The following is a 67,966-nucleotide window of genomic DNA, read 5'->3' as shown; positions in this document are numbered from 1 at the left end:
GTGGCTCACCTTTTAGTCAAGTAAATTTCTATGGTCACGAATCCTTCAGAACTAATCTGCTCTAGGGCACGGCTAACTCCACTTGTACTGAATGAAATGACTGAGCCACAAGTCAGATTCCTTGCCTCTTACAAAGATTGTGTTTCTGTATAAGCACTTTGTGACATCTGCTGATGTAAAAAGGACTTTATAAATAAATGTAATTTGTTTGAAATTTGATTGAACAACCCCTTAGTTTGAGAAAGATAACAAATTAAAGGCAGAGAGGAAGAGGAAGATAGGCTTTTAGTTGTTTTGCCCCCCAATCAAGGAGTTTTTGTATGGAGATCAATGAGAGAGTCGAATTTGGTCAACAAAAAAATAAACGGCTTATTTGCTATGTGATGTTTATTTGATCGAATAGAAGTTTCGTAATGATTAAATTGTTAGGAGTGTACAGATATACAATTGAAGTCGGAAGTTTACATACATCTAAGCCAAACACATATAAACTCAGTTTTTCACAATTCCTCAGCATTTAACACCATAGTACCCTTCAAACTCGTCATCAAGCTCGAGACCCTGGGTCTCGACCCCGCCCTGTGCAACTGGGTCCTGGACTTCCTGACGTACCGCCCCTAGGTGGTGAGGGTAGGTAACAACATCTCCACCCCGCTGATCCTCAACACTGGGTCCCCACAAGGGTGCATTCTCAGGCCTCTCCTGTACTCCCTGTTTACCCACGACTGCGTGGCCATGCACGCCTCCAACTCAATCATCAAGTTTACAGACGAGACTACAGTGGTAGGCTTGATTACCAACAACAACGAAGTGTGTGGTGTCAGGAAAACAACCTCACACTCAACGTCAACAAAACAAAGGAGATGATCGTGGACTTCAGGAAACAGCAGAGGAAGCACCCCCAGATCCACATCGACGGGACAGTAGTGGAGAGGGTAGAAAGTTTTAAGTTCCTCCACGACCACCACAGACAGTGTGGTGAAGATGGCGCAGTAGCGCCTCTTCAACCGCAGGAGGCTGAAGAAATTCGGCTTGTCACCAAAAACACTCACAAACTTTTACAGATGCACAATCGAGAGCATCCTGTCGGGCTGTATCACCGCCTGGTACGGCAACTGCTCCGCCCATAACCGTAAGGCTCTCCAGAGGGTAGTGAGGTCTGCACAACGCATCACTGGGGGCAAACTACCTGCCCTCCAGGACACCTACACCACCCAGGATAAAAAATATCATTAAGGACAACAACCACCCGAGCCACTGCCTGTTCACCCCGCTATCATCCAGAAGGCGAGGTCAGTACAGGTGCATCAAAGCAGGGACCGAGAGACTGAAAAACAGCTTCTATCTCAAGGCCATCAGACTGTTAAACAGCCATCACTAACATTGAGTGACTGCTGCCAACACACTGACTCAGCTCCAGCCACTTTAATAATGGATAAATGGAAAAGTGGATGTAATAAATGTACAAGTATCACTAGCCACTTTAAACAATGCCACTTCATATAATGTTTACATACCCTACATTACTCATCTCATATGTATATACTGTACTCAATACCATTTACTGCATCTTGCCTATGCCGTTCTATACCATCACTCATTCATATATTTTTATGTACATATTCTTATTCATTCCTTTACACTTGTGTGTATAAGGTAGTTGTTGTGAAATTGTTAGGTTAGATTACTCGTTGGATATTACTGCATTGTCGGAACTAGAAGCACAAACATTTCGCTACACTCGCATTAACATCTGCTAACCATGTGTATGTGACAAATAACATTTGATTTGATTAGATTTTTAAAATCAGAGTAAAAGCCCTGTTTTAGGTCAGTTACCAGATCACCACTTTATTTTAAGAATGTGAAATGTCAGAATAATAGTAAATTGTAATATTAAAATATATCACATTACGCATTTAGTAATGTCAGAATTATATTTCAACTTCATGCTCAGTAACACTTTTGTATGACTTCAGTACATTATTTTATCAATAGGAGTGGGGGGAAAAGTTGCTTGTTGTTGTGCATTGATAAGCACACCAAAGCACAACAAAGTCTGCATTAATGACTCAAATATAGGTGGCAGTTCTAAAAACCTTTTTTACACAATAGCTACAACATAACTTTTCTTTAATTTTGACCAGTTACAAGTAGGATTTCAAAGGGTCATACATTTCCCAAAAATGTTCCATGGGAAGTTAAGCCCAGGAATTTTGCTTAAATTCATCAAAGATGTTAGCTTATAACAGTGAACCTTTTTTTGTGGGATACACATAAGGCAATTCTAGGTCCTGTGGCATATTTTGGTTCAATGGAATTGTAACCCTCTGCATGCACAGTGCATTCTTCCATCACATGTGCAGTGCATTCTTCCATCACATGTGCAGTGCATTCTTCCATCACATGTGCAGTGCACTCCTCCATCACATGTACCGCTGATTCTCAAGATCTTGCACACAAGAGCCAAGGACTACATGCTTTCTGGTAAGGTTTGATTACAATACTGGGTGGTATGAATATATTTTATATGACACATGATTTTTTGTTAACTAGTAAATAGTAGCCTACAGCAAATTGTATTTAAATCATTTCTTATTTGTTAACAATTTCTGCTAGTTAGTTTTCGCTACCATGTGGGTTTTAGCTTGCTTGAGTCTGCTAACTGAGGAGTGTTAATTCACCTGTTTCCATACATGTTTAATTTTAAAACATTTATTTTAAATGGAGTTGTTTAATCTAACTGCTTAACTATTTATCTGAACATGGAATTGTATTTTTTGTTATCTTTACAGGAAAATGCCATGAAATTGATCAAGCAATTTCTCCAACTGTCAACACATTCAAATGAATAGAGGACATATACCTGGAGACACGTTGGTTGGGAATTGTGTGGAGGTGCGCGTTCGTGGGTGTGGTTTCAGAGTCGCGTACCTACTGTATGTCACAATGGGTCAGCGAACTATCGTGTCTCAGCGTCTGTGGACTATGATTTACGCTTTAGCAGAAGGAGGACGAGCAATATCCACCATTATAGTACGGATGAAGCCTGAGCTGGAATGTGAAGCTGAAGCTGGTTAGCCTTAGAAAACGTCTGTCCTATCCGGGATCTTTGGGACATCCCTACTCTATTGAAGTAGAACTTTAAAATGGTTAAGGTTAGGTAAAGGTTAAGGTTATAGTAAGGGTAGGTGTTTAAGGGAACATCCCAAGGACCCTGGATAGTACTGACCAAAATCCTTAGTAGATCCAGGCAGAGATATTTTTGATTAGATGGGAAACTCCATTGGAAGGAGTGAATGGGAGTCAATTGGGCACTAGCTTGAAATCTCAACATTAACATGAATAACGTAAAGCTAAAACATTTCAAATATTTTCCAGAGATGTCATATAATTAACATGTTCTCTGTAATATCATATAGCTTTGAAATCGTGACATTAATACTTAAGAGGATAATAATAGGCAGGTTTCTCAACTCACGGTGCCTTTAATTTTTATTATTTTAATATAACCTTTATTTAACTAGGCAAGTCAGTTAAGAGCAAATTCTAATTTACAATGACCGCCTACACATCTGGGACATCTGGGAACTCTGAAAAAAACAAAGTCAAATCATGGTCAGTGATCTTCAGGTCGGAGAGTCAGAGTTGTAGAAGGATGCCAGTGTTTCCAACTTGGAATTCTGTATGACTGTTTAAAATGATTTTCCCAGTTGGAGATAGTTTTTTCCACGAGTTCCCAGTTGATTTGAGTGCGCTGAAGTCAGAAAGATGTGAACAAGGAAACTTTTTTCAAATCTTTTTAAATTTATAATACAAAAATCAACTTACATTGCTACATCAAACATGTCTAACAAAACAAAACACAGGTATTAACAAGAAAATACTCAAACATACAATATCAAATAAAATAATACAAAAAATAATTAATTTTAGTGCAATTGTATTCACTCTGAAAATATGTTATTATAATGATTCAGGAAGATGTTATTCTTGTTGTTATTAACTAGGGTTAATGTTTTAATAAGATAATTCAATTCAATCAGAAAAATTTATAATTTTGGTATAGAGTATTTGTTTGTGTATGAAGTATTTGGCAACAAAAATAAATAAAAAGAACAATCATTTCAGTGGTCTTGTTATCATTGCAATAGTAACATATTATATCTTTCATGTCAAAAACACAGGCAGTGTTCATAATGGTAAATAAGTATTTTGCAAGGTTTTTCCAAAATTCTGACACAAATTTACATTCTAAGAACAAGTGAGACAGATTCTCACCTTCTTCTTCACAGAAAACGCAGATATCATCAATAGCCACAAATGTGGATATCATAGAATTACATGGATATATCTTATGTCAAATGTTGAATTACACTTCCTTAACTTTGTTTGGTATACAGTATTTGTAAGGCATTAACCATGCATTTTTCCAGACAATTGCAGGAATAAGCATGTTCCAGAAAAACTTTCCTCTCGGTGTAAGTTGGTTTTGTGAATGAAGAATTTGTCTTATATATTTATTACAACAAGATCTCTCAAGTAAACCCATGCCTTCCAATCTGAGTTCTGGATAAACTTTGTGATCAGTCCCAAAATTAAGATGAGTTTTCATAAGTGTAGTTAGACCACTGGGAACGGCGTTGATCACAGAAATAAACTCTGTGAAAGGTTTTGGAAACTCGTTCAATGTTATAAATTGTTCATATGTGAGAATATTACCCTTGTTTTATTTTTATTTATTTCACCTTTATTTAACCTTTATTTGTTGTCGAAAATATCATGAACAAAGTCAATATTCCTCTCATGCCAGCTGGGGTAGAACAATGACTTATTCCTTACAGTTATGTCTGAATTATTCCACAAAAGAGCTTTATGTGGGGGAAAATTGTGCAGGAAACTTGTTGGTGAAACCTAGCCAATTTAGCAGGTCATCTTTCAGGAATATAATTACATTTCAGTAAAAATGGAAGATTTATTAAACACATTATTTGGAATGAAATACCATATTGAATCAGTATTGATCAAACATTTTTTCAACCAGTTTATCTTGAAAGTGTTATTTATGTCAACAAAATCCAACACATCTAGACGGCCTTCAGCTCTTTTGTTAGAAAGGACAGATTTTTTTAGTTTGTGAGACTTATTCTTCCAGATGAAGTCAAGAAAGGTCTTATTGATCTCTTTACAAGTAGCTGGATTTACACATAACGATAATGAGGGGTACACAAAACGAGACAGTCCCTCTGCCTTGGACAGAAGTACTCTCCCAAGTATAGAAAGATCTCTTTGTAGCCAATTATTAAATACATTTTTAGTTCTCTTAATTTTAGGAGAGAAATTCAAATGTTGTCTGACTAAGTGGGTTTTTGACAGATGTATTCCTAAATATTTAACCCAGTCCTTTACAGGAATATTTTCTATTTCTTTATCATCAGAGTTAAATAAACATAAGATTTCACATTTAGAAACATTCAGCATTAATCCTGATGCAATAGAAAATGCAGTTATAGCATTAAGGGCATGGGTGACCGTGTCTTTGTCTCTTAAGAAAAGAGTAGTATCATCAGCCAGTTGAGAGATTTTGATTTCTTTGTTAAAAATGGTTAAGCCATACAAATTTGCATTATTCAGAATATCTAGAGATAGAAGTTCCACAACCAAAATGAATAAAAATGGTGAAATTGGGCATCCCTGTCGTACACTTCTGTTGATACCGAATCTTTTGGAAGTATTAAGGTTTAGTAGCACAGAACTATTTATATCTTTGTAAAATATGCAAATTACTTTAATAAAAGAGAAATTCATGTTGAATTGTGTCAAAGGCTTTACAGAAGTCCAAAAATAGGACAACCGCATCTGAGTCAATTGCATCTGAATAATCTATAAGGTCCAAGACTAAACTAATGTTAGAGCTTATGTGACGGCCCTTCATAAATCCTGTTTGAGTCTCATTTAAAATGGTATCTATTCCTTTCTTTAATCTTTTGGCATAAACCAGAGCAATCAATTTGTAATCAATATTTAATAAAGTAATTGGTCTCCAATTGTCAATGAGAGAAGGGTCTTTATCGGGCTTCAGAATAAATTTGTAATCAATATTTAATAAAGTAATTGGTCTCCAATTGTCAATGAGAGAAGGGTCTTTATCGGGCTTCAGAATAAATTTGTAATCAATATTTAATAAAGTAATTGGTCTCCAATTGTCAATGAGAGAAGGGTCTTTATCGGGCTTCAGAATCAATGAAATAAGGCCCTGGTTCATAGTGGAGACCATTTCCCAATTTTTTATGCAATCTTGAAACATATTGAAAATCGGGTCTTCTAGTAACTCCCAAAACTGTCTATAGAATTCAACTGACAGCCCATCAGGGCCAGGTGATTTCCCTTTTTTCATTGAATCAGAGCCTCTCTAATTTCTTCAATTGACACAGGTGAATCGCAAACGGAGTGGAAATTATCCTCAATTACAGGGACATAATTCTGAATGTGGCAAATGTAGCTTTCACAACCATCTTCCTGAAATTGAGAGCTGTAAAGGTTTTCATAAAAGGAATTGACAAATTATAATATTGTAATGGGATCTTTGCATAAAACATCGTTAATTTTGTGTGCAGTTATAGATTTTCTTTGGTAGTTTCTCTTTTCAAGTGCAAAAAAAGTAACTAGTGTTTCTTTCCCCCTCTTCAATCCACTTTGCTCTTGACCTTACAAAGGCACCCGTTGCCAGATCCGTGTAAAGCTGTTCTAATTCTAGGTGTAAAGACCTGAACATAGACTCCTCTTCTTCAGATCTATCTTTCTTTAGAAAACTGTCAAGCTTGCTCATCATCTCCTTTTCTCTAAGGTTCTTTAATTGCATCAGCTCTTTGGTGCGTTTAATGGCTACCACTCTGACTTTATATTTGAAAAATTCCCATCTACTTCCATGACCCAAGTCTTTTCTTGCAAAAAGATCTTTAGCTATTGATTTGATGTTTTCAATGAGAGTAGTATCTTTAAGAAGTGTGTTGTTTCATTCCCAGTATCCTCAAATACCTTTAGATTTTTTAGTAGCTTGTAAATTCAGGGAAATCAAGTGATGATCAGAAAAGGGAGCCAACTGATGATCTACATCTATAACAAATTGTAACAAAAAAGGGGAAATTAGGAATAAATCTATTCTAGATGTTCTAGATAGTTTTGTTGGTCCAGGTATAACCCTTAGCAAATAATGCCAGGCATCCTCAACACAGAGATCCTTGCATAATGTAATGATAATGTTACTATTTTGAGGGTTTTGACTCATTCTAGGAGGAAAACGATCAGCAGATGCATCGGGTGTTTCATTAAAATCCTCTGAAATAATTAGAAAAGCCTTAGAGTATTTGTTGCTTAAATCCTGTACTTTCCTGGTAAATTGGGTAAAAAGGGTCTTATTGGGAGCATGTGCGTTATGCCCATATGCATTACAGATGATGAAAATAGCATTGTCAAGTTTAACAGTTACTATGACCCATCTCCCATCTTGTGAAGATGTGGAATCTAGAACGTCACCTTTAAACTTGTGAATAAGTGTCAAAACACCAGCAGAATGATTTGATCCATGACTGAAATTAGGCCATATCTCCCCTGAACAAGGCATCATACCTTTTAAGAAACGATTACGTGACGATTCCCTTAGCAACTGAGTGACGCAGAATGACAACGGTAACACGATTGGTCTACAGTCTGCTGGGCGGCACATGAGACGTTTCGCCTTCTATTTACCAATGGATTCTTATCTCCTCCTTTTCTAAAATCTCTGGTAGATCTATCTCGCGTCTTATGTGCGCAAAGGCCCGACAAATGTGTAAACTCTGATTGGAAGAGCAAGACCGACAAAAGCCCCCACGGTAGCCAATCAACGCACACACCAAACAAATACACTCGAATCAGATTGGACCGTTGTCACTCTTGGGCTGCTGGCAATGCTAAAATAGTCGCATTCTACGAAAGACCTTTGAAATTGGATCACATATCGGTACATCACCACTAGCTTCCTTAATTAACTCAAAGGTGAGTGAACATCAATGTTACTACCAAAGAACGATATTAATAACCCTAGAATTGATATTTTTGAGTATTGTTTTGACTGATTCAGAACACTCCATCATTCCTCACGTGTGGCGCTTGAACATCATAGCGCTCTGTCTCTTTCCAATCTATTACAGTGTTATGTTATAGGGTTCATTGATTTTGTGGTGTCATGTAGAGTGACTTGACCATCTGAAACAACTGAGTGACATGAACAAGCATGATGAAATACCATTTACAGTAGCATCATCAGTCGCGCCAAGGTAGCCTACTGTAGCCAACGGGGACAATGGTGGAGTCCTATTACGCTGGTTTGGGATCAACCGGGCAATGTCCCGTCAAGATAGGGAGGAGCGCCTTTCATATCAAACGGTAATCTGTGCCGATTGGTCATGGTGTCAACAAGGCAGATGGTGCATCGTCCAGAAACAAACATCTCTTTTCCATGAAATAAATGTTGTCTCTTCAAACTAGTTTTCATTGGGGAAGGCAGATAAAAGCGTTTTTTTCAAAAGCAATCACTTTTGCTTGTATAACAATTAATTACGTCACTTTTGTTTTTAGACGTCTTCGCTATCCGCCAGAGCGGAACACCTGGCTCACGACCGGGACGCATCCTTGTTCCAAAACGAATGCAATCACTTTTAACCCGGGATAAACTCCTCCCACTAGGGTAACCCGGGCCAGATAAACGAACCTCCTCAGTGTAAAATGCGGCGATTGCATCATCTAGCTCTTACGACATTTTGGAGCCTAACAAAAATTATAATTTGACATGATGGTGAATGGAAGATGTGTAGAATTTAGTAGCCTACGATGGAAGGGGAAAAAGTGTTGCCTAAAATAGAAAGGATACATAATAGCAGCTATCAATTTGATGTCAGAATTTACACTTTAGGTCTAATGTTACTTAACTGTTTTTTAATAGATTAGTCTCCACAGGTTTGTCTGTGCACTTTATTACAGGTTTGTCTGTCCACTTTATCTAATGCTGAATAGATGACTGACACTTGAACAGATTGACACTAAACCTATAATGAATAACTAGAATCATAAATGCTATGGCAACTGCTTGGCCTCTGACAGCAAGGCACTACAGGGGGTAGTGCATATGTCCCAGTACATCACTGGGGCCAAGCTTCCTGCCATCCAGGACCTGTATTCCAGGCGGTGTCAGAGGAAAGCCCAGACTCCAGCCACCCTAGTCATAGACTGTTCTCTCTGCTACCGCACGGCAAGTAGTACCGGATCGCCAAGTCTAGGTCCAAAAGGCTTTTTAACAGCTTCTATCCACAAGCCATAAGGCTCCTGAACACCTCAACTAAATTGCTACCGGAACTATTTGCATTGACCCCCCCCCCCCCTCCCCCCACCACCTCCATTTTTATGGTGCTGCTACTTTCTGTTTATTATCTATGCATAGTAACTTTACTTCTATCTACATGTACATATTACCTCAATTACCTCGACTGTGTGCCCCGACACACTGACTCTGTACCGGTACCCCCTGTATATAGCCTCGCTGTTATTACAGTTTAATTTAGTAAATACTTTCTTAACACTCATTTTTCTTAAAACTGCATTGTTAGTTAAGGGCTTGTAAGTAAGCATTTCACTGTAACCTGTTGTATTCGGAGCATGTGACAAAGACCAGTGCATCCTGGTTTTGCCTTTAGATAGTAGAATAAATGTAGGAAAACATCATTTTTTAATGATCCGATATAGCTGGCAGACTAAATTACTATTCATTGAGGCTAAATTCACAACCTGGCACTCATACCATCAGGGCCACCGAATCATCCCCAGCTTCCAATTGGCTCATTCATCCCCCCTCCTCTCCCCTGTATCTATTCCCCAGGTCATTGCTGTAAATGAGAATGTGTTCAGTCAACTTACCTGGTAAAATAAGGGTTAAATAAGTACAACAAAAAACTAATATGATCCTTGGAAAAATGTGTAAGACATCAATTAGTCTGCATAGGCTTACTTGAATATTCAGAAAGCCCTATCAGTTTACCTATAGCAGGGATGTGCAATTGGTGTTTTTGTAGGCCACAGATAAATTCTCTCCGCTTGCTGTGAGGGGGGCCGCTAAAATGTTTTGCTTGCAAGGAGAGAGCGGGCAGGGCACTCAACAAAATGTAGCCTAGGGCCCCCAAAAGGCTAGGACCGGCTCTGACTTCATGTTTGGGTATGGATGGATGGGTACGCAGACCCGCAATCCACTGTGGCCCCTCAATGATGAATTCAGATTTTTTTTGTGGCCCAGAACCGTTCAAATATTCCCATCCCTGACCTATACATAGGCTATTCTAAAGTGGTACAATTCCCGAGACCTCACTGTTTACGCATGTGTTCAATACACATTTTCCCAGTCAGAACCCAGTTGTCTTGAACGCACTGAAGTCTGAGATTTCTGAGTTTCCAGTTGTTTTGAACACAGCAGAAGTCATACTGGTTTGACAACATGGCCAATGTATTCAACCTTTTCTGGTCCATGGTGTTGCGTGTGAATGTTTATCCTTTTAAGCTTGGAAAAGAGACCCTATTAGACAGATGTTTTAAATTCTTAAACCCAGACTTGGATCACACACCCTCTCTACCGAATAGGAGGTAGGGGAAGCAAAATAGTGATTGCTTTGCGATGTTAACAATTCTCCACGGATTCCTTCCAAACCACTCATTGCTGAATTTGCGATTTCCGACATGTTGTGTAATGTTCATGTCCGATGAGCACCGATACGCTTTATCTATAATTTATCTTCATTTGACTTGGATTGAAAAGGATTTGCCAGTAGATTGTCGACGTGATTCATAATAATGACTGCTTGTCTAGTTTACTATCTAAAATATTGAAAGTATGATGTTGACATGACCAATCCAGATTATGATAACATTCATCTGTGGTTATCAGGTTGTTAGCTAGCTAGCTAATACTGTAACATGACTGAACAAGGTAAGCGGCTCGTGAACGTTCTGCAACATTTCTGAAAGTTAAAATGCAGTCCCGCCTACAGTGCCTTGCGAAAGTATTCGGCCCCCTTGAACTTTGCGACCTTTTGCCACATTTCAGGCTTCAAACATAAAGATATAAAACTGTATTTTTTTGTGAAGAATCAACAACAAGTGGGACACAATCATGAAGTGGAACGACATTTATTGGATATTTCAAACTTTTTTAACAAAAACTGAAAAATTGGGCGTGCAAAATTATTCAGCCCCCTTAACTTAATACTTTGTAGCGCCACCTTTTGCTGCGATTACAGCTGTAAGTTGCTTGGGGTATGTCTCTATCAGTTTTGCACATCGAGAGACTGACATTTTTTCCCATTCCTCCTTGCAAAACAGCTCGAGCTCAGTGAGGTTGGATGGAGAGCATTTGTGAACAGCAGTTTTCAGTTCTTTCCACAGATTCTCGATTGGATTCAGGTCTGGACTTTGACTTGGCCATTCTAACACCTGGATATGTTTATTTTTGAACCATTCCATTGTAGATTTTGCTTTATGTTTTGGATCATTGTCTTGTTGGAAGACAAATCTCCGTCTCAGTCTCAGGTCTTTTGCAGATTCCATCAGGTTTTCTTCCAGAATGGTCCTGTATTTGGCTCCATCTATCTTCCCATCAATTTTAACCATCTTCCCTGTCCCTGCTGAAGAAAAGCAGGCCCAAACCATGATGCTGCCACACCACCATGTTTGACAGTGGGGATGGTGTATTCAGGGTGATGAGCTGTGTTGCTTTTACGCCAAACATAACGTTTTGCATTGTTGCCAAAAAGTTCCATTTTGGTTTCATCTGACCAGAGCACCTTCTTCCACATGTTTGGTGTGTCTCCCAGGTGGCTTGTGGCAAACTTTAAACGACACTTTTTATAAATATCTTTAAGAAATGGCTTTCTTCTTGCCACTCTTCCATAAAGGCCAGATTTGTGCAATATACGACTGATTGTTGTCCTATGGACAGAGTCTCCCACCTCAGCTGTAGATCTCTGCAGTTCATCCAGAGTGATCATGGGCCTCTTGGCTGCATCTCTGATCAGTCTTCTCCTTGTATGAGCTGAAAGTTTAGAGGGACGGCCAGGTCTTGGTAGATTTGCAGTGGTCTGATACTCCTTCCATTTCAATATTATCGCTTGCACAGTGCTCCTTGGGATGTTTAAAGCTTGGGAAATCTTTTTGTATCCAAATCCGGCTTTAAACTTCTTCACAACAGTATCTCGGACCTGCCTGGTGTGTTCCTTGTTCTTCATGATGCTCTCTGCGCTTTTAACGGACCTCTGAGACTATCACAGTGCAGGTGCATTTATATGGAGACTTGATTACACACAGTTGGATTGTATTTATCATCATTAGTCATTTAGGTCAACATTGGATCATTCAGAGATCCTCACTGAACTTCTGGAGAGAGTTTGCTGCACTGAAAGTAAAGGGGCTGAATAATTTTGCACGCCCAATTTTTCAGTTTTTGATTTGTTAAAAAAGTTTGAAATATCCAATAAATGTCGTTCAACTTCATGATTGTGTCCCACTTGTTGTTGATTCTTCACAAAAAAATACAGTTTTATATCTTTATGTTTGAAGCCTGAAATGTGGCAAAAGGTCGCAAAGTTCAAAGGGGCCGAATACCTTCGCAAGGCACTGTATATGCGATAGCAAGAAAAAAAACTGTAACCTGGGTTATAACATTTGAACAGTTTTATATAAACTGTTAACAAACTGTTTTCCCTGCAGTAATGGTTCAAGCATGACTGTCAGAATCTGCTCTCAGTGTATTTTCTATGGCACTCAGAGGCTGCAGTACAGCGAATTAATCGTTCGAAAAATGATTGGCGTGATTCTTTCTCCTAGAAGCAAGAGTGCTTCCAAATAAAAATTCCAGGTAGCACAGCAAAATGTTTAGGAGCATATGCAACCAAAATGGTAGCACTGTAGAGCCCTGCATCACATACATTGAAATGGGCAGTATCTGTTTCTGCAGACTGTGTGCTCTCCCACTCAGTTTTTGTTACAGCACATGGACACTCATATCCCCATGTGGTCTCTCTCTCCCCACAGCCCCAGCTGTTGTTGGGGTCTGTGTTGCAGGGCCAAACACCAACACCCCTGATTTATAGAGGTATTCAAAAGAGCACACCTAGGGTATTAATAGTAGCTGTAGTAAAAGGTAGTGTGTGTGGTGTTGCTGTGTTGGTCTCGCCAACATCAGTGGCAGTAACTAAAGCTCAGAATGTTTAAGTTTCCTGGGTGTGCTCGTTGCAGCCTCATACTGAAGTACACAGTCTTGGAAACGGTAAACACTGTTGCTTCTTATGCTGTTGTTGTCTGTGTGAGCTGGTCTGCATCATCATCATCATGTAACCAGTCAATCAGTGTGTGCCGGGCAGGTGTGTGTGTTCCTGTGTGTGTTCCTTTCCCTTAGCACTCATTAACAACTGCTTTTAGAGTTGATGGATACAGACTGTGTGTGCCTATTGTCATTTCCATGTAAAAGGACCCATGAGCGACGTCAAGTTCATGGGAGCATATCAAATTGGGTGTCAAATTAAAGCTAAGTCTATATTTTAGGGAAATTAAGGCATAGATTCATTTTTCAACAATTTTCCGTAATAAATGTTTTTGGCATAAGTAAAGCCTTTGATTTCTGGTCAAGAAAACGTCTTAAAAGATATTACAAATACACTAATAGACCCCGCCAACTAATATCAACACTTATATATTTAGTTTTGGAGAAATGATTTGCCTTCTGTATGTTTAAGAAACATTGCCTTGTAATTCTGTTACCAAAACCCCACTTATCTTTAATATATTTTCTAATTTCTCTCCCTCATGAGGAGGGAGGATAATACAAGTTCATAGAAGTAGCAAGTAAAGGTAGACCTACCAATTAGTTATAGTGTTTTTACTTATGTTTTGTTTATGAATTATTAAGTGATTAAAACTCGTAATTATCTTACTGCAATTGAATTGCTACAATGGGATATCAGAGTAGTCACAGTTGGGTCACTTGCTACTCCCTTCCACTGGCATACTGTTATGTTCAGCTCATAACTGTTTTCTTTCTCTTTCTGTCTGGTGGTCAAAGCAAGACTGAAAACAGTCTGGACAGCCCCTCCTCCTCTTTTCAATGTCACCTCTCCCGGCTCTTACTAACACCTACCCAACCCATGAGCCCCCTCACTTTCCATTTACTGAAACCATCATCCACACCTACTGAGCACTGACTGACACTGGACGTCCATGGACCTTGAAAAGTACTTTACATTTTGTCAGTCCGCTCTGGCTGTGGTTTCACTGTTTTTTGGGCCGGACCGTCTGTGGTTTCACTGTTTTTTGGGCCGGACCGTCTGTGGTTTCACTGTTTTTTGGGCCGGACCGTCTGTGGTTTCACTGTTTTTTGGGCCGGACCGTCTGTGGTTTCACTGTTTTTTGGGCCGGACCGTCTGTGGTTTCACTGTTTTTTGGGCCGGACCGTCTGTGATTTCACAGTTTTTTGGGCCGGACCGTCTGTGATTTCACTGTTTTTTGGGCCGGACCGTCTGTGATTTCACTGTTTTTTGGGCCAGACCGTCTGTGATTTCACTGTTTTTTGGGCCGGACCGTCTGTGATTTCACTGTTTTTTGGGCAGGACCGTCTGTGATTTCACTGTTTTTTGGGCCGGACCGTCTGTGGTTTCACAGTTTTTTGGGCCGACCGTCTGTGATTTCACTGTTTTTTGGGCCGGACCGTCTGTGGTTTCACTGTTTTTTGGGCCGGACCGTCTGTGGTTTCACTGTTTTTTGGGCCGGACCGTCTGTGATTTCACTGTTTTTTGGGCCGGACCGTCTGTGATTTCACTGTTTTTTGGGCCGGACCGTCTGTGATTTCACTGTTTTTTGGGCCGGACCGTCTGTGGTTTCACTGTTTTTTGGGCCGGACCGTCTGTGATTTCACTGTTTTTTGGGCCGGACCGTCTGTGGTTTCACTGTTTTTTGGGCCGGACCGTCTGTGGTTTCACTGTTTTTTGGGCCGGACCGTCTGTGGTTTCACTGTTTTTTGGGCCGGACCGTCTGTGATTTCACTGTTTTTTGCTAATAGCTCTATATTGAAAATACTGTGATTTGAAGAACCATTTTTCAGAGATTAAATTATTAAAACATGTATGTTCATGATCATTTCTACACACTTTCTACCTGGTTTAAGTCGTTTAAGTTCAGACTAGTTCACCATAGAATAGGTTATGCTCAGCCAGGCAGAGGAGAAGCTCCTGTGTTCTGTTTGTTAACAACTTAACCAGCAGCTTTGGTAGGCTACTTCTGTTTAAACCAGACCCTTTCAGTGCCGTTGTACTCGCAGGAAAAGAAGACGGACCACTGTCCAGTGATAATAGATATCTGATTGAGTTGTTAACCCACACAATCTGACATTTCAAAGGCCCAGTGCAGTCAAAAACACATTTCTCTGTGTTTTATATCTATTTCCACACTATGAAGTTGGAATTTGTTTTGGTGGGATGGAGATTTGGCCTTCCATGGTGGTATCACCATGCGGTAGTTAAGTTAATAGACCAATAAGAACACGTTCCAAACCTCTCTGCCAAGAATATTTGTTATTTTTTCAGTTTTTCCCTCTCCACTCAGACCACTCACGGACAGTCCTTGCTTGAAAAATGTCCCTTTGCTAAGAAGCTATTTTTGTTTCTTTTTGACAATTTTAATTCAAAACAATCACAGTAAGGTACTTAATTGTTTCCAAGAAACGATATGATGTTGAGATAGATGGCTCCATTGGACCTTTAAAAACAAAGTAGAAACATTTGACTATTTTCTGTTAACCTGTGTTAAACAAAAACACATATAGACTCGGGTTATAAATTCATCCTAATAGCAGTGTTGATGCAATGTTGAAAGGGTATCCTGAAATAACAAGGAAACGATGCTGACTCAACCATTTGTTACCTGCTGGGTAGTCGTAAGCTAATGAACAGGATAATCCGCACTGTGAAGGTGACCTTGCTCCTCTTGCATCATCACCCAGAGCTGGGGTTAGCTGTGGACCATCTCTATGGTTGTTTTCCGATGTTGCTACATTACATTTACATTTGAGTTATTTAGCAGACGCTCTTATCCAGAGCGACATCCATCTTAAGATTGCTAGGTGGGACAACCACATATCACAGTCATAGTAAGTACGTTTTCCCTCAATAAAGTAGCTATCAGCAAGGTCAGAGCTAATAAGAGGGAACGGAGTCAAGTGCTAGTGGTACTGAAGTTCACGAAAGGCCAAGAGACTAGAGGTGGCAGAACGGAGTACTTGGGTTGGGGTGTAGGGTTTGAGCAGAACCTGTATGTAGGGAGATGCAGTTTCTCTTGCTGCTCCGTAGGCAAGTACTATGGTCTTTTAGTGGATGCGAGCTTCGACTGGAACCCAGTGGATTGTGCGGAAGAGCGAGGTGAAATGGGAGAATTTGGGAAGGTTGAACACCAGGCGGGCTGCAGCGTTCTGGATAAGTTGCAGGGGTTTGATGGCACAAGTGAGGAGCCCAGCCAACAGCGAGTTGTAGTAGTCCAGAAGGGCGATGACAAGTGGCTGGATTAGGACCTGTGCTACTTCCGGTGTGAGGTAGGGTCATACTATACGGATGTTGTAGAGAATTAACCTGCAGGAGCGAGTCACTGCTTTGATGTTTGCAAAGAATGACAGAGTGTTGTCCAGGGTCACACCAAGGTTCCTTGCACTCTGGGAGGTGGACACTGTGGCGTTGTCAACTGTGATGGAGAGGTCTTGGAGCGGGCAGGCCTTTCCCAGGAGGAAGAGCAGCTCCATTTTGTTGAGATTGAGCTTGAGGTGGTGGTGGTGGGACGACATCCAAGCTGAGATATCTGCCAGGCATGCAGAGATGTGTGTCACCACCTGGGTATCAGAAGGGGCAAGGAGAAAGGTAGTTGATTGTCATCCGCATAGCAGTGTTAGGAGAGACCATGTGAGGATATGACGGAGCCGAGTGACTTGGTGTATAGTGAGAAGAGGAGAAGGCCTAGAACCAAGCCCTGGGGAATACCAGTAGTGAGAATATGTGGTGCAGACACAGATCCTCTCCACGTCACCTGGTAGGAGCGCCCTGCCAGGTAGGATGCAATCCAAAGCCTGAGGCATCCAGCCCTGAGAGAGTGGTGAAGGATCTGATGGTTCACTGTGTCGAAGGCAGCGGATAGATCTAGAAGGATGGGAACAGAGGAGAGAGAGTCAGCTTTGGCAGTGCGGGGGAGCCTTCGTGACACAGAGAAGAGCAGTCTGCGAGTCATAGGATGTGGAAAGGGAGGATAGTAGGTTCGAAGCGGCAGAATCAGGAGAGCGAAGATTGCGACGACACATGACGATCAGGGTAGAGGCTGAGAGGCTGGGGTTGGAGGAGAGGGAGACAGAAAAGGGAAAAAGTAGTTATCAGAGACCTCGAGGGGGGTTGTAATGAGATTAGTAGGCGATTGGGTGTTTGCCAGCTTAGAAAATGTTAAGTGCATTGGGATCTGTACGAGATTATCTCGATTTATGAGTTTGAACTCCATCAACTTAGTAAGAATGTCTTACTTTCCTGGACCCTTTTGTTTTATATGTGATTACAGATTATCACATGTCATGGTCTGTCAGTCACGAGAGTAGGGATGTGAAGGCTTTTAAAACATTCAGAAATGCAAGAGCCTTAAAATGATACAATTGAGTTTTGCTTGTTTTATTGCTCTTGAATGTTAGTGCTGTTGAATACAGATGGCCAATCCAGCTGAGCATGAACATAATTTACAAATGAACCCTGGACAGAGCATTGTTTCCCACATTGGACCTTTGTTTGGTCAAAGTTGCTGTACATTTAGTCCATTTTGACCTGTTAGGCTTTCTACCTGCAATCCCTGAGTAGACTGCTATTTCAGAAGTACTTTGCTTGTCTGTTCAAGCCGTACAGAAAGGGAGAGTTGTCATTGTTATCCAATAGAGTAATCAGGATAAGTCGTGTGTGTCTGTGTATGCAGAGCTAGGCTAATCGGCCCTTTTAAAAGAGACCCAACGGCAGAGACCGAGGTTTCGTGCTTTATACTCTATTCTCTGCAGTGTGTAGCCTATATACAGTGCCTTGCGAAAGTATTCCGCCCCCTTGAACTTTGCGACCTTTTGCCACATTTCAGGCTTCAAACATAAAGATATAAAAGTGTATTTTTTTGTGAAGAATCAACAACAAGTGGGACACAATCATGAAGTGGAACGACATTTATTGGATATTTCAAACCTTTTTAACAAATCAAAAACTGAAAAATTGGGCGTGCAAAATTATTCAGCCCCTTTACTTTCAGTGCGGCAAACTCTCTCCAGAAGTTCAGTGAGGATCTCTGAATGATCCAATGTTGACCTAAATGACTAATGATGATAAATACAATCCACCTGTGTGTAATCAAGTCTCCGTATAAATGCACCTGCACTGTGATAGTCTCAGAGGTCCGTTAAAAGCGCAGAGAGCATCATGAAGAACAAGGAACACACCAGGCAGGTCCGAGATACTGTTGTGAAGAAGTTTAAAGCCGGATTTGAATACAAAAAGATTTCCCAAGCTTTAAACATCCCAAGGAGCACTGTGCAAGCGATAATATTGAAATGGAAGGAGTATCAGACCACTGCAAATCTACCAAGACCTGGCCGTCCCTCTAAACTTTCAGCTCATACAAGGAGAAGACTGATCAGAGATGCAGCCAAGAGGCCCATGATCACTCTGGATGAACTGCAGAGATCTACAGCTGAGGTGGGAGACTCTGTCCATAGGACAACAATCAGTCGTATATTGCACAAATCTGGCCTTTATGGAAGAGTGGCAAGAAGAAAGCCATTTCTTAAAGATATCCATAAAAGGTGTTGTTTAAAGTTTGCCACAAGCCACCTGGGAGACACACCAAACATGTGGAAGAAGGTGCTCTGGTCAGATGAAACCAAAATGGAACTTCTTGGCAACAATGCAAAACGTTATGTTTGGCGTAAAAGCAACACAGCTCATCACCCTGACCATACCATCCCCACTCTCAAACATGGTGGTGGCAGCATCATGGTTTGGGCCTGCTTTTCTTCAGCAGGGACAGGGAAGATGGTTAAAATTGATGGGAAGATGGATAGAGCCAAATACAGGACCATTCTGGAAGAAAACCTGATGGAGTCTGCAAAAGACCTGAGACTGGGACGGAGATTTGTCTTCCAACAAGACAATGATCCAAAACATAAAGCAAAATCTACAATGGAATGGTTCAAAAATAAACATATCCAGGTGTTAGAATGGCCAAGTCAAAGTCCAGACCTGAATCCAATCGAGAATCTGTGCAAAGAACTGAAAACTGCTGTTCACAAATGCTCTCCATCCAACCTCACTGAGCTCGAGCTGTTTTGCAAGGAGGAATGGGAAAAAATGTCAGTCTCTCGATGTGCAAAACTGATAGAGACATACCCCAAGCGACTTACAGCTGTAATCGCAGCAAAAGGTGGCGCTACAAAGTATTAACTTAAGGGGGCTGAATAATTTTGCACGCCCAATTTTTCAGTTTTTGATTTGTTAAAAAAGTTTGAAATATCCAATAAATGTCGTTCCACTTCATGATTGTGTCCCACTTGTTGTTGATTCTTCACAAAAAAATAAAGTTTTATATCTTTATGTTTGAAGCCTGAAATGTGGCAAAAGGTCGCAAAGTTCAAGGGGGCCGAATACTTTCGCAAGGCACTGTAGGTTGCCTGTGTGAAAGTCTGGGTAGGCCTGTTGGGGGAGCATTCTATTCTCCCTGGCAGTATTCACCTGGACATATCCTGGCTTGTCCTTGTTATGTAAGGACAGGAATGGTAATAATGTATAAATATACGGAATGTAACCATATTGGGTGTGTGTTATTTTTCATAGATCTGCATATTAGCTGAGAAGGGTAGTACATTTTACTACAATAATTTGATAATCCTTCAGTTACTCTTTGTCTCCTCTCTCTCTCTCTCTGTCCTCTCTCTCTCTCTCTCTCTCTCTCAGGTGAGTCATGTCGTCGGTTTTCTCCAGCACGGACTCTGTGGGCGCCGAGCCCTCCTTCTGCCCCAACGCAGCCAAGCTCAGCAACGCACAAGCCAACGAAGTGGTTGCCATTTTGAAAGGGGGGTCCAAGGTCAACGGAGAAGCCATGTTGAACGGCCACAAGCTCTCCATGAATGGATCGGCTCAAGTGAATGAGGACAGTGCTGGCTGTAAGGCCCAGAATGGGTCGGTCCATGTGAACGGGCATGAGGGGGAGAAAGATCTAGAGAAGGCAGCCGCAGGCGTGGAGGAGAGGCAGTGGATCCGTCCTGACTTGCCCAGCAAATGCACTTGGAAACTGGGCGGGTCTTCCGTAGAGTCCCCTCACTGCCACTCTGAACTGTGAGTCACATCTCCATAGCAGAACCAGAGTATTTACACATATTCTGCTGATCCTCCGTCCTCTTTGAACACCTACAGTCCATTCGGAAACTATTCAGAACAGTTGACTTTTTCCACATTTAGTTACGTTACAGCCTTGTTCTAAAATGGATAAAAACAAATGTTTTCCTCATCAATCTACACACAATACCCCATAAAGACAAAGCAAAAACTGTTTTTTAGAAATTGTATTCAAAATAAGAAACTGAAATATCGCATTTACATAAGGATTCAGACCATTTACTCAGTACTTTGTTGAAGCACCTTTGGCAGTGATTACAGGCTAAAATCTTCTTGGGTATGACGCTGCAAGCTTGGCACACCTGTATTTGGGGAGTTTCTCCTATTATTCTCTGCAGATCCTCTCAAACTCTGTCAGGTTGGATGGGGAGCGTCGTTGCACAGCTATTTTCAGGTCTCTCCAGAGATGTTCGATCGGGTTCAAGTCCAGGCTCTGGCTGAGCCACTCAAGGACATTCAGGGACTTGTGCAAAGCCACTCCTGTGTTGTCTTGGCTGCGTGCTTAGGGTCATTGTCCTGTTGAAAGGTGAACCTTCACCCCAGTCTGAGGTCCTGAGCACTCTGGAGCAGGTTTTCATCAACGATCTCTCTGTACTTTGCTCCGTTCATCTTTCTCTCGATCCTAACTAGTCTCCCAGGCTCTGCCACTGAAAACAATCCCCACAGCATGATACTGCCACCAGTATGCTTCACCATAGGGATGGTGCCAGGTTTCCTCATGACGTGATGCTTGGCATTCAGGCCAAAGAGTTCAACCTTGGTTTCATCAGACCAGAGAATCTTGTTTGTCATGGTCTGAGTCCTTTAGGTGCCTTTTGGCAAACTCCAAGCAGGCTGTCATGTGTCTTTTACTGAGGAGATGCTTATGTCTGGCCACTTTACCATAAAGGCCTGATTGGTGGAGTGCTGCGGAGATGGTTGTCCTTCTGGAAAGTTATCCCACCTCCACAGAGGAACTCTGGAGCTCTGTCAAAATGTGACAATTGGGTTCTTGGTCACCTCCCTGACCAAGGCCCTTTTCCCTCAATTGCTCAGTTTGACCGGGCGCCCAGCTCTAGGAAGAGTCTTGGTGGTTCCAAACTTCTTCATTTATGAATGATGGAGGTCACTGTGTTCTTGGGGACCTTCAATGCTGCAGAATTGTTTTGGTACCGTTTCCCAGATATCGGAGCACTACGGACAATTCCTTCGACCTCATGACTTGGTTTTTGCTCTGACATGCACTGTCAGCTATGGGACCTTATAGAAAGGTGTGCCTTTCTAAATCATGTCCATTAAATTGAATTTACCACAGGTGGACTCCAATCAAGTTGTAGAAACTTCTCAAGGATGATCAGTGGAAACAGGATGCACTTGAGCTCAATTTTGAGTCTCAGCAAAGGGTCTGAATATTTATGTAAATAACGTATGTGTTTTATATTTTTAATACATTTGCAAAAAATGTCTATAAACCTGTTTTTGCTTTGTCATTATGGGGTATTGTGTGTAGATTGATGAGGATTTCTATTTGATTTAATCAATTTTAGAATAAGGCTGTAACGTAACAAAATATGGAAAAAGTCAAGCGGTCTGAGTACTTTCTGAATGCACTGTATAGTTTACATAGTTCACTGACTCCACTAATTTCCCTTGTGTAGATAAGATATAGTCACCAGCTTGCTTCACTTGAAAGGGGAAAAAAGAACCAAGATAACCCAGCCCCATGTGCTTTTATGTCTCGTTTTGTTGAGCAACAACATTAAAAACAGGATGTTGTTTTGACTTGCAAGAATTTGATATATAGCCTGGCTCCATTTTCCTGCATAATGACACCTGAAATGGCCAGAGCCACAGAGAGGACCCAGGAGTGAGGAAGGGTTGGGCAAAAGATGGTTGGTGTTTCACCATGACATGGCAATTTTAGGATTGTTTCCAGCAACACTGAAGTGAGCTGGCATTTTGGCCTAGGGAAAAGGGTATGTGCGTGTGCATTTCTCTGGCACAGTCTGGCTGTTTGACACTGTAGTCTCTCCACTCAATAAATGTAAGTTGTTATATGTTGTTATATAAGGCATCAACAACTCAGTGCTGCCTGCCACATGCACAGGCGTGTTTGTCTCACTGACAAACAGAATCCATAGGCTATACAGTACCATGTTACAAAACTCTCTGTCCCAAAGATTTCATGATACAGAGGTTACCCTGTTACAAAAGTAGCCAAATTACATAAGTTTCCAAATTACAAAACTGTAACAACATTCAAGAAGATACACTACATGACCAAAAGTATGTGGACACCTGCTGGTCGAACATCTCATTCCAAAATCATGCCCATTAATATGGAGTTGGTCCCCCCTTTGGTGCTATAACAGCCTACACTCTTTTGGGAAGGTTTTCCACTAGATGTTGGGACATTGCTGCAGGGACTTGCTTCCATTCAGCCACAAGAACATTAGTGAGGTTGGGTACTGATGTAGGGCGATTAGGCCTGGCTCGCAGTCGGCGTTCCAATTCATCTCAAAGGTGTTCGATGGTGTTGAGGTCAGGGCTCTGTGCAGGCCAGTCAAGTTCTTCCACACCGATCTCGACAAAACATTTCTGTATGAACCTCGCTTTGTGCACGGGGGCATTGTCATGCTGAAACAGGAAAGGGCCTTCCCCAACTGTTGCCACTAAGTTAGAAGCACAGAATCGTCAAGAATATCATTGTATGCCGTAGCGTTAAGATTTCCTTTCACTAGAACTAAGTGGCCCGGACAATGAAAAACAGCCCCAGACTATTATTCCTCCTCCACCAAACTTTACAGTTGGCACTATGCATTCATGCAGGTAGCGTTTCTCCTGACATCCAACAAACCCAGATTCATCTGTCAGACTGCCAGATGGTGAAGCGTGATTCATCACTCCAGAGAACGCGTTTCCACTGCTCTAGAGTCCAATGGCGGCAATCTTTGTACCACTCCAACCGATGCTTGGCATTGCTCATGGTGATCTTAGGCTTGTGTGTGGCTGCTCGGCCATGGAAAACCATTTCATGAAGCTCCTGACGAGCAGTTCTTGTGCTGACGTTAGTGGTCCTGTTCTGTGAGCTCGTGTGGCTTACCACTTTGCCGTTGTTGCTCCCAGACGTTTCGTCTTCGAAATAACAGCACTTACAGTTGACCGGGGCAGCTCTAGCACACCAGAAGTTTGACGAACTAACTTGTTGGAAAGGTGGCATCCTATGACGTTGCCACGTTGAAAGTCACTGAGCTCTTTAGTAAGGCCATTCTACTGCCAGTGTTTGTCGATGGAGATTGCATGGCAGAGTGCTCAATTTTGAAATAGCCGAATACACTAATTTGAAGTGGTGTCCACATACCTTTTTTTATATAGTGTACTTTGGATCAAATATACCCATGTTTACAGAGCATTTGACAAATACAATTTGATTTGTTTTTGTTGCCTTGTTTCCTTGTCTATTTGGGAATGATCCATGTTTTCTCTGTGTATATTAACGTCTCCATCCCATACCCGCCTCTCAGGACTGAAGCTCCCAGCATTCTACCCAACATCCTCGGGAAGATCGGAGACACACCTCTGGTCCGCATGAACAAGATCCCCAAAGCCTTCGGCCTTAAGTGTGAACTCTGTGAGTATTTACACATACACACACAGTCATGTTATGACACACACAGTCAACCTTGAAGGCATGACACACAGTCAACACACACAGCACGGCACCCACTAAGCATATTGACACTAGCCAGAAGACAACCAGATAAAGGCAATGTCTGTATTTGCACTTCCTTGTTTGTGTCAACATGATGGAAATACAGTAACTTATCAGGCTGTGTCATTTTTAACTCACATTTTCTGTCTCCCCCCCCCCCCAAAACAAAACTGTGCGAGTGTGTTTGATTTACACATTGTGGGCGATCAGCTGTCTTCAAGAGAGCAGTTATATGTTTTAAAGCATAAATCCAGTAGTAGAGGACATGATAAAGAGGGAGGGATGGAGAGAGAGGAAGGAGCGAGGGTTAGGAGGGATGGAGAGAGAGGAAGGAGCGAGGGTTAGGAGGGATGGAGAGAGAGGAAGGAGCGAGGGTTAGGAGGGATGGAGAGAGAGGAAGGAGCGAGGGTTAGGAGGGATGGAGAGAGAGGAAGGAGCGAGGGTTAGGAGGGATGGAGAGAGAGGAAGGAGCGAGGGTTAGGAGGAATGGAGAGAGAGGAAGGAGCGAGGGTTAGGAGGGATGGAGAGAGGGAGAAGGAGATGGAGAAAGAAATAAAGACAGAGGGATAAAATAGAAGTGAGGGAGAATTAAATAATTGACCAAAGAAGAGTGCAAGAGCGAGGTAGAGGAGGCTCTCTAGACTCCTCCTGTAGTACAGTTTAGCTGTGAACCCTTTGTTATACTGTCATCACTTCAAAGTAAACGTAAGGGTATCACATAGCCTCCTTTCCTGACATTACAGTCCACTAGGCTTCACTGTATGATGGTAGAGGTCTTGTCTGACGTAGGTTAGTCCACTCTGGGTGGAGGGGGGTATGGTCACCTGAAAGACCCTCTGCTGTGTGGAATAGGTGACCTTAGGGCCACTGTAGCAAGGTGGGGTGGGAGTGGCGGCAGGAGAGGGGCAAGGTCTTGTATCAGGTGCCACTAGGCAGGATTGTGACAGTCACAAGGAGGTCGATTCTGAGGGAAATGTTCCCGTCATTACATAGTAGCATCTGTTGTTCTTGTTAAAGACCAGTTATTCTGCCCGGCGACTAGCTCAGACAGACCCTTGTTTTTTCTCTGATTGATTGGTACAGTTGACCAATGACCGGTAAAGTACGATAATACTAGACTTAATAATAGTGCTGTTTTGTACCACCCTCCATGTCGGGGGGGTTTTGAGTTCACCGCATGTGAACCATGTCACGGTCCTCAGTCTAAATCTTTCCCCTCTCGCCAGTGAGTGTTTTTTATGGGCCTGATTGTTTAGAGTCCATCTCTGGTTGATTCACATGGCTTAGTGGGACAAAGAGGCCTGTTTCCATGGTACTTCCATGGATTTTCACGTGATTCAGATGTACTTTTTGACTGTCTATAGTGGATTTGGGGCAGTTTGGAATCTGTGCCAATCGGCTATTGTACTTGTGTACGTGTGAAAGGGAGAGTGGGTGTGGTATGTGTGCGGACCTTTGGACGACCCCCCCCCCCCCTCATTTTCCAAATTGGCTCATGGGGGCTCAGTCTCTTCCCATGATCCCCCCCCCCCCATGCCTGGGGCAACTTCTACTGTAATCCCTTGTGTTGTTGAGGGGCTTTATAGTTAACTTGTACATAGTGGGAAATCTAGTTTGAGTCTTTTCTGTGGTATTAAAATATCTTAAGTGTTTTCTAAATTGGTTTGTTTTGCCCATATGTTGTTACGCTTAAGTAAACGATAATATGAGCCAGCGCAGTACATATTCATAATTCAACATTTCCTCACACGTGTGTGTGTGTGTGTGTGTGTGTGTGTGTGTGTGTGTGTGTGTGTGTGTGTGTGTGTAGTGGCCAAGTGTGAGTTCTTTAATGCAGGGGGCAGTGTGAAGGACCGTATCAGTCTAAGGATGGTGGAGGATGCAGAGAGAAATGGGATCCTCAAACCAGGAGACACCATCATCGAGCCCACCTCTGGCAACACAGGTACGCATGAGAGAGAGAGACAGACCGACAAGGCCCTCTCTGTGGAACTGGCTATTTGACTCACAGCAGAAAGATTACACCCCAGTTAAAGGATTTTTTTGTGTGTTTTTTTTGTGTGAGTGTGCCTGTACAAGTGTGTGTACACGTGTGTGTGTGCGTTTAAAATGAGTTTTGCCTGTTGTCATCACTGAGACCTCCCAGCCTACCTTTGACATTAGGATCTACTGCAACCCTGTGTTGTGCAGTATGGTCTGTACTGCTGACATGACCTGCAGGTATTCACACCTGTATTTACACCTGTCCTCTCTCTCTCTCTCTCTCTCTCTCTCTCTCTCTCTCTCTCTCTCTCTCTCTCTCTTTGTGCTGCAGGTATTGGTCTGGCCCTGGCCTCTGCAGTTAAAGGCTATCGCTGCATCATCGTCATGCCTGAGAAGATGAGCATGGAGAAGGTGAGGCTGCTGTGTGTTGGTGTCTGTGTGTCCATGCGTAGGCATTTGTTATGTAATTAACTGTAATCTGGTCTTGTGTTCCTCAGGTGGATGTGCTTAGAGCCTTGGGGGCGGAGATCGTGCGTACCCCAACCACCGCCCGCTTTGATTCGCCGGAATCCCACGTGGGCGTGGCCTGGCGTCTGAAGAATGAGATTCCCAACTCTCATATCCTGGACCAGTACCGTAACCCTAGCAACCCCCTGGCCCACTACGACACCACTGCCGAAGAGATCCTGGAGCAGTGTGATGGTATGTGTGTGTGCGATAGAGAAATTGAGTGAAGAATACCCTTTTCGTACTACTGTGCTGATAGACAAAACTTTCTGCGCCACTCTGCTCTTGCAGGTAAGGTGGACATGTTGGTGGCAGGAGCTGGCACCGGTGGCACCATCACTGGCATCGCCCGCAAGCTGAAGGAGAGATGCCCCAACATCAAGGTGGTGCACTGAGTCACAAACACAATGCCCAAGATCTATAAGAAGGCAATCTGACTTGCATGTTATTGCCCTGCCTTGTGTTCTGTGTCTTGGAGAGACAATTCCAAATGAATTTAGCTGAACGTTTAAGGCAACAACGTCAATTTAAGATCCACAGGGTATTTCAGCCACACCCGTTGCTGACAGGTGTATAAAATCGAGCACACAGCCATGTAATCTCCATAGATAAACATTGGCAGTAGAATGGCCTTACTGAAGAGCTCAGTGACTTTCAACGTAGCACTGTCATAGGATGCCACCTTTCCAACAAGTCAGTTCGTCAAATTTCTGGCCTGCTAGAGCAGCCCCGGTCAACTGTAAGTGCTGTTATTGTGAAGGCAAAACATCTAGGAGCATCAACGGCTCTGTCACGCGGGACTAGGTGTGTGTGCAGGAATCAGACGCATAGAGAGAGTAACAGAGTAAAGTGCTTTACTACTGCACACCAAACTGATAAGCCCAATACAATACAGGGCGCAGGACACTATACCAGACAACCCCAAAATCACAGGGTGTCCAGTATAGAAAATAAAATACACCACGACCTAATATGAACACACGTAACAAAAGACAATCCCGCACAAAACAAGGGCGGGTCAAACTACTACATATAGGGAAGCTAATTAAACCAAAATACACACAGGTGAAACTAATAAGACAAAACCAACAGACAAACGAAAAAGGGATCGGTAGCGGCTAGTAGGACGGTGACGACGACCGCTGAGCACCGCCCGAACTGGCAGGGGAGCCAACTTCAGCGGAAATCGTGACAGGCTCAGCCGTGAAGTGGTAAGCCACACAATTCACAGAACAGGACCACTAACGGCCGCACAAGAACTGTTCGTCAGTAGCTTAATGAAATGGTTTTCCATGGCAGAGCAGCCTCACACAAGCCTAAGATCACCATGTGCAATTCCAAGCATCGGCTGGAGTGATGAATCATGCTACACCATCTGGCAGTCTGACAGACGAATCTGGGTTTGACAGATGCCAGGAGATCGCTACCTGCCCCAATGCCCCAAAGCTGTAAAGTTTAGTGGAGGAGGAATAATGGTCTGAGGCTATTTTTCATGGTTCATGCTAGGCCCCTAAAGCTACAGCATACAATAACATTCTAGATGATTCTGTGCTTCCAACTTTGTGGCAACAGTTTGCGGACGCCTTTTCCAGTTTCAGCATGACAATGCCCCTTTGCACAAAGCGAGGTCCATACAGAAATTTTATGTCGAGATCAGTGTGGAAGAACTTGACTGGCCTGCACAGAGCCCTGACCTCAACCCCAACAATCATCTTTGGCATTAATTGGAACATGGAACTAATCGCCCAACATCAGTGCCTGACCTCACTAATACTCTTCTGGCTGAATGGAAGCAAGTCCCTGCAACATTGTCCCAACATCTAGTGGAAAGGCTTCCCAGAAGAGTGGAGGCTGTTATAGCAGCAAAGGGGGATCCAACTCCATATTAATGGGCATCATTTTGGAATGAGATGTTCGACAAGCAGGTGTCCACATACTTCTGGTCATGTAGTGTAACTTATTGAGCTAAGCCATGAAGTTGGATCCTAAAAGAATATTAATCCTGCCACTGATAAATAAAGCCATAACATGTAAAGATCAAACAGTTGCCTCACTTGCCTTTGCGTTACCTTTGTGTGTGATGTATTTATTACCATGTTATTTTGGCCCATTGATGTAATGGTTAGTTAACATTGTTGTTCTGTGTTGTGTAGATCGTGGGTGTGGACCCTGAAGGTTCTATACTGGCTAATGGTTAGTTAACATTGTTGTTATGTGTTGTGTAGATCGTGGGTGTGGACCCTGAGGGTTCTATACTGGCTGAGCCAGAGGAGCTGAACAAAACAGATAAGACCCAGTACGAGGTGGAGGGCATTGGATACGACTTCATCCCTACTGTACTAGACAGATCTGTGAGTGTGTGACAGTGACCTCCTGAGATGAGCTGTGTGTGAAACTGTGGTAGTGCTGGGTTTACTATTCTGGATACAGTAAGATCTACAATAATATACAGTATGACAGCTCAAACTCAAGTGTGTACAAATTGTGGAAGGTAAATGACTCATCATCTATACATACTGTATGTTGTATCTATGTATGTTGAGTGCTATGGTAGAATGCATATGAATGTTTCTCTCTTTTGCAGGTAGTTGACAGGTGGTATAAGTCCAATGACGATGAGTCTTTTGCCATGTCACGCATGCTGATCAGGGAGGAGGGGCTTCTCTGCGGTAGGTTGATGTCACACACAATGACTGGTGCTCCCAAAAATCATAATTCTCTAATAGTGTGTGTCTCTGTGTAGTACTGTATGGTCTAGCTCTCTCTCTCTCTCTCTCTCTCTCTCTCTCTCTCTCTGTGTCTCTCTCTCTCTCTGTGTCTCTCTCTCTCTCTCTGTGTCTCTCTCTCTCTCTCTCTGTGTCTCTCTCTCTCTCTCTCTCTCTCTCTCTCTGTGTCTCTCTCTCTCTCTCTCTCTCTCTCTCTCTCTCTCTCTCTCTCTCTCTCTCTCTCTCTGTGTCTCTCTCTCTCTCTCTGTGTCTCTCTCTCTCTCTCTGTGTCTCTCTCTCTCTCTGTGTCTCTCTCTCTCTCTGTGTCTCTCTCTCTCTCTGTGTCTCTCTCTGTCTCTGTCTCTCTCTCTCTGTCTCTGTCTCTCTCTCTCTCTCTCTGTGTCTCTCTCTCTCTGTGTCTCTCTCTCTCTCTCTCTCTCTCTCTCTCTCTCTCTCTCTCTCTCTCTCTCTCTCTCTCTCTCTCTCTGTCTCTCTGTCTGTCTGTCTGTCTGTCTGTCTGTCTGTCTGTCTGTCTGTCTGTCTGTCTGTCTGTCTGTCTGTCTGTAAGTGTAGGAGGTAGTTCAGGTACGGCCATGGCTGCAGCAGTTAGAATGGCCACAGAGCTGAAGGAGGGCCAGCGCTGTGTCGTCATCCTGCCTGACTCCATCCGCAACTACATGTAAGCAACTAGAGAGGGAGAGAAGAGGGGGATGAGTGGAAGAGGGAGGTTGAGGGGAAAAGGATAATGTGGGGTAGTTAAGTTTGGGGAGAAGGAGAATTGCTAAAGTTTTTTATGGGGTACCAGGGATTTAACTTTAGTAGGACCAATTCTAACCCAGTTCTAACCCAGTTCTAACCCCTACCCCCCAGGTCTAAGTTCCTGAGTGATAACTGGATGTGTGATAAGGGCTTCCTAACCCCAGAAGACCTGATGGTGTCCAAACCCTGGTGGTGGAACCTGAGTCTGCAGGGTCTGAACCTATTTTCCCCCCTCACTGTGCTGCCTTCAGTCAACATCAAGAAGACCATCAAGATCCTCAAGGAGAAGGCCTTCGACCAGGCACCCGTCGTTGACGAGTCCGGGTACCATTTTACCTGGTTACCCTAGTTACCTGGTTGCCATAGAGGCCATGTGCCAAATGTTGACAAAACATTAGTATTGTTATTGACAAAACATTGATTAGTATTCAGTTGTCATAATAATAATGACCATATCCTCTTTATCTTTGTGTAGCGTGATCCTAGGGATGGTTACCCTGGGCAATATGTTGTCTTCAGTACTGGCTGGGAAGGTCAAGGCCTCTGACCCTGTCGCCAAGGTGCTTTACAAACAATTCAAACAGGTCAGTCACCTCACCTATATGCTATTATACTTCGACTCAACCGTAACCTCCTAAACAAATAGCTTTCAAACAAAAAGGTCATCATTGAGTAGGGTTTCCTAATTGTCATGTGTCGTCCTCAGGTGCGGCTGACAGATAACCTGGGTAAGCTGTCCCGTATCCTGGAGACAGATCACTTTGCCCTGGTGGTGCATGAGCAGATCCAATGTAAGTTTACCCCTCCTTCCTCTCTTTATCAACCTTCATCTTCCCATCTTTCTGACTTCCTGTTTCTCACTCTCACTTCCTCTTATCACACTCCTACTCTTCTTGTATTGCTTCATCCTATTTTTCCTCTCGCTCCTTTAAAAGAAATCTTCTCACCAATGCCATCTTTTTCTTCCCTCCTTTTATAGCCCCCACTTTGCTCCTTCTGTCCTTTTTCTACCACCGCTAGTTACCTCTGTCAGACAGTAGAGACGAACAGTCTTAGAAACACCTGAGGTGCGTTCAGTTCGCCTGAACATTTGCTACGTTACGGAACGGTTTGTACTGAACGACAAATTTCCCTAAACCGCTCTTTTACGTTCTTGAACAGACTTTGAGGAATGTTTGCCCCCGTTTGGTGGGTGTGGCGAGGTGAGGCTTGAAGCAATGAGTGACGTATTTAAAGGGCAGTGGCCAGCGTTCCCCAACCCACAACCCTCCCCGTTTTTCAATTGGTTGTTAAGTACAGCACCGTGTCTGTTCAATTGAACGTTCCAGAACGTAAAAACGCACTGAATACAGCCCTGCTCTCTTCTGTTGAAGGTGACCAGCCCCTCTCCCAGCCAGAGGCAACATGGCGGTTGTTTTCCCTCGCTGGTGTTTTTCCCATGTTTCTCTATCAATCGGATTCGCTTGCTCTAAGGCCCTGTTGCATCAGCTTTGTTTCCTGGCAGTGTTGTGGTCTACTAGGTAAACAAGGTGTGTGTTGGTTGTCAAAGTCCACCGGTGGTGTTTTGGTGACTGTGTGCCTGGAGGTGCCTGGCCACCAGTAGATGGTGATGCAATAATCAGACTGTTGTGTAAGGACAGACGAGGGGACTTTGCTTAATAGGTCATGCTATTTTTGTCAACCCACCACCACACCTTCATCAGAAAACAAAGAACTTTCAACATTTATTTAGTTTATACTCATTGGTAGACCGCAACTTCTCCAGTGTTAAAACAGCAGTATTCAATATATCACTTGGCCAGTGTCTATATGGGTCCACACTTTGAGAGTTAAATTAACACTGTGCTTAGTGCTGACACTGTTACACTTTTTCAGTGTTAGGGAATTAACACTGTCAGTGTTATTCAATAACACCTTATAAAGTATTTTTAACACTAGGAAGTGTATATAGTTTGCACCAATGGTGTTATGCAATAACCCATCATATTGTATTTTTTACCATTACACCAAGAGGCCTGTGTCTCTAAATATTTACAAGTCATTATTGCGACATGCTCTTATGTAAGCATTTACAGTACAAAGACATCAGAACTGGCAGCAGACGTGCTCAAACTTGAATCAACATAACTGGAGACCACTTCCACTCTTGGGTGGCCAAAAATTATTACACTTTTTCTCAATTGCTAAAACACAATTTCTGAAACCTTGCTCCATTTCCCGAAAACATTAAACCTCATCTTCAAGCACTATTTACATAACCTCTGACTCCTCTTGCAAAATGAAACATTCGCCTCAAAACAGTTTTACCTGTGTTCAAAATCAAACACTGCTCTCAAATCATAAACAAAGTGATCAAAATGATACACACTCTCAAGCAGTCAGTAAACAATACACCGAAAAATAGAAAACACAAGGATGTTCAAAACATACAATTCTCAGGGTAGTACATTTTTTATCTAAAAAAATATTCAGATTTTTCCGTCATTGTCTTTTGATGAACGAAAACATGTTCTATCATAGTAGCTCAAAATTGATCAGAAATTACTACTCTGCTTTGCTCTTTGCAATTTTGTTTTTTGTTCTTCCTCCTCCTTGTACCCCTATTTTTACAGGAATGTACCCTGCATCTCACAAACTTGTCCTTTGTCTCTGTGATACTGTAATTCTTGATCTTTGTTGATATGAACCTGCAACCAGTCAAAATCTATTGAGCAGTCAGTACTGTTAATAAATGGAAAGCACAATGTTCAGGGTCATACAATTTGTCCATTGTACAGTATACTGCCTACAATGCACTGTACTACAGTATACAATACTAAAAGTGACAAATGAAAGGAGTAAATGTGATCAATGTGCTTCTTCTTGTCTTTGGGCTGGGTCAGAGCACTTCGTCGACATCACAAGCAATATTGTCCCTCCTGAGGCAACGGGGGAAGAAGCCTCTTGTGTGCCGTATCCAGCCTTGACATGATTCCTCACCTATATCACCACAGGCTAAATCCATGTCTTGCAGCAGATTTACTCTGGTGTAGGGTTGTCTATCATACACTTTCCATCTCCAAGAGGAGAAAAACTCCTCAGGAAAGGCGAGTATGGAGGGAGGTATAAGTTGATAAACTGACCATTGATGTTAAACCATTCCCTTACCTGAGCAGCTCGGTGGAAACTGACAGTCTCACACTATCACATAGGTGGGAATGGGATTCTCATTTAGCTCTTGACCCTGCTGCTCTTGAACCTGCTGCTCAAATGAAATATCTCTTAGATTGGCAATAAATCTTAGAAGGTGCTGAGTGTTGTATGGCCAGATTGTAACATGGTGATGTAGAACACCATGGTTGCTGATAGCAGCACAGATTGTGACATTGCCACCTCGTTGACCAGGGACTTCAACAATGGCCCGCTGTCCAATCATGTTTCGGCCTCTCCTTCTCCTCTTTGTTAGATTGAAGCCTGCTTCATCGACAAAGATTAACTCATGGGGTCTGTCCAAGGATTCCAAGTCAAATATTGTCTGTGTAGAAATACAATATACTGTATATAGGATTTTGTAAGTCGTACAGAGACAGTGCTATACTGTAGAGTACAATTAGGCTTCTGATTCAAATACATTGTATGTACTGAAGAGTAATGTCATTCACATAGTATGTGTTAGTACTGTAGACAATCTGGATTACAGTAAATGTTTCTGAATGTACACTTACTTGCACATACTGAGCTCGCAGTTCTTTCACCCTTGGTGAGTTGCGCTCAAAAGGTACTCTGTATACGTGTTTCATTCCCATCCTGTTACGATGGAGGACACGGTCAATTGTGGAAATGCTCACACTGTCGATTCCCTGGAAGTGTGTGTTGTCTTGTATCACTCGTTCCTGGATTTCTCTGAGTTGTATTGCATTATCTTGAAGGACCATGCCAACTATAACAGCCTCTTGCTCCTGAGTGAATATAGCTGTCCTTCCACCTGCATGTGGCAGCCTTGCAATTCTACAAAAAGTAGTTGTGCAGTTCCAAAACATATTCATGCAGTACAATACATACAGTGATTAACTTCACACATGTCTATTGAAACAGCTGCATATAGTGTAGTACAGTAAATTTTCAATTACAAAAATACAGTAGTATACTGTACCTGTTCTCTTCTCTGAATGTCCTTACTATGGTGGACACAGAAAATCGGCTCAAATTGGGTTGCACTCTAAGTCCTGCTTCCCTCATTGTCAGTCCATGGATAAGAACATGGTCTATAACTTGCTCGAATTTCATCAGATATTTCCACTCTTTGTCTTCCTCTTTAATTTCCCTCCTCGCATACGCACTCTTCCTCTCACATTGTTTCTTCTATCCATTCTCAGACTTTCTCCTTCCCACCTTCAACAACCTGTTTGCTCTCTGAACTGGCTTATATTGGTTGTGTCGCATCATTTGAAACAGGTTAAATCAATGTTGAGTGGTTGTGTTCAAGCAATGACATGTGTTCTCTATTTGTATTTGATTGTTGCCACTTGTGTTTACCAGTATGGATGACATGTGCATTAGAGTGCAGAATGTGTTTTGAGAATGAGAATGTGTTTAGAGTTTTGCTGAAAAGTCTAAGTGAGATCTGCAAATTGTGTTTTACCATGTGAAATGGTTTAAGGTATTGACAACAGACTGCATAATTAGCTAAATGAGTCCAGGCAACTGAGAACTTTGTTCAGCCAATGGGTTTTAGTGTTTTAGCAATTGAGAAAAACTGTAATTGAAAGCCACGGCCCCACTAAGCCACACACCCAACATAATTTCCCAGTGTGCTTTGCCTTTTCGAGTGAATTGTAGAGTTACCACCCATGACTGAATTTGTTAATGACAGATACATGGTTGTCGAATTAATTCATTTTTCAGTCCTGTGGACTACACCAAGTGAGCTCCTACTGTAGGCTAATGTTATCATTACAATGAAACTCTTTATGACAATATGTTACATATATCATAAGGCCTTACCTTCATGGACCTGTTTGATTTAGTCACATTATGCTGGCTTGCAAAATTATATGTAATTCTTATTGGGATCCAGCCAGAGTTCAGACATCTAACAGTTAGAATTTGTATTCACCTGCAGCCTTGTATTTATAATGACTGTCAGAGTTAGGAACATTGATAAAGGAAACTACCTAAACCATTTGAAACTGGAACAACCATTTCAGTAACAGGTGCAATAAATCTAACTGATTGGATTAGTTTAGAAAAATGTATTTTATTTATCTTTGTGTAGCATAAGATTAATCAATCATTCAGTCAATGTACTGTACATAGCAAAAACACAGATTTAAAAAACAATCTTTAAAAAAATCTAGCTGCAGTAGAGCATGCTGGGAAATGTTGGGTATGGTTTTGATGGGAATGTTTTATTCTCAACAGAGTAAAATGGACACACTCAACACTGGTTATTTATTTAACTGAATCAACACTAGAAATGTTACAATGGAAACTCTCGTTGGGACCTAACTCTAACCCTGTCTCTCGAAAACAGGAAGCTAGTTACATAACTTCTTGTAAACCGATTGGTTTGATTTGGCGTAATTGCCAACTATTGCATCCTTGGATAAAGAGCTTGGGAAGTTAGTTTCCAACTTCCTTTGTGGAAAACATTCCCATCTACCAAATCTTGAACTTGGAGAAGTAATTTAACATAATTGATGTGGTTCTACTGCTCTTAATTCACCTTTCATCACAAACCTTTGTCACAGTCTGTTATCTCAATAGTACTAATAACCATCTCTCTTCCCTCTCTCTTTCTCTCTCTGTTAAGACATGGAGGATGGCTCGCCCTGTCTTAGACAGATGGTATTCGGGGTGGTGACCGCCATTGACATGCTTAATTACATCACCACGCGCGAGCGGCAGGGAAGCACACGCGAGCGCACGCTGTCAGAGTGCTCAATAACGTCAGAGTGCTCGCTGACCGACTAGCTGTTACCACTTCCTGTTTCCTGTGGAGAGGAGGAAGTGACCGCCCTCCTGACACCCTCTAAGTAACGACGATGAAGATGATGTAGAAATTTAGAAGTGGTGGGGGTTGTGGTTTAGTCTTAAAATAAGTCAATATTAATTTACTCCCCTTTTGACTACATTGATTTTGTTATTTGTCTGTGATGATAATAATTATTCACTGTAGCTTATACTGCGATTGAAGCAGCTTAGCTGGTTTCAGATACATGGTTTTCCTCTAACTTTAAGGTATGGAAATTGCATGTAACAAACAGTGTGCAACTAGACTGCCTTGCCTCTTCATTATCGAAAGTCTTTTACTTTTCTTATCTACTTCAAAATAATAGTGTTCCTCTGACTTGTCATTTTATTGCAGAGGATACTGAAACATTACAATATCCTCGCTAGACTAACAACTCAGTACATTTCAATCTTTCAGTTAAATAGTCATCATATAGCTACCATTTTGTATTGCATTGAGATTTGTATATAACTGATATGCGAATGTGAGCTTCATCTTAAGACTTAAAAGCACATTATAGATTTTTGCTGCTTCTTTGATACCAATGAAGTTACATTGCCATCTAGTGGCAGCTAAAGACAGGGCATGGGCCAAAAAATGGCTATTTGGGTTGCTCAGTGTGAAATGGTTACCAAGAAGAAGCGTTACGTTGACAACATTCAAAGAGATAGGATGTCGGTGAAGAGTACCTGTCTTTTTGTTTGAAGGCTTTGGTAAAGTAACCAAGGTCGCAGGGTAGGTCCGGTTAAGGATAGGAGCGTTCGGCACACAACCAAACTACAACCCAAACAGTATGACTTGTGTTGGGTCATTTTTTTCTTGTATTGAAACAAGATGTATTGAATAAGTCTGTATTGAATAGTTTGTTGGCTGAGCGTGCACAGTGCAGCTCTTTTATACAGGCCTGTCTGTCTGGGTTAGGTTGTTTACGCCAAGGCTTGGGTTGTTTGAACTTTGTACCATTTGTCTGTACTTGTTGACTTCATGTACAATCATTCATGTGTAATGTTATGTATGACCATGGACCCAGAGCTGTTATGATCTATTTACTTTAGCAGGGGTGTATTTGTATGTATATATGTCTTAAGTGTTCTTAAGACAGATGCTGCAGTATTTGCGTGAGGTGATGCAGTTATGGAGGTGATATTTGAACTACATTCCTGTCTCTTTATTTCCACCCTGGCTCTGGTTTCAGTTGTTCATTTCATATTTCTCTTTATTTTTACACCATTTTTGTGGTGTCAGTACAGTGGGGAGAACAAGTATTTGATACACTGCCGATTTTGCAGGATTTCCAACTTACAAAGCATGTAGAGGTCTGTAATTTTTATCATAGGTACACTTCAACTGTGAGAGACGAAATCTAAATCAGCCCAGAACTACACGGCAGGACCTGGTCAATGACCTGAAGAGAGCTGTGACCACAGTCTCAAAGAAAACCATTAGTAACACACTACGCCGTCATGGATTAAAATCCTGTAGCGCACGCAAGGTCCCCCTGCTCAAGCCAGCGCATGTCCAGGCCCGTCTGAAGTTTGCCAATGACCATCTGGATGATCCAGAGGAGGAATGGGAGAAGGTCATGTGGTCTGATGAGACAAAAATAGAGCTTTTTGGTCTAAACTCCACTCGCCGTGTTTGGAGGAAGAAGAAGGATGAGTACAACCCCAAGAGCACCATCCCAACCATGAAGCATGGAGGTGAAAACATCATTCTTTGGGGATGCTTTTCTGCAAAGGGGACAGGACGACTGCACCGTATTGAGGGGAGGGATGGATGGGGCCATGTATCGTGAGATCTTGGCCAACAACCTCCTTCCCTCAGTAAGAGCATTGAAGATGGGTCGTGGCTGGGTCTTCCAGCATGACAATGACCCGAAACACACAGCCACTAAGGACTGGCTCGGTAAGAAGCATCTCAAGGTCCTGGAGTGGCCTAGCCAGTCTCCAGACCTGAACCCAATAGAAAATCTTTGGAGGGAGCTGAATGTCCGTATTGCCCAGCGACAGCCACATGCAAAAAAAATGCAAATTAATTACTTAAAAATCATACAATATGATTTTCTATGATTTTTGTTTTAGATTCCGTCTCTCACAGTTGAAGTGTACCTATGATAAAAATTACATGCTTTGTAAGTAGGAAACACTGCTGATTTTGCAGGTTATCAAATACTTGTTCTCCCCACTGTATATTATTACTTGCTTCCAATAAAGGCTTGTTCTTTTTCTCTTGAACATTTTTATTTTATTTAACCTTCATTTAACTAGGCAAGTCAGTTAAGAACAAGTTCTTGTTTACAATGACGACTAACCAAAAGGCCTCCTTTCAGGACGAGGGCCTGAAAAAAAAAATCTAAAATACATTATACATATAGGACAATACACACATCACAACAAGAGAGACCTAAGACAACAACATAGCAAGGCAGCAACACATGATAAGACACCATGGTAGCAACACAACATGGTAGCAGCATAAAACATGGTACAAACATTATTGGGCAGACAACAGCATAAAGGGCAAGAAGGTAGAGACAACAACACATCACACTAAGCAGCCACAACTGTCACTAAGAGTGTCCATGATTGAGTCGTTGAATGAAGAGATTGAGATAAAACTGTCCAGTTTGAGTGTTTGTTGCAGCTTGTTCCAGTCGCTAGCTGCAGCGAACTGAAAAGAGGAGCGACCCAGGGATATGTGTGCTTTGGGGACCTTTAACAGAATGTGACTGGCAGAACGGGTGTTGTATGTGGAGGATGAGGGCTGCAGTAGATATCTCAGATTGGGGGGAGTGAGGCCTAAGAGGGTTTTATAAATAAGCATCAACTAGGGGGTGGTGTATGTGCGCACGTGGGTGTACATGTTTTCCTGTTTATCACCGTTTTACATGTGGGTAAGAGGTGTGGATGCATGTGTTATGGTCTTATTGCTCAATGCTTCAATTAAAGACAATTACAGTGGAAGATTGTGCACATTCAGTACACATTTTCCCCATAAGGGGGCAGTGCTAGCCTATGGTGCCTAGTTGGAACAAAATCCTGAGTACCTGCAGCACTCCAGAAACAGGGTTGCTTACCCTTATGGACAAGGTATGACAGCAACACATTCTTTGGTTTAGTTTCCCTGGCACTGTTTCCAAATCCCATTCAAGTCATGGGACCGATATTAGCATTTAATCAAACGTACTGCTATTTTACACAATTTGCCATGAGGCTGAGAGAAAATGTTGCTATTTTAAAGCAAATTTCCTGCAAATTATGACACAATTTACCATGAGGCAGAGAGGAAAAATTGCAGTTTTATACAGTGATTTCAGAAAGTATTCAGACCCTTTACTCAGTACTTTGTTGAAGCACCTTTGGCAGCGATTACAGCCTTGAGTATTCTTGGGTATGACACTACAAGCTTGGCACACCTATATTGGGAGTTTTTCCCATTCTTCTCTACAGATCCTCTCGAGCTCTGTCCGGTTGGATGGGGAGCGTCGCTGCACAGCTATTTTCAGGTCCCTCCAGAGATGTTAGATCGGCTTCAAGTCAAGGCTCTGGTTGGGCCACTCAAGACATTTAGAGACTTGTCGCGAAGCAACTCCTGGGTTGTCTTGGCTGTGTGCTTAGGGTCGTTGTCCTGTTGGAAGGTGAACATTTGCCCCAGTCTGGGGTTCTCAGCACTCTGGAGCAGGTTTTCATCAACGTTCTTTGTAATTTTTCCCTCGATCATGATGATTCTCCCAGTCCCTGCCGCTGAAAAATATCCCCACAGCATGATGCTGCCATCACCATGATTCACCGTAGGGATGGTTCCAGGTTTCCTCATGACGTAAACCTTGGCATTCGGGCCGAAGAGTTCAATCTTGGTTTGATCAGTCCATAGAATCTTGTTTATTATGGTCTGAGAGTCCTTTAGGTGCCTTTTGGCAAACTCCAAGCAGGCTGTCATGTGCCTTTTACTAAGGAGTGGCTTCCGTCTGGCCACTCTACCATAAGGCCTGATTGGTGGAGTGCTGCAGAGATGGTTGTCCTTCTGGCAGGTTCTCCCATCTCCACTGAGGAACTCTGGAGCTCTGTCAGAGTGACCATCGGGTTCTTGGTCACCTCCCTGATGAAGGCCCTTTGCCCCTGATTGCTCAGTTTGGCCGGGCGGCCAGCTCTAGGAAGAGTCTTGTCACGTTCTGACCTTTATTTCCTTTGTTTTGTCTTTATTTAGTATGGTCAGGGCGTGAGTTGGGGTGGGCAGTCTATGTTTGTTTTTCTATGTTTGGTTTCTGTTTCGGCCTTGTGTGGTTCTCAATCAGAGGCAGGTGTCGTTAGTTGTCTCTGATTGAGAATCATACTTAGGTAGCCTGGGTTTCACTTTTGAGTGGTGGGTGTTTGTTTCCGTGTGAGTGTTTGTCGCCACACGGTACCGTTTCGGTTTTCGTTCATGTTCACGTTTATTGTTTTGTAATTTCATAGTGTTCAGTTTATGTCTGTAAATAAACGTTATGGACACTTACCACGCTGCGCATTGGTCCTCCGATCCTTCTCGCTACTCCTCCTCAGAACCGGAGGAGGAATGCTGCTACAAGTCTTGGTGGTTCCTAACTTCTTCCAATTATGAATGATAGAGGCCACTATGTTCTTGGAGACCTTCAATGCTGCAAAACCATTTTTTTTTACCTTCTCCAGATCTGTGCCTCAACACAATCCTGTCTCGGGGCTCTACGGACAACTCCTTTGACCTCATGGCTTGGTTTTTGCTCTGCATGCACTGTCAACTGTGGAATCTTATATAGACAGGTGTGTGCCTTTCCAAATCATGTCAAATCAATTGAATTTACCACAGGTGGACTTCAATCAAGATGTAGAAACATCTCAAGTCTGATCAATGGAAACCAGATGCACCTGAGCTCAATTTCGAATCTCATAGCAAAGGGTCTGAATACTTATGTTAATAAGGTATTTATGTTTTTTATTTTTTATAAATTTGCAAACATTTCTAAACCTGTTTTCGCTTTGTCATTATGGGGTAGTTAGTTATTTTTGTCTTCCCATCCTGTGAGAGTGAATGTCATTTCAGTTCATCTGTTCGGTTATATTCAATCAAATCTGACAAACCCAGTGCACTGCTTGCTATGGATTCTATCTGATGGGGCTTGCATGTTTAGGTAAAAACACAAATAATGTCCAGTTTTGAACAGTGACAAGTAAAGAGCATTAAATAAATAAATACATTTTTGCTCATTCTGGTTGGGTGGGCCTGGCAGCTGAGTTGGTGGGCCTGGCAGCTGAGTTGGTGGGCCTGGCAGCTGAGTTGGTGGGCCTGGCAGCTGAGTTGGTGGGCCTGGCAGCTGAGTTGGTGGGCCTGGCAGCTGAGTTGGTGGGCCTGGCAGCTGAGTTGGTGGGCCTGGCAGCTGAGTTGGTGGGCCTGGCAGCTGAGTTGGTGGGCCTGGCAGCTGAGTTGGTGGGCCTGGCAGCTGAGTTGGTGGGCCTGGCAGCTGAGTTGGTGGGCCTGGGCACACTAAGCTCCAGACACACTTAAAAAAAAAACATGAAACCTTTATTTAACTAGGCAAGTCGGTTAAAGAACAAAATCTTATTTACAATGACGGCCTATCCCGGCCAAACCCAGGCGACCCTGGGTCAATTGTGCGCCGCCCTATGGGACTCCCAATCACAGCCGGATGTGATACAGCCTGGATCAAACCAGGGACTGTCGTGACACCTCTTCCACTGAGATGCAGTGCCTTAGACCGATGCGCCACCTGGGAGCCCAACACAGTGACGTCCTCTTACTTACCCCGCATACTGTATACAGATCACCTTGTCTGGATCCCTGACCCACTAAGTTTCCCCTATGACATGTAGTTAGGTTGCCCCTATGACATGTAGTTAAGTTGCCACTATGACATGTAGTTAAGTTGCCACTATGACATGTACGTTGCCACTATGACATGTAGTTAGGTTGCCACTATGACATGTAGTTAAGTTGCCACTATGACATGTAGTTAAGTTGCCACTATGACATGTAAGTTGCCACTATGACATGTAGTTAGGTTGCCACTATGACATGTAGTTAGGTTGCCACTATGACATGTAGTTAAGTTGCCACTATGACATGTAGTTAGGTTGCCACTATGACATGTAGTTAGGTTGACACTATGACATGTAGTTAAGTTTCCCATATGACATGTAGTTAAGTTGTCACTATGACATGTAGTTAGGTTGCCACTATGACATGTAGTTAAATTGCCACTATGACATGTAGTTAAGTTGCCACTATGACATGTAGTTAAGTTTCCACTATGACATGTAGTTAAGTTTCCCCTATGACATGTAGTTAAGTTTCCACTATGACATGTAGTTAAGTTTCCCCTATGACATGTAGTTAGGTTGCCACTATGACATGTAGTTAGGTTTCCCATATGACATGTAGTTAAGTTGTCACTATGACATGTAGTTAAGTTGCCACTATGACATGTAGTTAAGTTGCCCCTATGACATGTAGTTAGGTTGCCACTATGACATGTAGTTAGGTTGCCACTATGACATGTAGTTAAGTTGCCACTATGACATGTAAGTTGCCACTATGCCATGTAGTTAGGTTGCCACTATGACATGTAGTTAAGTTGCCACTATGACATGTAGTTAAGTTGCCACTATGACATGTAGTTAGATTTCGCCTATGACATGTAGTTAGGTTTCCCCTATGCCATATATTTAGGTTGCCACTATGACATGTAGTTAAGTTGCCACTATGACATGTAGTTAGGTTGCCACTATGACATGTAGTTAAGTTGCCACTATGACATGTAGTTAGGTTGCCACTATGACATGTAGTTAGGTTTCCCCTATGACATGTAGTTAAGTTGCCACTATGACATGTAGTTAAGTTGCCACTATGACATGTAGTTAAGTTGCCACTATGACATGTACGTTGCCACTATGACATGTAGTTAGGTTGCCACTATGACATGTAGTTAAGTTGCCAGTATGACATGTAGTTAAGTTGCCACTATGACATGTAAGTTGCCACTATGACATGTAGTTAGGTTGCCACTATGACATGTAGTTAGGTTGCCACTATGACATGTAGTTAAGTTGCCACTATGACATGTAGTTAGGTTGCCACTATGACATGTAGTTAGGTTGACACTATGACATGTAGTTAAGTTTCCCATATGACATGTAGTTAAGTTGTCACTATGACATGTAGTTAGGTTGCCACTATGACATGTAGTTAAATTGCCACTATGACATGTAGTTAAGTTGCCACTATGACATGTAGTTAAGTTTCCACTATGACATGTAGTTAAGTTTCCCCTATGACATGTAGTTAAGTTTCCACTATGACATGTAGTTAAGTTTCCCCTATGACATGTAGTTAGGTTGCCACTATGACATGTAGTTAGGTTTCCCATATGACATGTAGTTAAGTTGTCACTATGACATGTAGTTAAGTTGCCCCTATGACATGTAGTTAGGTTGCCACTATGACATGTAGTTAGGTTGCCACTATGACATGTAGTTAAGTTGCCACTATGACATGTAAGTTGCCACTATGCCATGTAGTTAGGTTGCCACTATGACATGTAGTTAAGTTGCCACTATGACATGTAGTTAAGTTGCCACTATGACATGTAGTTAGATTTCGCCTATGACATGTAGTTAGGTTTCCCCTATGCCATATATTTAGGTTGCCACTATGACATGTAGTTAAGTTGCCACTATGACATGTAGTTAGGTTGCCACTATGACATGTAGTTAAGTTGCCACTATGACATGTAGTTAGGTTGCCACTATGACATGTAGTTAGGTTTCCCCTATGACATGTAGTTAAGTTGCCACTATGACATGTAGTTAAGTTGCCACTATGACATGTAGTTATGTTGCCACTATGACATGTAGTTAAGTTGCCACTATGACATGTAGTTAGGTTGCCACTATGACATGTAGTTAGGTTGCCACTATGACATGTAGTTAAGTTGCCACTATGACATGTAGTTAAGTTGCCACTATGACATGTAGTTAAGTTGCCACTATGACATGTAGTTAAGTTGCCACTATGACATGTAGTTAGGTTGCCACTATGACATGTAGTTAGGTTGCCACTATGACATGTAGTTAAGTTGCCACTATGACATGTAGTTAAGTTGCCACTATGACATGTAGTTAAGTTGCCACTATGACATGTAGTTAAGTTGCCACTATGACATGTAAGTTGCCACTATGACATGTAGTTAAGTTGCCACTATGACATGTAGTTAAGTTGCCACTATGACATGTAGTTAAGTTGCCACTATGACATGTAAGTTGCCACTATGACATGTAGTTAAGTTGCCACTATGACATGTAGTTAAGTTGCCACTATGACATGTAGTTAAGTTGCCACTATGACATGTAAGTTGCCACTATGACATGTAGTTAAGTTGCCACTATGACATGTAGTTAGGTTGCCACTATGACATGTAGTTAAGTTGCCACTATGACATGTAGTTAAGTTGCCACTATGACATGTAGTTAAGTTGCCACTATGACATGTAGTTAAGTTGCCACTATGACATGTAAGTTGCCACTATGACATGTAGTTAAGTTGCCACTATGACATGTAGTTAGGTTGCCACTATGACATGTAGTTAAGTTGCCACTATGACATGTAGTTAGGTTGCCACTATGACATGTAGTTAGGTTGCCACTATGACATGTAGTTAAGTTGCCACTATGACATGTAGTTAAGTTGCCACTATGACATGTAGTTAAGTTGCCACTATGACATGTAGTTAAGTTGCCACTATGACATGTAGTTAAGTTGCCACTATGACATGTAGTTAAGTTGCCACTATGACATGTAGTTAAGTTGCCACTATGACATGTAGTTAAGTTGCCACTATGACATGTAAGTTGCCACTATGACATGTAGTTAAGTTGCCACTATGACATGTAAGTTGCCACTATGACATGTAGTTAGGTTGCCACTATGACATGTAGTTAGGTTGCCACTATGACATGTAGTTAAGTTGCCACTATGACATGTAGTTAAGTTGCCACTATGACATGTAGTTAAGTTGCCACTATGACATGTAAGTTGCCACTATGACATGTAGTTAGGTTGCCACTATGACATGTAGTTAGGTTTCCCCTATGCCATGTAGTTAGGTTGCCACTATGACATGTAGTTAAGTTGCCACTATGACATGTAGTTAGGTTGCCACTATGACATGTAGTTAAGTTGCCACTATGACATGTAGTTAAGTTGCCACTATGACATGTAAGTTGCCACTATGACATGTAGTTAAGTTGCCACTATGACATGTAGTTAAGTTGCCACTATGACATGTAGTTAAGTTGCCACTATGACATGTAAGTTGCCACTATGACATGTAGTTAAGTTGCCACTATGACATGTAGTTAGGTTGCCACTATGACATGTAGTTAAGTTGCCACTATGACATGTAGTTAGGTTGCCACTATGACATGTAGTTAGGTTTCCCCTATGACATGTAGTTAAGTTGCCACTATGACATGTAGTTAGGTTGCCACTATGACATGTAGTTAAGTTGCCACTATGACATGTAGTTAGGTTGCCACTATGACATGTAGTTAGGTTGCCACTATGACATGTAGTTAAGTTGCCACTATGACATGTAGTTAGGTTGCCACTATGACATGTAGTTAAGTTGCCACTATGACATGTAGTTAAGTTGCCACTATGACATGTAGTTAGGTTGCCACTATGACATGTAGTTAAGTTGCCACTATGACATGTAGTTAGGTTGCCACTATGACATGTAGTTAGGTTTCCCCTATGACATGTAGTTAAGTTGCCACTATGACATGTAGTTAAGTTGCCACTATGACATGTAGTTATGTTGCCACTATGACATGTAGTTAAGTTGCCACTATGACATGTAGTTAGGTTGCCACTATGACATGTAGTTAGGTTGCCACTATGACATGTAGTTAAGTTGCCACTATGACATGTAGTTAAGTTGCCACTATGACATGTAGTTAAGTTGCCACTATGACATGTAGTTAAGTTGCCACTATGACATGTAAGTTGCCACTATGACATGTAGTTAAGTTGCCACTATGACATGTAGTTAAGTTGCCACTATGACATGTAGTTAAGTTGCCACTATGACATGTAAGTTGCCACTATGACATGTAGTTAAGTTGCCACTATGACATGTAGTTAGGTTGCCACTATGACATGTAGTTAAGTTGCCACTATGACATGTAGTTAGGTTGCCACTATGACATGTAGTTAGGTTTCCCCTATGACATGTAGTTAAGTTGCCACTATGACATGTAGTTAGGTTGCCACTATGACATGTAGTTAAGTTGCCACTATGACATGTAGTTAGGTTGCCACTATGACATGTAGTTAGGTTGCCACTATGACATGTAGTTAAGTTGCCACTATGACATGTAGTTAAGTTGCCACTATGACATGTAGTTAAGTTGCCACTATGACATGTAGTTAAGTTGCCACTATGACATGTAGTTAAGTTGCCACTATGACATGTAGTTAAGTTGCCACTATGACATGTAAGTTGCCACTATGACATGTAGTTAAGTTGCCACTATGACATGTAAGTTGCCACTATGACATGTAGTTAGGTTGCCACTATGACATGTAGTTAGGTTGCCACTATGACATGTAGTTAAGTTGCCACTATGACATGTAGTTAAGTTGCCACTATGACATGTAAGTTGCCACTATGACATGTAGTTAGGTTGCCACTATGACATGTAGTTAGGTTTCCCCTATGCCATGTAGTTAGGTTGCCACTATGACATGTAGTTAAGTTGCCACTATGACATGTAGTTAGGTTGCCACTATGACATGTAGTTAGGTTTCCCCTATGCCATGTAGTTAGGTTGCCACTATGACATGTAGTTAAGTTGCCACTATGACATGTAGTTAGGTTGCCACTATGACATGTAGTTAAGTTGCCACTATGACATGTAAGTTGCCACTATGACATGTAGTTAAGTTGCCACTATGACATGTAGTTAGGTTGCCACTATGACATGTAGTTAGGTTTCCCCTATGCCATGTAGTTAGGTTGCCACTATGACATGTAGTTAAGTTGCCACTATGACATGTAGTTAGGTTGCCACTATGCCATGTAGTTAAGTTGCCACTATGACATGTAAGTTGCCACTATGACATGTAGTTAAGTTGCCACTATGACATGTAAGTTGCCACTATGACATGTAGTTAGGTTGCCACTATGACATGTAGTTAGGTTGCCACTATGACATGTAGTTAAGTTGCCACTATGACATGTAGTTAGGTTGCCACTATGACATGTAAGTTGCCACTATGACATGTAGTTAAGTTGCCACTATGACATGTAGTTAGGTTGCCACTATGACATGTAGTTAGGTTTCCCCTATGCCATGTAGTTAGGTTGCCACTATGACATGTAGTTAAGTTGCCACTATGACATGTAGTTAGGTTGCCACTATGCCATGTAGTTAAGTTGCCACTATGACATGTAAGTTGCCACTATGACATGTAGTTAAGTTGCCACTATGACATGTAAGTTGCCACTATGACATGTAGTTAGGTTGCCACTATGACATGTAGTTAGGTTGCCACTATGACATGTAGTTAAGTTGCCACTATGACATGTAGTTAGGTTGCCACTATGACATGTAAGTTGCCACTATGACATGTAGTTAGGTTGCCACTATGACATGTAGTTAGGTTTCCCCTATGCCATGTAGTTAGGTTGCCACTATGACATGTAGTTAAGTTGCCACTATGACATGTAGTTAGGTTGCCACTATGACATGTAGTTAGGTTGCCACTATGACATGTAGTTAAGTTGCCACTATGACATGTAGTTAGGTTGCCACTATGACATGTAGTTAGGTTTCCCCTATGACATGTAGTTAGGTTTCCCCTATGACATGTAGTTAAGTTGCCACTATGACATGTAAGTTGCCACTATGACATGTAGTTAGGTTGCCACTATGACATGTAGTTAGGTTTCCCCTATGCCATGTAGTTAGGTTGCCACTATGACATGTAGTTAGGTTGCCACTATGACATGTAGTTAGGTTGCCACTATGACATGTAGTTAAGTTGCCACTATGACATGTAGTTAGGTTGCCACTATGACATGTAGTTAGGTTTCCCCTATGACATGTAGTTAGGTTTCCCCTATGACATGTAGTTAAGTTGCCACTATGACATGTAGTTAGGTTGCCACTATGACATGTAGTAAAGTTGCCACTATGACATGTAGTTAAGTTGCCACTATGACATGTAAGTTGCCACTATGACATGTAGTTAGGTTGCCACTATGACATGTAGTTAGGTTTCCCCTATGCCATGTAGTTAGGTTGCCACTATGACATGTAGTTAAGTTGCCACTATGACATGTAGTTAGGTTGCCACTATGACATGTAGTTAAGTTGCCACTATGACATGTAGTTAGGTTGCCACTATGACATGTAGTTAGGTTTCCCCTATGCCATGTAGTTAGGTTGCCACTATGACATGTAGTTAAGTTGCCACTATGACATGTAGTTAGGTTGCCACTATGACATGTAGTTAAGTTGCCACTATGACATGTAGTTAGGTTGCCACTATGACATGTAGTTAGGTTGCCACTATGACATGTAGTTAAGTTGCCACTATGACATGTAGTTACAGTATACACTACATGGCCAAAAGTATGTGGACATACCTTCAAATTTGTGGATTTGGCTATTTCAGCCACACCTGTTGCTGACAAGTATATAAAATTGAGCACACCTTCATGCAATCTCCATAGACAAACATTGGCAGTAGAATGGCCTGTACTGAAGAGCTCAGTGACTTTCAATGTGGCACCGTTATAGGATGCCACCTTTCCAACATATCAGTTTGTCAAATTTCTGCTCTGCTAGAGCTACCCCGGTCAACTGTAGGTGCTGTTATTGTGAAGTGGAAACTCTAGGTGCAACAACGGCTCAGCCGAGAAGTGGTAGGCCACACAAGCTCATAGAACGGAACTAGTGAGTACTGAAGCGCGTTGGGCGTAAAAAAGCACTCACTACCGAGTTCCAAACCTAATATAGAAGCAAGAACTGCTAGTTGGGAGCTTCATGAAATGGGTGTCCATTTCCGAGTAGCCACACACAATCCTAAGATCACCAAGCGCAATGCCAAGCGCTGGCTGGAGGGGTGTAAAGCTCGCTGCCATTGGACTCTGGAGCAGTGGAAACGCGTTCTCTGGAGTGATGAATCACGCTTCACCATCTGAATGAATCTGGGTTTGTTGGATGCCAGGAAAATGCTACCTGCCTGAACGCATAGTGCCAATGGTACATTTTGGTGGAGGAATAATGGTCTGAGGTTGTTTTTAATGGTTCGGACTAGGTCCCTTAGTTCCATTGAAGGGAAATCTTAACTCTACAGCATACAATGACGATTCTGTGCTTCCAACTTTGTGGTAACAGTTTGGAGAAGGCCCTTTCCTGTTTCAGCATGACAATACCCCCATGCACAAAGCAAGGTCCATACAGAAATGGGTTGTTGAGATCGGTGTGGAAGAACTTGACTTGCCTGCACATAGCCCTGACCTCAATCCTATCAAACACCTTTGGGATTAATTGAAACCCCAACTGTGAGTCAGGCCTAATCCCCCAACATCAGTGCCCGACCTCACTAATGCTCTTGTGGCTGAATGGAAGCAAGTCTCCGCAGCAATGTTCCAACCTCTAGTGGAAAACCTTCCCAGAAGAGTGGAGGCTGTTATAGTACCAAAGGGGGGGGGGGACCAACTCCATATTAATGGGCATGATTTTGGAATGAGATGTTTGACGATCATGTAATGTACATACAGACTCTCTCATTGACACACACTATAGGCCTGTAGCTCATTCAAACCCTCAGTATTAAGACAAAACAGGATGAGAGAGAGATTGTGACACCTGTCACAGGAAGAGAGTCAAGCCACTGTATTCATAACAGAAAATGTACACCAGAAACACACACACATGGTGTGGATAACATGTCCCTGTGGTGTCTCTTGGTGGCACTTGAGCCCTATCAGTTTCAGCACGGGCAAACGGCCATAAGCGATGAAGGAGAATGCTTGTCACTGGGCCCTTGGCCCTGCTTATGTCACCCGGTTAGACATGGGCCACTTGTCCCTGAGCGCCGGTGTCAGTGACAACCCCTCCGATACACCGGATCACCGCCTCAGCTCTGCCATTAGCTAATGCCAGAATAGTCACATGATCGTACCAGCAGGGTCACAAACCAGGACCCATGCCTAGAAAGCTACAGTTACGTTACGTCAATGACCCAACGTCTGTTATTGTGGCTGTCACTGTCACTCAATGTCTGTCACAAACACATGGACATAATGTAACTGATGTACAGTTGAAGTCAGAAGTTAACATACACCTTAGCCAAATACATTTAAACTCAGTGTATCACAATTCCTGACATTTAATCCTAGTAAAAATTCCCTGTCTTAGGTCAGTTAGGATCACCACTTTATTTTAAGAATGTGAAATGTCAGAATAATAGTAGAGAGAATGATTTATTTCAGCTTTCATTTCTTTCATCACATTCTCAGTGGGTCAGATGTTTACATACACTCAATTAGTATTTGGTAGCATTGCCTTTAAATTGTTTAACTTGGGACAAACAACTTGGGTAGCCATCCACAAGCTTCCCACAATAAGTTGGGTGAATTTTGGCCCATTCCTCCTGACAGAGCTGGTGTAACTGAGTCAGGTGTGTAGGCCTCCTTGCTCGCACACGCTTTTTATAGAATGAGGTCAGAGCTTTGTGATGGCCACTCCAATACCTTGACTTTGTTGTCCTTAAGCCATTTTGCCACAACTTTGGAAATATGCTTGGGGGAATTGTCCATTTGGAAGACCCATTTGTGAACAAGCTTTAACTTCCTGACTGATGTCTTGAGATGTTGCTTCAATATATCCACAAATTTTTCCTCCCCCATGATGCCATCTATTTTGTCAAGTGCACCAATCCCTCCTGCAGCACAGCACCCCCACAACATGATGCTGCCACCCCAGTGCTTCACGGTTGGGATGGTGTTCTTCGGCTTGCAAGCCTCCCCCTTTTTCCTCCAAACATAACTATGGTCTTTATGGCCAAAAAGTTATATTTTGTTTCATCAGACCCGAGGACATGTCACCAAAAAGTACGATCTTTGTCCGCATGTGTAGTTGCAAACCGTAGTCTGGCTTTTTTATGGAGGTTTTGGAGCAGTGGCTTCTTCCTTGCTGAGCGGCCTTTCAGGTTATGTCGATATAGGACTCATTTTACTGTGGATATAGATACTTTTGTACCTGTTTCCTCCAGTATGTTTACAAGGTCCTGTATGTTCACAATGCTGTTGTTCTGGGATTGATTTGCACTTTTCGCACCAAAGTACGTTCCTGTCTAAGAGACAGAACACGTCTCCTTCCTGAGCGGTATGATGGCTGCGTGGTCCCATGGTGTCTATACTTGCGTCCTATTGTATGTACAGATGAACGTGGTAACGTTGGTTAGGCTGTTTACATGTCATCCAGAATATTGGTGACTGTAACTGTGCTGCTGGTGTAACGGATGTGAAACTGCTAGTTAGTTAGCGGTGGTGCGCGCTAAATAGCGTTTCAATCGGTGACGTCACTTGCTTTGAGACCTTGAAGTAGTGGCTTTTGCCGCGGCTTTTGTGGAGCGATGGGTAATGATGCTTCGTGGGTGACTGTTGTTGATGTGTGCAGAGGGTCCCTGGTTCGCGCCCGGGTATGGGCGAGGGGACGGTCTAAAGTTATACTGTTACATTGGTGCCGTGACCCTGATCACTGGTTGCTGTGGAAAAGGAGGAGGTCAAAAGGGGGGTGAGTGTAACGGATGTGAAACCGCTAGCTAGTTAGCGGTGGTGTGCGCTAAATAGCGTTTCAATCGGTGACGTCACTTGCTCTGAGACCTTGAAATAGTGGTTCCCCTTGCTCTGCAAGGGCCGCGGCTTTTGTGGAGCGATGGGTAACCATGCTTCGTGGGTGACTGTTGTTGATGTATGCAGAGGGTCCCTGGTTCGCACCCGTGTCTGGGCGAGGGGACGGTCTAAAGTTATACTGTTACACTGGCAACATTTTAATTATGCGTTTTTGACCTTTACTGACACCGGCTATATTCAATATGTGTTGAACGTATGTAAATCATCAGTTATTCTGCACTCTGGCACACTCAGACGAGAGTGCTCTGAAATCGGAGTAGATGACCAGACTGAATTTACGAACATACCTGAAATGGTTACTTACATAGTGGAGTCTTTTGTTAAGACATGTAGCTAGCTAGCTAGCTAAACAATAACCCATAATCCCAACTCATGACATTATTACCCTGCATGAATCTGCAGGTAGCTAACCAACCAGGTTCAATGTCAGCTAGCTAAGATTAGGCTGTAACTAGTCAAGCAAATCGCTCTGAGATACGAATAATAAGCTCATACACGTAACTTTAGCTAGCAAGCCAGCCAGCTAATGTTAGCTAGCAAACAGTACTATTTAACATGAAATGAAACCCCTTTCTGTCAAAATTAGAAACGTGTAATATCTGAAAATGTAGCTCGCTAGACTATCATAGATGAACGTGTGTCCTGTCACAGATGCCATGGTTGCCCTTAGTTTGGAGATGTAATCTGGAGACAGGTGTTTTCTCCATCTCCTTAGCTCCACTGATTTCAAAAGTCGGTCCTCCAGAAAGTAGAGAGCAATACCTATGCAGTTTTACTACACGATACACAGGATTACCTACACATACTGACCAGCTAAATTAGAGAGAGGCATGCTATATGGCAGAACAATCCAAGCACATCTCTCGGCATATCCAGTCCACTCATTATCTCAGCCAATCATGGCTAGCGGGAAGGTTGCTGACCTTTTCTGTGGCTAAACCAACTAGGCTCATAATTTAACCATTTTATTCGTATTTACAGATGGCATACAAGTTTGTTAGTAAGGCACATGAAAGTTCATATGTTCGAGTAGGCATTTCTGCCAAAAACATGCAGATAAGTGTTGCCAATGATGTCATCTGTGTGCATCATGTGATTTTAACCAATTATGAATTGGCATTGCCTACTAATTGTCTACTAATTGGTTGATTATGTTATTGGAAACACTTATGTTCTATTTTTTTACTACAAAACATAGAAACAAGCTATTTTCAAATAGGTTGATCGTCTATATTAAGAGTGCAAAAGTTTGTGTTAGAAAAAAGCAAACTGAGATAAAGCGAGAGAGAGAGAGTGAGAGAGCGAGAGAGAGAGAGCCACATCTTTCAACAGAGCCACATCTTTCTCTCCTCCAATCAGATCATCCAATGCCCCCACCCCCGCTACGCCCACTCTTGACCAACTTCTCTGCCCTTCCTCTCTGTCCAGTTGTGAAAACATAGATACACACACATTATTTGTTTATCTTAACCTAAAACATTTCATAAATACATTTATAGTAAATGTATTTATAGCCTTTTGGTGGCCTTAAACTTGCCCTGCAAGTCAGTATTCAGCCATGATTATTACAAGTTTTGATAGCTGTCTTGACTAACTACCAATGTAAAAATGTAAATGGCTAATTGTCAGCTAATTGAGTGACTGACATAACAAGACAAAAACTTCTGATGCACAATCATATTTTGAAATTGCACTTGGTGTTTTCTACTATCCTCAGTTGAGACCCTGACTGAGCTCATTCTTTTGGGCTCGTGGGCACTCTATTGGCCGAGGGTTCTATGCGACAGCTTATGCCGGTTATGCCTGGAGCCGGCCCTGGCTGGTACATTCACAAAGTTGATCCTAAAGTCACCAGTATTGTGTGAGTCCCTGATTGTGTCAGTTTTACTCTGTGGTGACAAAAACGTTCCCATCAAAACCACGGCCATCATTATTTTATTTCCCAGTATGTTTTACTGCAGTTCAATTCTTTGGGATCATTTTTAATATCTGTGTTTTTGCATGTACATGGATTGATTGATTAATCTTATGCTACACAAATATTAATATCCTACATTTTTCTAAACTAATCCAATCAGTTACTTAGATATATTGCACCTGTTACTGAAATGGTTGTTCCATTTTAAATGGTTTAGGTAGTCCCGTTTGACAATTACTCTGAATGTAGGTTGTGGTGAATAAAAAGTCAAACTATTGCATGTCCTAACACTGTCTGGATTCCAATAGGAATTACATATTGCTTTGCAAGCCAATATATTGTGATTTTCAGGCCTGATGTGGCCTGTAAACCAGCAGATTCCTAACACCACTGCGTTGGGGTAATACATGGCCATTGAAGTAAGGCATGACATGTAATGTATTGTTATAAAAAGTTTAATTTTGATATAATTTACCTACAGAAGGACCTCATGTAACTGATGTGAAATGGCTAACTAGTTAGCGGGGTGTGAGCTAGTAGGGTTTCAATCGGTGATGTCACTCGCTCTGAGACATTGAAGTAGTTGTTCCCCTTGCTCTGCAAGGGCCGCTGCTTTTATGGAGCGATGGGTAATGATGCTTTGTGGGAGGCAGTTGTTGATGTGTGCAGAGGGTCCTTGGTTCGAGCCCAGGTAGGGGTGAGGAGAGGGACGGAAGGTATACTGTTACATTGATGCTGTTGACCTGGATCACTGGTTGCTGCGGAAAAAGAGGAGGTCAAAAGGGGGGTGAGTGTAACCCATGTGAAATGGCTAGTTAGTTAGCGGGGTGCGCGCTAATAGCGGTTCAATCGGTGACGTCACTCGCTCTGAGATCTTGAAGTAGTTGTTCCCCTTACTCTGCAAGGGCAGCGGCTTTTGTGGAGCGATGGGTAACGATGCTTCGTGGGAGGCAGTTGTAGATGTGTGTAGAGGGTCCTTGGTTCGAGCCCAGGTAGGGGTGAGGAGAGGGACATAAGCTATACTGTTACACTCACTTGGTGAAGACCACAGGACTGAAAATGAATGAATTTAACAACAATGTCACTAACAAATACAGTCATTGGTGGTAAATATACAATTGACTAAAAAAGGCAAGTCACACTGGGAAATTATATTGGAGGTGTGGCTTTGCAGGGCTTGTAAATCAGTTATTTTTTGGCCACCCATATATGGAAGTGTTGTACCAGTTTAAGTGGTCTATGGTTATGTTAAGTATATTTAGAGTACTCTAATACTAAGGTGCCAAACCTGGGTATGAGAAAGAATGTGTAGAAAGTAATGTGTGTGTAAGCTGTGGGGGTGACCATGGGGCTGGAGCACAGAGGTGTCTGGTGAAAGAAAAGCATGTTGAGGTTGCCATGGTCAGAGTAGTACATAAAGTGTTTTATGCAGAAGCAGGGAAAAGAGTGGTAGAGGAGGATGGGTACAGGGTGAGGGATATTGAGAGTATTTGTGTGAGTAGGCAGAGACCGATGAAAAGGTTGAGAATAATATGTCCCTGAGTAAAGTGGGTTTCTTAGCTTTCATAGCTATGGTTGTCAACTGTACTGCAGAAATGGGACATTAGTCACAGAAAATAGAGGATATGTGCTGGCAGCTGCAGAGAAGTACTTGGGATTGCAAGTTTTTACTGCAGAAGATTCGCAGGAGGTGTTGAGTGGTAGTGTTCTATCCGCCCAGACTGTGGGCCTGGAGTAGGATTAGATAGGGTTAAATAGTGGAATGGGGTGGTGTTTTCTTTTTGAAGGATAATAGTTTGCAGAGTAATTTACCTGTTCCCCAATTTTGTCGTTAGGCCATGACTGGCCTCACACTCCAGTACAGTAGGTGGCGGTGTATGCACCTAAAAGTTGGATGCGCTCCACCAACCCAATCTCAAAGAAGAAGAAGATTAAAGTTTAAGCATGCCTGCTGCCAGTTCTGAAGTCTTTAAAATGCTTACATAAGAGCATGTGGCAATTAAGTCTGGTAAATATTAATGAAATGCCCTTAATCCAACACTGAGTGACCTTATCAAGAGATAGAGACCTCTTTGTGTAATGGTTAAAAGTACAATATGAGATGATATTGTGTAACAATTTAATTATTATTATTATTTACTCTTATTTTACCAGGTAAGTTCTTTAGTGACCATAAAGTCAGGTCACCCGTTTAACATCCCATTCGAAAGACAGCACCTTACACAGGACAATGTCCCCAATCACTGCCCTGGGGAATTATATATTATTATTATTATTATTACATATTTTTTGGGGTGGTCCAACACTATATACATTAAGTGTACAAAACATTAAGAACACCCTCCTCATTTTGAGTTGCAACCCCTTTTGCCCTCGGAACTGCCGCAAATGGTTGGGCATGGACTCTACAAGGCGCCGAAAAGCGTTCCACAGGGATGCTGGCCCATGTTAACTGCAATGCGTCCCACAGTTGTGTCAAGCTGGCTGGATGTCCTTTGGATGGTGGAACAGTTTTGATACACTCGGGAAACTGTTGAGCCTGAGAAACTTAGCAGCGTTGCAGTTTTTGACACACAAGCAAGCCGGTACGCCTGCCACCTACTACCTTACCCTGTTCAAAGGCATTTAAATCTTTTGTCTTGCCCATTCCCCCTCTGAACGGCACACATACACGTTTCAATTGTCAATCATTCATTAAGTCTCCTCCCGTTCATCTACACTGATTGAGGTGGATTTAACAGGTGACACCAATAAGGGATCATAGATTTCACCTGGATTAATCTGGTCAGTCTATAACATGCAGGTGTTCTTAATGTTTTGTGCACTCAGTGTAGACAAGTTCTTTGGAGAGCAGCACTTGAAACTTATTGGTTGGAAGTGCATCAATGTTTTCACAGTTCCACCAGGTACATACTTATTGTTTGGAACATACAGTATATTAACACCAGTGGCGGTTGGTGCTGTTTAAGATGAGGGAGGACACATTTGCTTTAATGAGCATGGCATTATTTCTATTACAGCATATTGGATGACTGTCATTCATATTACATTCACCTAGTTCAATGTAACATTGATAGGTTTAGGTTACTACATGATACTCAAATCTTCCCTATATCCATCATGAGGTTGCTGCAACCTAGCCTATGAATTAAAGTTTACAATGTAGGTTGATAGAAATTTGAGTAATCAGGGTGACAAACTGAAACATTTAATACTGCCTTGCACACTCTTGCCTGAATCTAGCTGATCTAAAGTGTAAGCATTTGCCCAACAGTTGCAAACGAGAGTTTCTATTTGACAAATTCAGTTATGTTTATCCCGTTTCGTTCTGTTTGCTTCTGTTTAAGAAGTTTTAGAACAGAATCGGTGGAATCAATACACCCTTGATCACAATGCAAACACAGTTCACTTTCATACCAGCCACATACAAACAGCATCATTCCTTTATTCGTTGTAGCTATAATTCCTTCTCGCATCTACATGCTCTCCACCTCTCACCTTTCCCTTGCTTGTGGACTTCAGTGCACAACACATCAGCTGTCTGAGACCAGGCGAAAAAAACTTTCCAAGCCAAACCTTTATATCATAACCCCTAACCGCTACACACAGCCTACATCATTGTCACCATATTAGCTAATGTCAAAGTCAACATAGCTACTAGAGCAAACATGTTAGTAAATCCACTACAATCATGCAGTAGTGTACAGTCATCAAGCAGTGTAGCAGTTACACCGGCGGGCCCCGGTGGCAATACATTTATAAAAAGCTTACCTTCACTTGGAAGAGTTCCAGTGTTGGATAGGCATAGCCAGCTAGCTAACATAGCATCCCTCTCTGTTTGAGACGGGTATTTTAGTTGTTTGAGTAGGCTAAACTAGCTAGCTGCATTCGCTGGGTAAGTGAAAGTGATAGTGACAAAAAATACAACAAAACATAGCTTGCTCGCTCTCTCTTGCTTCTTCATTTTTTAAGAAATACATTTGTTGAAAACGGTTCAAAAACATTTTTTCTCTCTCTTCGAGTCAACTACTCACCACATTTTATGCACTACAGCTCTAGCTAGCTGTAGCGTATGCTTTCCGAACTAGATTACTGTGTAAGTCTATGGAAGGGGGTGAAAACCATGATCCTCCTAGGTTTTGTATTGAAGTCAATGTACCCAGAGGAGGACAGAAACTAGCTGTCCTCCGATTACACCATGGCACTAACCTACAGAGTGCTGTGGAGGCTACAGTAGACCTTAATTTCAAAACAGTGTGTTTTAATCAATCAATCAAATGTATTTATAAACCCTTTTTACATCAGCAGATGTCACAAAGTGCTGTACAGAAACCCAGCCTTTTGATCAATTATTTGGTGATGTGAATATAGTTTGAATAGTTTTACCTAAAAAGGACAACTTTTTTAATGTTTCACAATTTTATTTCTATTAAATTCACAGAACAGGATGGTCCTCTCCTTTCTCCTCTAAGGAGCCTCCAATGATTAACACACTTAAAAAATGAAGGGTATGGTTATGGTAGAGTGTTGTTCCCTGGTGTACAAAAAAAGGTACACTTCACAGCTACACATATAAACTGACATGATATAGTTCAGTACCTTGTAGATATGGGTGATTTTTCTACCCAATATTTTGAATATAAGGTACTATCATTACTGTGCTTTAACATAAGTGAGTGCAGTATACTGGTCGGTGCTCATTAACATATGTGAGGGAGTGGCTAAATATGAATGTGCATTTGTGCCAACTGTCAGTCGAAATGTTGGAGTGGTTTAAGTGTTTAATGGTTATGCCTTTCACACTGTTTTGCTAATTTGCACAAATGATGTCAGGAAAAGCTACACTGTAAAGAGTTTATTGTGCATGTTCATTATTGCCAGAAGTTGCTGTGAATTTGTCATTTCTTAACTGGAAGCTACTCAGTAAGTCATTGTAAAAGTCACAATAATTTACAGGGAAAATGTGGCTTCTAATCTACAGGACATTTTCTGCCGCTAGCATTCCTTGCCAATAACCTACTGTGCCTTCTGGACGTTTCTGTTGACAGCATGCACATCACTTACTGATTGGCAGCATACTGTAGCAGCAGCAGCCTATCAGAAGATTGCAGGAGTGACTAATTCGAGACGTGGCTTTCAGCGAGGTGTTTTTGGTCTCCCATGAAAGGGAATGACATCCCAGTTAATCTGTTCTGTTGTATTCTATTCAGTAACATTGAGCTTGTATTTTTGTCAGTTCTGCGGCCTTGTTATATGTTGACATAAGTGCATGTGATGCTGAAGAGTTATACATCATTACATTTGTTGATAGTCACCATGTCAATGTAATAGTCAGTTATAAGCCAGCTGTGGAAAGATAATGTGAATTTTATAATAACCTACTTGCAATAAATTGATAGTAAGTTATTGAAAATTAAACATGAACTTCCTGTGAACTATCTGCCATTAAGCTTGGGGAGAAGCACAGTAACCTCTTAACAGTACAGCTGTTGATTGTCACACGTTCATGCAAAGATTGCAGAACTGACAGTGTCAAAAGAGGTACTCAACCTTCATCAACATAACAATAAAACCACTTAAACTGGTCCAACATTTGGCCAGTACCATGTGAGTTCCTATGGGTTTCTCTGAAGGTACCTTATGTGTACCTTTTGACCTTTACATACACCAGGGAACAAATCAAATCAAATCAAATTTATTTATATAGCCCTTCGTACATCAGCTGATATCTCAAAGTGCTGTACAGAAACCCAGCCTAAAACCCCAAACAGCAAGCAATGCAGGTGGAGAAGCACGGTGGCTAGGAAAAACTCCCTAGAAAGGCCAATACCTAGGAAGAAACCTAGAGAGGAACCAGGCTATGTGGGGTGGCCAGTCCTCTTCTGGCTGTGCCGGGTGGAGATTATAACAGAACATGGTCAAGATGTTCAATGTTCATAAATGACCAGCATGGTCAAATAATAATAAGGCAGAACAGTTGAAACTAGAGCAGCAGCACAGTCAGGTGGAAGTTGAAACTGGAGCAGCAGCATGGCCAGGTAGACTGGGGACAGCAAGGAGTCATCATGTCAGGTAGTCCTGGGGCATGGTCCTAGGGCTCAGGTCAGTTGAAACTGGAACAGCAGCATGGCCAGGTGGACTGGGGACAGCAAGGAGTCATCATGTCAGGTAGTCCTGGGGCATGGTCCTAGGGCTCAGGTCAGTTGAAACTGGAACAGCAGCATGGCCAGGTGGACTGGGGACAGCAAGGAGTCATCATGTCAGGTAGTCCTGGGGCATGGTCCTAGGGCTCAGGTCAGTTGAAACTGGAACAGCAGCATGGCCAGGTGGACTGGGGACAGCAAGGAGTCATCATGTCAGGTAGTCCTGGCAACACTGTACCATAACCATACCCTTATATTTGAGAGTGTGTGGATAAACAGTGCATTTGTAAAGTATTCAGACCCCTCTACTTTTTCCACATTTTGTTACGTTACAGCCTTATTCTAAATTGATTAAATATTTTTTTCCCTCATCAACACAAATACTCTAAACTGACAAAGTGAAAACATGTATAACATTTTTTTAAAAATGTAAACACTTTATTTACATAGGTCTTCAGACCCTTTGCTCTGAGACTTGAAATTGAGCTCAGGAGCATCCTGTTTCCATTGATCATCCTTGAGAAGTTTCTACATGTAACGTGTGCGCTGGGAGTCGGTGAAGCAAGTTCAGGGAGTGAATCATTTAATAAATAAATGAAAACATAATACAAAACAAGAACCACGAACAACTCACATACAAGAAACAGAAACAATGATGCCTGGGGAAGGAACCAAATGGAGTGACATCCATAAGTAAGGAAATCAGGGAAGGGATGGAGTCCAGGTGAGTCTAATGAGAGGGAGCACATGTGACGCTACAACATGATTGGAGTCCACCTGTGGTAAATTCAATTGATTGGGCATGATTTGGAAAGGCACATACCTGTCTATATAAGGTCCCACAGTTAACAGGACATGTCAGTGCAAAAATCATGCCATGAGGTCAAAGGAATTGTCCGCTGAGCTCCGAGACAGGATTGTGACGAGGCACAGATCTAGGTACTAAAAAATGTCTGCAGCACTGAAGGTCCCCAAGAACACAGTGCCCTCCATCATTCTTAAATGGAAGAAATCTGGAACCACCAAGACTCTTCCTAGAGCTGGCTGTCTGGCCAAACTGAGCAACTGAGGGAGAAGGACCTTGGTCAGTGAGGTGACCAAGAACCCTGTGGTCACTCTAACAGAGCTCCAGAGTTCCTTTGTGGAAATGGGAGAACCTTCCAGAAGGACAACCATCTCTGCAGTACTCCACCAATCAGGCCTTTATGGTAGAGTGGCCAGACTGAAGCCATTCCTCAGTAAAAGGCACATGACAGCCTCTTGGAGTTTGCCAAAAGGCACATTAAGCGACTCTCAGATCATGAGAAACAAGATTCTCTGGTCTGATGAAACCAAGATTGAACTCTGGCCTGAATGCCAAGTGTCACGTCATGAGGAAACGTGGCACCATCCCTATGATGAAGCATGGTGGTGACAGCATTATGCTGTGGGGATTGTTTTCAGTGGCAGGGACTGGGAGACTAGTTAGGATCGAGGGAAAGATGAATGGAGCAAAGTACAAAGAGATTCTTGATGAAAACCTGCTCTAGAGTGCTCAGGACCTCAGACTGGGGGCGATGATTAACCTTCCAACAGGACAACGACCCTAAGCACACAGCCAAGACAACACAGGAGTTGCTTTGGGACACGTCTCTGAATGTCCTTGAGTGGCCCAGCCAGAGCCCGGACTTGAACCCGATCGAACATCTCTGAAAGAGACCTGAAAATAGCTGTGCAACAACACTCCCCATCCAACCTGACAGAGTTTGAGAGGATCTGCAGAGAAGAATGGGAGAAACTCCCCAAATACAGGTGTGCCAAGCTTGTAGCATCATATCCAAGAAGACTTTATTTAGCCTGTAATCGCTGCCAAAGGTACTTCAACAAAGTACTGAGTAATGGTCTGAATCCTTATGTAAATGTGATATTTCTGTTTTTTTTATACATTTCTAAAAACCTGTTTCTGCTTTGTCATTATGGGGTATTGTGTGTAGATTGATAAGGGGGGGAAAACTATTTAATCAACTTCAGAATAAGGCTGTAACGCAACAAAGTGGAAAATGTCAAGGGGTCTGAATATTTTCCGAATGCACTGTATATTTTTGGTAACAAAAAAAAACATCTTGTGGCACTGCTGAGACATTAATGCACTCCCAGACCAAAATTACTTTCAACCTTCTTCTCTCCCGAGCCCGTACGGGAGTTGCAGCGATGAGACAAGACAGTAGCTACTAAAACAATTGGATACCATGAAAAAGGGGTAAAACATTTTTTTTTATAAAGAATCATACGAAATACGAGTCCATGTTGCTCAGAGGCATGCTGCATGTGTGATTAATTTCCAAAACAGTCAGGCACATCCTACAATAACACTATTAGATTAAAGTTGTTAAACTTGTTTGATTAAAATAATCCAATTTGAAATAAATATTGTTCTTCTGCAGGTGTTATTGTGTTTGACTCACAGATGGAAAAGGAAAATGACAGAACATTAAAAAACGAGAGAGAGGAAATGTAATTATTAGGGTTCTATTCAATCTGTATCGCTGAAGCGTTACAGATTGTGTGATAGAAATTTAAAGGTAATTTCTGATTGAGCTGACATGCAGCATTTACTGTGAATGCAGACTCTGCCAACACAGAAACATTGCCTTTATATTTCACTCACAATGTAACGCTGAACTTCTGCGATAAGGGTTGAAAAAAGGGACAATAAAAGGCAAAAATGTAATAAAGAGAGAAGTGGAGTGATACAGAAAGAAAGGGGGAGGGAGAGAACAGAGAGAAAAAACAGGGAGAGGAAAAAAGAGATGGTAGAGATGAGAAAGAGAAAGAGATGAGAGAGAGAGAGGGTGGTAGAGGGAAATAATGGTATATAGAGAGAGTGCTAATTCAGCACACAGCTGCTTAGTGAACTCAGTGTGAGAGGTCTGTAATGGAATGCTCATACAGACGCCAGAGCCTCCTTTACAATATTAACAGAGCCCAATGTGCGTCATCCATCTCACAGCTGACCCAGGGGGGTGTGTGTGTGGCACTCGCTCTCTCAGAGTCCCTTTCTCTCTACCGCTCAGTCTCTCAAGTGTACTCTGACAGTTCAGTTCAAAGCTCAGTTCAAAGCCAAAGATCTGGTTGGCATGACCATGGATACAGCACCATATCACCTCAGAGTATCAGTTCTATATATATAACGACGGACACAACAATGCGTCTGAAAGGGTAAAGAGTCGCCTGGTTATTTTGGTGCAAATGTAATGTAGATAAGTATGCAGCATGCCCTTGTCCTACAGTAGGTGTGGCACGAGAATGTGTGAAAAAGGGTTGCATAGTGCAGTTATTTATCTTTGTCACTCCCCCATGCTGAACAAAGAACATGCCAAGGTGTTATGTAAAAGTCTCCAAAACTGAACTCATAACTCTTGCGCCGAGTTTCAGTTTGCACATATTTGCGTTGGTGAAGCCCTAGCATAATGCACACTTCTGGAGAATATAAAATGTTTCAATAGCTCTCTCTTAGGCTCGGGGATGGTGTATTGTATTATGTTGTTGTGTTGTACTGTATTGTATTGCTGCATTGTATTGTGTGGTGTTTGTTCTATGTGTTTGTCCCTTTGGTAGTTTGCAATTTTGTGAATTGAACAGAATGTTCTTTCAGCCTGTTTCCTCCACTTAACCCAAAACGTCCACAAATCCTCTGGTATTCACACTACCCCAGCCGGATAATTTGATTCTGAGCAATGACGCAAATGTGCGCGTGAACTCATACACACTCAATCATTAAAGGCTGCTTATCTGACTGCGGGGTACGTGTAAACTATCCTTGTTGAACTCCCATTGTGTATCCTGCGGCAAGCTCGACACCAGGCTGAGGCTATGTACAAATATCGGCCTACATGCAGGCTCTTGTCTCTTGTCTCTTGTTCTTGGTATGAATCATTCATGTATCTCTCTTTAGATTGTGTTTTGTAACATTTGAGTCATTTGACCAGAGAAGCGGCTAACCTCTTAACCTCCTCCTCTGTCTTCACCTCCTCCCCTCTCTTCTGCTTTCACACAAGGAAACTGGAAAATAACATTCCTCTGTGTGCTTTCATGGTGATAACATAGTTACTTATTGAGAGTACTGGGAAACTTTTATGGCAGGTTGTGTCTGGAACCTCAAGAAATCTCACTTATTCTGTGTGTGTGTGGTGTGTGTTGTGTGGTGTGTAAGGAGATAAGGTGGTAAGGAGAGACAAGTCTGTCTAAGAGCTCTTTACACTTAAGAGTGTAGACCTGAGGTCCCAGATCCCAGAATGCTTTGCAAGGTTCATCTAAGTCCAAACTATCAGGCTGGGAATTTCCTCTGAGGCAACCACTGGGCCATTTCTCTCTCTCTTTCTGTCTCTCTCCATCCCGTAGCAGGTTAGGTGAATTGGGTTAAGGTTAGAATAAGGGTTAGCTAAAATTCTACATTTGTCACAGACGTGACTTGAACACACAACCTTGGGATTGCTAGATGGTGGCGGTATACACCCATCCTCTTCAACCAACTTCCCTGCTTTTGTTTCTGTCTACTAGCCTATTAGCACATACTGTGCATCTTGGAGGTGCGCCGAAATAGATATAGCATGTTTCGTATGGCTCTGAGGCAAGTCGGCTCAGACACACATATTCTCAGCCATCTCTTCTCAAAATATTGTTTTATCCTCTTTCTACTTGAGGGGAGGGGGAAATTAGGGAAATGGCAACTGGCACCCTGTCTATCTGCCTATCAGTACTGTGTCTTGTGGTTGATGGACCAGAAGAGCTGTTTCTGTAGTAGTCATGTCCCTCCCTGCAGTGTCCCTCCCTGCAGTGTCCCTCCCTGCAGTGTCCCTCCCTGCAGTGAGCACTAAAAACACGTACTGTGCACGCACGCACGCACGCACACACACACACACAGAACGTCACAATAAATCAGCACATCAATGTGCAGTGTTGTGACACTGTGCAACTGCGAGCTCATTAGTCAGTACAAGGTCGTGTCCACAGCAGGCGGCTGGATGGTGATGGATGTGTTTGTAGGGTGGCCTGATCGCTATTAAACAGCATTACTATCACACACACACAGACACGCACGCACACACCCAGACACATTGGGAACATGCTCAATATGTCCCATTGGGTTGTAGGGGAGCTCAGTGAGGAACATAGCATTGATAGCTCTCCTCCCAACTCTCTAACCAGTGTGATTTGGAGGGATGCTTTCATCCTACACTGGCCTCCCGCAGAATCTTCTGGTTGTCTGTCTGGGTTGAGTGACTAACAAAACAAGTTAGGTTGTTGGGATTACCCAAACATGGGTTAATTGGTTGGGTTGACCTTGCAGCTGGGTCTTTATGAATGTAATCCTTAGGCTAATTTCAGGAGGCTTGGCTTATTAGGAGCAAGGCTTTCAGCTAAATCTTATTGGCCACCCGTGAGAGTTAAGTTTACATACTTCAAATTAAAATGTTCCTTAATGATTTTTGCATTTGACACATTCTTCTATAATATTAAGTGTATTTATTACACGCTATATATATATAATAAGGCATAATAAGGTATGCCACCTTAATGTGGGGTGGCAGGTAGCCTAGTGGTTAGAGTGTTGGACTAGTAACTGGAAGGTTGCAAGAACAAATCCCTGAACTGACAAGGTAAAAATCTGTCATTCTGCCCCTGAACAAGGTCGTTAACCCACTGTTCCTAGGCTGTCATTGAAAATAAGAATTTGTTCTTAACTGACTTGGCTAGTTAAATAAAAAAGATAATGTATCCCAACAATGGCATTTACATAGGCTTAGGGAACTCATACAGTTCTGTAAGCTTTATTGAAGCTAAACAATTTTAAAGGTTTGATCTAATAAGATAGAATCATGGTTGGTTAGCCCACTGTCGTGTTGCCTAAATCCCTCTCACACATGGGTCCATGTCAGCCATCAGCCGTCTGTCACTGCCTGCTGCCTTATGAGTAATATGACACGTTCAAAACAACCGGGAACTCTGAAAAATAAATGACGTCAGTGATCTTCAGGACGGAAAGTCGGAGCTCTAGAAAGAGGCCTGAGTTCCCGAGTTGGAATTCCAAGTTGGATGACCGTTCAAATCAATTTTTCCCAGTCGATTTTTCCCAGTCATCGCGTCATCACAGCGAACTAAGAGCATCATCAATGTGCGTCATCACCAGGGGGAAGGGGACAATGTGATTCCTTGTCTGGCCTTCTAAATATGGCGTTAAAAACATTGAAGTCGTTTTCAAGGGAATATTTTCAGCTTCAGCTTTCCATGTCATCCATTTTGATTTAACATCAACTATAGTGGTTGTTAGTCAACCTACTTTTGATTAATACATATTAGCATGTATTATCATTTGACTATCCTTTGTCCTGATCTTATCCACATTCTGATTGTGCCCACATTGTAGCTGTTGCATCCACACATGGTAGTAAAATGCGTTTCATACCTGTCCACTTTATCCACATTGTGACCAGATGTCATGGTCCCTTCCTGTATGCAAATTATTTGACAGATATGGTTTCAAAATAATAATATTTTATTTTAAGACATATATTGATGCCATTAGTCAATGGCGAATTGGGTTAAGGTTATATATCACACGTCAATGGTTTTAGACGGCGGGATAATGATGATTTAAGTGGTTTCACTGTGAAGAGTCCGTCTAAGTGTCTGACTACCTCAGGAGGTTGTCAGGAAGATCTGATCACAGTCAGATCACAATGCTTCTTTTAATCTTCTACACTGTCTAAAAATGTGGGCAAAATCAGATTGTTGGACAATATTAGGGAAAGCATGCACGTTAGAAACAGGTATAAACAGGGCTTAAGACATTTACACAGAATTACGACCAACAACTGGAATTCATGTTTATTCATGTTTTAATCAAATAAATTAGCCACAGAAATAAACAATCTTTGTTTTTATATAACATTCATACAAACACACACACACAGTCAAGTACAAAATCAGGAAAATCATAAAATCATAACGCATATTTCTTCATATCCAACATTTGACCAAAAAGGACATCTTACAGATCTGCGTCGAAAAGGTTGTTTTGTTTTTCAATAGTTTGGTCAAACTAAGTTTGTGAAGAGTTTTCTGAACCAACAGGAGAAACTAAACATATTTCAGAAATTAGATATATTCATTGTAAAGTGAAATGCAGTATTTTTTTCTTCAATACAGAAAAAGTAGCAAATCTGGGTCTTATGGGCCCACCTGTTTTCTCTTTGTGCTGATTGGACAAAAGAGGGTTACTCTGATCATAGGGGGTTTGTTCTGAAGAAGGCACAAGCACTGTTGGTGAGTGTAATCAAGCTAAATATAATGTAATTTAGAAATATTAACACTGCTTATTTCAGAGAGAAATCAATCAAACCACTTTTAAGCTTCAGGCTTCCAACACTTTTCCCTTCAACATGTTGTTCAAAAGAAGACCACTTCACAGATATGGTCAAACTAACCAAAATAACAAAGGTGCACTGCTATCATGGTGTAAACAGCTGAAGTAAATGGTGTTGTTTCAAACACATTCTCTAAAAATAAATAGGCCTAACACATACACCCAAGTGTGTTGTATTAACCTCTAGCTAGCGACCTCTACCAACTACGGCAAATCCATTGAAAAACGCACATTGCAGCAAATAAAATTGTAGTGCTACAAATTGTTTTCCATTTCTTTTCTTATTTTCTTAGAAAATACAAAAACAAATACAGTCATGGTCCTGGAACCCAACTGCTAGGAGGAATTTTCAACACATTCGCATCTTGTGGCAGAAGCAGCTTGCTCAT

At 42.1% G+C, this 67,966-nt stretch overlaps 2 protein-coding genes across 3 annotated transcripts in view; one reads left to right on the top strand and one right to left on the bottom strand.

Annotated features, from left to right (window-relative positions):
* Window positions 1–7,765: 7,765 nt before the first annotated feature.
* Window positions 7,766–38,384, top strand: LOC109871016 (cystathionine beta-synthase). 2 transcript variants are annotated; one of them, XM_020461763.2, is made up of 14 exons: window positions 7,766–8,037; window positions 20,073–20,453; window positions 24,017–24,123; window positions 26,015–26,149; window positions 26,519–26,598; window positions 26,685–26,889; window positions 26,986–27,077; window positions 28,920–29,045; window positions 29,279–29,363; window positions 29,973–30,078; window positions 30,270–30,482; window positions 30,634–30,742; window positions 30,865–30,949; window positions 35,950–38,384. In XM_020461763.2, exons 2-14 carry the CDS (start codon window positions 20,080–20,082, stop codon window positions 36,108–36,110), a joined length of 1,878 nt encoding a protein of 625 aa, XP_020317352.1. In that variant the 5' UTR covers window positions 7,766–8,037; window positions 20,073–20,079; the 3' UTR covers window positions 36,111–38,384. The 2 variants fall into 2 exon arrangements, with proteins under 2 accessions (XP_020317352.1, XP_020317353.1); XM_020461764.2 differs by having other exon boundaries at window positions 7,784–8,037; window positions 30,270–30,476; window positions 35,950–37,327.
* A 28,639-nt stretch (window positions 38,385–67,023) lies between these two features.
* Window positions 67,024–67,966, bottom strand: part of LOC109871033 (serine/threonine-protein kinase SIK2-like) — a 17,693-nt gene continuing 16,750 nt past the window's right edge. The window contains exon 11 of the mRNA XM_031806257.1: window positions 67,024–67,966. This exon is cut by the window's right edge and continues 3,477 nt beyond it. The gene's annotated coding sequence lies outside the window, so the exon portion shown is untranslated.

Source organism: Oncorhynchus kisutch, linkage group LG26, assembly GCF_002021735.2.
Source record: "Oncorhynchus kisutch isolate 150728-3 linkage group LG26, Okis_V2, whole genome shotgun sequence".
NCBI classification, from domain to species: domain Eukaryota; kingdom Metazoa; phylum Chordata; class Actinopteri; order Salmoniformes; family Salmonidae; genus Oncorhynchus; species Oncorhynchus kisutch.
This window is presented reverse-complemented; position numbering and strand designations above follow the sequence as displayed.

Coding starts and splice junctions, on each gene's coding strand:
- LOC109871016 (XM_020461763.2), top strand. CDS start 20,080: ATGTCGTCGGTTTTCTCCAGCACGGACTCTGTGGGCGCCGAGCCCTCC. Junction 26,599..26,684: donor AGAAGATGAGCATGGAGAAG/GTGAGGCTGCTG, acceptor TGTGTTCCTCAG/GTGGATGTGCTTAGAGCCTT. Junction 27,078..28,919: donor AGAGATGCCCCAACATCAAG/GTGGTGCACTGA, acceptor TGTGTTGTGTAG/ATCGTGGGTGTGGACCCTGA.